Here is a 70,258-nt window from a genome sequence, read left to right as displayed (position 1 = left end):
CTTGCATTCTTGTCCAAGTGATCCAAGGGCATCCCTTTTATTGCCCTTATTATTTCATTCATCCAACTATCTTTGTCGAGAATTCTATATAGGTGATCATCTCTCATTTGATCCTCGATAGGTTCTTTTCCATCATCTCCATGGTTCATCCTTGATAGGTGGTCGGCCACAACATTTTCTGCCCCTTTCTTGTCCCTTATCTCCACATCGAATTCTTGTAGCAATAGGATCCATCAAATCAAGCGTGGTTTAGCATCTTTCTTGGACAAGAGATACTTGATTGCCGCATGGTCGGTATAAACTATCACCTTTGAATTTACTATGTATGATCTGAATTTTTCGAAGGCGAATACCACGGCAAGCAATTCTTTCTCCGTTATTGCATAATTAAATTGGGATTCATTGAGAGTCTTGCTTGTGTAGTAGATAGCATTTACCTTCCCTTCTTTCTTTTGTCCAAGAACGGCTCCTACGGCGTAGTCGCTTGCATCACACATGATTTCGAAAGGTAGATTCCAATCCGGAGGTTGCATGATAGGAGCACTTATGAGGGATTGCTTGAGTGTTCGAAAGGCGTGAAGACAATCACTATCGAAGATGTATTCCACATCTTTTTGGAGAAGTTGTGTCAACGGCTTGGTGATTTTTGAAAAATCCTTTATGAACCTCCTATAGAACCCGGCATGACCGAGGAAGCTCCTCAAAAATTTGATATCCGTAGGTGGTGGTAATTTTTCCACGGTTTCTATCTTTGCTCTGTCCACCTCTATCCCTCTCTCGGAGATAACATGACCGAGGACAATTCCTTCTTTCACCATGAAATGACACTTCTCCCAATTAAGCACAAGATCAACCTCTCCACATCTTTTAAGAACTTTCTCCAAATTTGCCAAGCAATTTTCAAAGCTAGTACCATGCACCGAGAAATCATCCATGAATACCTCCATAATCTCTTCTATGAAATATGAAAATATAGCCATCATACACCTTTGAAAAGAAGCGGGTGCATTGCACAATCCAAAAGGCATCCTCCGATATGCAAAAGTTTCATACGGGCAAGTAAATGTGGTCTTATGTTGATCATCCGGATGAATAGGTATTTGGAAGAATCCCGAGTATCCATCAAGGTAACAAAAGTGTGAATGCTTTGCCAACCTTTCTAGCATCTCGTCAATGAATGGTAGTGGAAAATGATCCTTCCTCGTTGCCTTATTCAATTTTCTATAATCGATGCACATCCTCCATTCTGTGATGGTTCTTTGCGGTATCAATTGCACCTTCTCATTTTTCACAACCGTGAGTCCTCCTTTTTTAGAACGCAATGAACGGGGCTTACCCATTCACTATGTGGCACGGGGTATATTATTCCGGCATTCAACAATTTGATAACCTCCTTCTTCACCACATCACGCATAGCATGGCTCAACCTTCTTTGATGCTCTACCACCGGCTTGTATTGCTCCTCGAGTTGTATACGATGTGTGCAAAAAGCGGGGCTAATACCTTTCAAGTTGTTAATCGAGTAGCCGATCACCTTTTTGTGCTTCTTCAATAAATTCAGCAACTTCTCCGTCTCTTCCGGGCTCAATTCGTCGCTAATAATCACCGAAAAAGTCTTGCCATCTCCCAAAAATTCATATTTCAATCCCTTGGGGAGTGGCTTCATCTCAACATCGGGCGCACCATCCTCTTCTTGATCTAACTCTCCAATGTCTTCAAATTTTTCTTCCTCCAAATTCCCGTGTTGCGGCTTCAACTCTTTTATTGTTTCCACTAGTTCTCCATCTTGATCATCTTGAGCGTCCCCATTCTCCAAAGCGCGTTGGAGAGGATCCCTGAAAGATTCAATAGAACGAATGCTCTCTACCTCTTCGTTATCAAGAGGTAGAGGTGAAGCAAAAGACGGTTTCGAATGAAATTCGAATGTGCGCTTCTCTCCATCTAGATCAAAAGTGACAATCCTTTTTCCAACATCTAGAACAACATTTACTAATTTGAGAAAGGGTTCTCCAAGGATTATGCCTTCATGCTCATCATCACTAGCATTAATCACAAAAAAGTCGGTAGGAATTTTTTTACCCGCTATAGCAACATTTAGATTTCTAAGCACTCCTAGCGGTTTGATTAATCTACCATCTCCCATGATCAATTTAATGATTGTAGCATCTAGATTTGGTGTTTCGTTAAAAAGCTCAACATAAACCTTGGAACTCATCACGCTAACATGGGCGCCAACGTCACATAAAATATTGCAACATTTTGTTCCGTCTATCATGCAATCAACACGAGGTGTGGGTGATGGATTACCTTCGCCTTGATCGCTTCCAATCGCATATACTTGGGCTATGTGCACGTAGGGTGATGATTCCGATTTCACTCGCATGATCTTTTTGACCTCCAGCACTTCGTCCAAATCAATCTCTTCCTCTTTTTCTTCGAAAAGTTTCCGAATAATATCACCGGCCGATTCCTTGCCAAATGTATATCCCGTGTGATTATCCGGTGGAAAATCTTCTGCTATCACCTTCGCCATTCCTCGTTGATTTGGATGCGGTCTTACTTTGTCGAACAATCTTCCGAAGTCAATTGGTATCCAATCCATTTGCTCGAATTCCCTTAGCGATTTGGCGGTGTCCATGGTTCTTCCTTTCTTTTCCGGGTCGTCTTTCGTTGCACTCCGGATCGATGCTTCTTCATCGTGGTTTGTCTCTATGACTTTCCCATGCTTCGGTTGTTCTTCCCTCACTTCTGATGCCTCTTTTCTGAAAATTCCAGCAAGCACCCGCACTTGAGATTCTTCCTCGGAGCTTGCCGAACATCGTTTTTCCCAATCTCTTCGCATGGCCGCACCCTTGCTAATTTTTTGTAGGAGTTGGGCGGCTTCCGTGAGTGTTTTCTCCATGAGATCTCCTCCTGCACACATTTGAACAAATTGCATGCACTCGGGGGGTTAGGGAAAAATAGAAGGTATGCAAGAGTACTTCACCGGAAAATCCGAGCTTCGGTCCTTGTTCAATCAATCCATTTATTCTATCCCATGCTTGATCTATCCCTTCTTTTTCTCCTTGCGCGAAGTTGATCACTTGCTTCCGAATATGTTGAACCTTGCTTAACGGAAACAACCGCTCGCAAAATTTGTTCATCAAGTCATCCCAATTTCCTTTTACCTCGAAGGATGCAAGTGCAAACCATCTTCTCGCTTCTTCCGCAAGGGAGTATGGGAAAAGATTCCATCTAAACCAAGCTAGCGGAACTCCATCTTGTTGTACCGTGTTGCATAGCATTTTGAACCACTTGATATGTCTATATGGGTTGTCCGTCTCATCTCCTCTAAAGGGGTTTGCCGCCGCGATCTTGATGATTTGAGGCTTGATCTCGTACTTGGTGGCTCGCAACACCGAATCTTATTTTTGCATGTCGAAGTCCTCCGATCGCGGGCTTGCATAATCCCTTAGTGATTTTTCTCCTTCCTCCACGTATTGAATGAGATGGGCCATCTAGACAATCGAAACAAAAACAAAAACAAAAATTTTCTAGGGAAAAGGTTAGGTGTTAGTAACCAACAAAATTAATACAAAGTTAAACGTAGTAAAATCGCTTGTTCCCCGGCAACGGCGCCAGAAAAGCTTGTTGACGCTCCTTAGAGCGCCAATTTACATACCGCAAGCGCACGGATCGTGTAGCTTTTCTCTTAGAGTATTCCCCTAAGGTTTATCAATCCACAGAACAAGTGTATTACTATGTTTAACTAAGCACTAATGACGTTGGTAAAAGATCTATATTGAGTGTTTGAGTGTGAAATAGATCTAATCTAACCAATCTAATCTAATCTAGACTAGTGAGCAATGATAGATGTGTGCACAAGATGTGAAGAGCATTTGTCCATAGGGTCTAGGATCACTAGAGATATAATCGCCAAGCAATGAAGAACGGATCTAATCTACCAAGGGTGTGTTCCAAGATCAAAACCTTTCCCTCCCGCATACTGTCACTACACGAGGATAATTGGTAACGAATCAACAAGAACACGATAGTTGATGTAATCTAAGTAAACCATACAAGAGCAAAGCAAACCCAAAGCCAAGTCGCGAACTATTATGCATCAAAGCATCATCAACAAGAATCGTGATAGATCAATCTCATAAAGGATTCGGCAATTACAACTCAAGATCTCCTTACAACCCCATGAACAAACGAGGACTTTACCCCATGAAGCTAAGCGAAGCGTAGTCGATCATGGTGATGAAATCTCCGGCAAAGGATGGATCCCTTGCTGTCCTCCAACTTGCAGCGGCACCGAGGGACGATGAGGCCTCCAGTGTCGCCTTTCTCTCTTGTGTCTAACTCGAATGGATCTCTGAAACTCGTCTCTGGATGCTCTCTGGATGACTCCCTCTAGATGCCCCCTCTTTGACAGCGGCTTCGGGGTATTTATAGGCAGATATGGTCAGTGGTTTTGGTAAAACATAGGTTAGGGTTGGCGCATATTTCGTGCTGAAGAAAACTGAGACCGATTGAGCTCCGAAATGGGCTAGGCCGGCCGGCCGGCCTGGGCTCTTTCTGGCCCCTTTCGGTCCCATCTTTCGCATGTGGCCTCTTCCTCTTATTCGTCATCTTAGTCCAGTTGTAACCATGCGTCAAAACATCTCCGAAAATGTCCAATTTCCTATCTAAATGCAACATGCTCCAAAATCCAGGACAAAATCGAAAACAGTCAAGTTCGGGTGCCAAGTGGCGGGTTAGTACATGAATTATCCCGAAGAAATTACCGAAACCTCTCCTAATTGTATAATAAAATGGGTACTTAAGGAGCGCCAACAAAAACGTTCTTTGATCTCGGCACATCACGTCCAGCCGCGCCACGCCAAGCACAGGCACACGCACCGCCTGTCCGGCCGCGCCGCGCCCACGTGGTTCACCGACCTCCTCTTACCGGCTTCACAAGTGGTGTACACGAGGTCCACCCTTTAAGTCAGTTTAGATCCTCCTCAAATCCCGGTACAGAATTAAGCAATTGATTCCCTAGCATTTAATGGTGGGCTTTAAATTCTTTTATTGCATTGATTAGAATAAATGGTCAAGCCCATAATTCCAACAATCCCCACCAAGAAATTCAAGCCACGCTAGAAATACTCTCATTCCCTCATTGATATACCAGTATTTTACAGAGACTGTTAAGTTGAACTTCCATCTAGGACAAAGACTACACTTATTCACAACTGTACAATGGACTATGCCTTGAATTTACAGTCATGTGCAAACAAGTTTGACCAGAGCCCTACACTGGTACTAGGCTGCATAAGCATCCCCGTGGTTTGGAGCTTATAAGTCATACTCTAGGCCCTTCATGAGTTTATAGAAAATACCCAGTTCTCATAGACCATGACTATTAGTCAGACTCATATAGGTGTGTTCCTTTCAGATGTTCTGTAGGACAATATCTTTGTTTCAAGAAAACAACTCATTTATTTTAAAAAAACCACCTGAAACACATTAAGGTATAGACCAACCTATTATACAGATTAGAAGAGAAATGCACCTTATACACGGAATCAGCCTTTTTTCACAAAGGTTCTCTTCTCTCAGTCAGACTTTAGTTTGTTTCACCATCCTACTTCACGGGATCTCCGATCACATAGGACAGGTTTCCACTATAGAATGACTCACGTGGGTCTCAAGCCCAATTCCATAGATGCATTGTCTATCACATTCCGTGAAAGACCCTTTGTAAACTGATCTGCCAGATTTTTTAGCCGTCTGAACATAGTCTAAGGCTATAACTCCGGAGTTTCTCAATTTTCTGACAAATTTCAACCGCTTTTTCACATGTCTAGATGACTTCATGTTATCCTTTGAACTGTTCACCTTAACAATCACCGTTTGATTGTCACAGTTCAATTAGAATTGCCGGTATCGGTTTTTCAACTATCGGCAAATCCATAAGGAGCTCACGAAGCCACTCAGCCTCAACGGTGGCGGTATCTAATGTTGTGAGTTTTGCTTCCATAGTTGACCTCTTTAAGATGGTCTACTTGCAAGACTTCCAGGAAACAGCTCCACAACCAAGTGTAAATACATATCCACTTGTGGTCTTTATCTCATCAGCATCAGAAATTCAGTTTGAATCACTATATCCTTCTAGTACCCTAGGGTACCCGGTGTAGTGAATTCCATAGTTCATTGTGCCCTTTAGATAGCGCATTACTCTTTCAAGAGCCTTCCAATGATCATCTCCCAGGTTTGAAACAAACCGGCTCAGTTTGCTTACAGCAAACGAGATGTCAGGTCTTGTTGCACTAGCTAAATACATCAATGACCCAATGATCTGAGAATATCTTAGCTGATATCGCATTATTCTTTTGTTTTTCCTTAGAATTAAACTGGCATCATATGGTGTTGAGACAGATTTATAGTCGCTATAACCAAAGCGACTTAACACCTTCTCCACATAGTGAGACTGTAAGAATCACCCCGCCATTGCTTTCTTTTACCAGCTTTATATTAAGGATAACATCAGCTTCTCCCAGATCCTTCATCTCAAAAGTTTGAGATAAAAAGTCTTTGACTTCCTTAATCACATTAAGGCTAGTGCCAAAGATCAGTATGTCATCCACATATAAGCACAAAATTACTCATTCAGCCCCACCATAGCGATAGTACGCACATTTGTCAGTTTCGTTCACAACAAAGCCAGCAAACGTCAAAGTTCTGTCGAACTTTTCATGCTACTGCTTAGGCGCTTGCTTGAGACCATATAAAGATTTCAGCAACTTACAAACCATTCCTTCTTGACCCTTTGATACAAACCCATCTGGCTGATCCATATAGATCTCTTCCAACTCTCCATTGAGAAAAGCCGTCTTAACGTCCATCTGATGAACGAGAAGACCGTAAGAGGTTGCCAGGGAAAGTAACACTCGAATTGTGGTCAATCGGGCAACTGGTGAATAAGTGTCAAAGAAATCTTCTCCTTCTTTTTGGGTATAACCCTTGGCCACAAGCCTAGCTTTGTACTTTTCAATAGTACCATCTGGCCTAAGCTTTTTCTTGAACACCCACTTGCACCCAACTGGTTTACATCCATAAGGACGTTCAACGACCTCCCAAGTTCCATTAGACATAATAGAATCCATCTCACTCCTCACTACTTCCTTCCAATAGTCAGCATCAGGAGATGAATATGCCTCTTCAATGGTTCTTGGTGTATCATCCATGAGGTATACAATGAAATCATCACCAAAAGACTTTACAGTCCTTTGTATCTTGCTTTTTCTAGGAGCATCATTGTTATCCTCTTCAGAATTTTCCACAAGTGTAGGTTCATTTTGTCTAGATGAACTCTTGCCTAGATGAACTTGTTCCATCTCTCATGGGAAAAATGTTTTTTTAAAAAATATAGCATCTCTGGACTCCATTATAGTACCAATATGCATGTTAGGTACTCCAGATTTCACTATTAAAAATCTATACCCAACGCTGTGAATAGCATATCCTAAAAAGATACAATCCACAGTTTTAGGTCCAAACTTACATTTCTTGGTTATTGGCACACTCATTTTTGCCAAACAACCCCACGTACATAAGTATGAAAGTGTTGGTCTTTTCTTCTCCCATTCCTCGAATGGTGTTATCTCTTTATTCTTTGTAGGAATACAGTTTAGGACATGACATGCAGTCAATATAGCCTCACCTCACCATTCCTTTGAAAGTCCCGTTGTATCTAATATGGCGTTAACCAAATCTGTTAGAGTGCGGTTCTTTCTTTCGGCAACCCCATTTGACTGAGGTGAATAGGGAGGCGTCCTCTCATGAATAAAGTGAATAAATTTGAGAAGTACTCGGCACCACGATCTGACCTAACTCTTTTGATCTTTCTCTCAAGTTGGTTTTCTACTTCATCTTTATAGATTTTAATGTAGTGTAAAGCTTCATCTTTTGACTTCAACAAATAGATGTAACAAAATCTAGTACTGTCATCAATCAAAGTCATGAAATATCTTTTACAACCTTTTGTCAACACTCCATTCATTCCGCACAAATCGGAATGAATTAATTCTAAGGGTGCCAAGCTCCTCGCCTCCGCGGCCTTATGAGGCTTGCGAGTTTGTTTCGATTCAACACATACATGGCACTTAGAATTTTTGATAAAAGTAAACTTTGGAATTAAACTCAAATTAGCTAAGCGCATCATACAACCAAAATTAACGTGACAAAGCCTCGAATGCCAAATATTTGTTTCATCAACATTAATAATATTGTATGCAACTTTATTACAAACATCTGACAAAGAAAGACGAAACAAGCCTCCGCTTTCATAACCTTTTCCAACAAAAATGCCAAACTTAGACAAGATACATTTATTGGACTCAAAGACTAATTTAAAACCATCTCTACATAGTAGAGAGCCGCTGACTAGATTCTTCTTGATGGTGGTGACATGTTGCACGTTCTTCAGCTGCACGGTCTTCCCCGAAGTAAACTTCAGATTTACCGTACCAACACCAAGAACACACGCATGCGATCCGTTCCCCATCAGCAAGGAGGAAGTCCCGCCGTCCTGGTAAGAAGAAAACAAAGAAGCATCAGCACAAACATGAATATTAGCACCAATGTCAACCCACCACTCGGGTGAACAAAAAACTGAAAGAACTGTAGGTAATAAATTACCATACCCTGATGTTCCTCCAGGCTCGCTAATGACCATGTTGGCGGAGTCGTTGCCTTTGCGGTTCGGACACTTTGCAGCAAAGTGTTCTGTACTAGCGCACACATAGCAATCTCCCTTCTTCTTCTTCTTCTTGAAGGTGGTTGTCTGCTTAGTCTTTGGTTGGCTCTGTGGTGGCTTTTTCTTGTTCTTGTGGGAGTTGTTCTTCTGAACAAGATTGGCGCTAGAAGCACCAACAACTCCTTTCCCACGTATGTCCTTTGCTCTCGCCTTCTCCTCAACATCAAGAGTCCCAATGAGTCCATTTATGGTGAACTCCTGTCTCTTATGTTTTAGAGAAGTAGCAAAGTCCCTCCAAGAAGGTGGCAGCTTAGAGATAATACCTCCGGCCAAAAACTTATCGGGTAACACATATGGGGACTCTTTGCTATAATTTTTGTGATATTTTGCCAAAGTATGTATTTCATGAGCCTGTTCCACTACAGAACGGTCTTCGACCATCCTATAGTCAAGGAACTGCTCCATCGCAAACAACTCACTGCCAGTATCAGACACTCCATATTGAGCCTCAAGAGCATCCCACAATTCTTTGCCAGTTGGCAGTAGGACATAAGAGTCCACCAGGTTTTCAGCGAGAACACTAATGGCGCAGCCTCGAAAGAGGGTATCAGCCTCATCGAACGCACTCCCTTCCTCTGGAGTGAACTGTTCAGGCTTACCCTCTTTTATATGCATCACTCTTAGCACTGTCAACCATAGTATAAGCCGCTCTTGCCAACGTTTGTAATTGGAACCATCAAAAGGTGTGGTTTGATTGTTGCAGCAAAGCTAGATACCGAAAGCCTATTAACAAGTTCAGGTTTTTGGATTGTTAGAAAACTAGGCAATTTTTTGTATATTTTAATTCTAAATATTACTAGCAATTTCATGGCATAAAAGAGTGATAATGTGTGAACAAAATATGTGCTTGTGTTCATGTTATTCTCACTAATAAGCATGAACAAAATGTTAAACCAGAATAGGTTTAGAATGTACCCCAAGGCGGGACCAGTGCCAGAGGCACCGGTTGCGCCGTTACCAGCTGGAATAGACATTCTATTCGACTGGCCTTGCCTGATGTAGCCGAACGACATCGATGCAGGAAGAGGTTCGCAGTGCAGTCCCACGAACGGTCACCAGGAAGTAGGAGAAGTAGTCGTTCATGCCGGGATGTAGACGAAGTAGTCTTTCAGGGAGCGAGCAGTCGCGTCAAGACGCTCCCCAAAAACCTGATTGCCCGCTGTGACATCCTAGGTGTCTGCACTGTAGTTGTGTATCTATTGTATGCATCATATGCTTGAATTGCTTGAAAAAGGATCTTTTTGTAAATATAAAGGTAATATGTGTAATTATGATTTTATGCAAGGTCCTTTTATAGTTATATTTGAATAGGTTGTGAAATTATAGCTTTTGTGGAGGGTGTTTTTGCAAAATTCAGTGCATTTATTACCTGGCAGGAAACTTTTCAATTCAGCCTAAGTTTAAAGTGAAATTTCATTGAAAAAGACAAAATTCCTGTAATTCAAAATCCCTATTATGTTTCCAAAAATGGCTCTTGAATCTTTGATCAAATAAATTTTTGCACAACATCAAAGTTGTAGATCTTAAAATTTTGAACAACTTTCATGTTGGGCACTTTTTTATTTGAGCCCTATTTTAAAAGTTATCTCTGCTTTACATTTTGATCCCTGGAAATTTCAGTAATTTCGTTTAAGCCCTTTCCCCCTTCCTCCAGCTCCTCTGCTCTGTTTCCCGCCGCCGCTGTGCAGAGCACCGCCGCTGGCGCCGTGGAGAGCCTTCCCGGCCACCTATTGCTTCGCGCTGGCGCCCACGCGTCGCTCCGGAGCTTCTCCACCGCTCGTTGCCTCGCGCTGGAGCCTCCCCTGCCGTGCCACGCGCCCCGCCGAGCCCAGAACCGTCCGCACGGCCGCTACCTCGCTGCCGCGGTGGCGAGCTCACCGTAGAGGCCACCGCCCTCTCCTAGCGCACGCACGAGCCTTACAAAAAGCCCCAGCAAGCCATTCTATTCGCTCTTTAGCTTGCTCCGCATTTCCACGCCCCAGAACACGCCGCCGCTCCACCGTGAATGCCGGCGAGCTCAAGCCACCGTCGAACCCACTCCTCTGCACTTCCCCGCCCTCAATTAACCACGCCAATCGCTTCGCCTCATCCCCGCACAGCTCACGGGCAACTCCTTCTCACCCAGAACTCACCGGAGCCCCCTCGCCGTCGTAGTCCGAACTCCGCCGCCGCCTGTCCGCAGTGGAACTCGTAGCTCTGCCCCTCCTCCACCCGCGCTGACCCCGCCACTAGATCCGCCTCGCCCTCGCGCAGCTGGTCGACCACTTCTCGTCGCCCCACCCTCACCGGAGTCATCCCGCCGCCGTTAAACCTTCACAACCGCCGCCCTGCTCCGTCGAGCCGCAGCCTCCGAGCCCCTCTCAGCACCCCAAGACCACCCAGAGGTGCGCCTTGGACTGTTCTAGCTCCCACTCCTGTTTCCCCTCGCCGCCGGTGATCCCCTCGCCGGGAAACGGCTAGTCAACCACCGCCCCTCCCCCTCTGACCCGGCCCAGGGACCACGGGTTGGAAGAAACAAAACCCCAGGGGGTTATTTGAATAGCCGTAGACACATATGAATAGTATATTTAGGGACTTCTTTGTAATTTTTGCAGTGAAGTTTGAAATTCAATAGAAATTCGTAGAAAATTCGTAAAATAGCAAATCCAGTTGTTATGGAATCCTTGAGAGTATCTTTTTGCAGTAGAATCAAAATATGGTGTATGTTTGTTGCAAGTTTTTGCTGTACAAATTGTTTTGTGTCACTAGGTACATAAAGACTAGATGTTTTATATTTTTCTTAACTAACTTTTGAAGCCATGTTTTGTAGTGAAAGTTTTATGTTAGTTTGTTCTTGTAACTCTAGTGTTGGTATAAAAATTTCATGATCAGTTCTCATGTGTAGCTAATTCTTTGATTTAATCCTTGTTTAGTAGACTTTAATTATGATAAATAGTTTATGCTGAATATAAATCATGAAAATATTTCTGAGTGATCCTTTTGAATACTTTAGCTTGTAAATAAAGTTTGAGATCCAGTTCCTGACTAGAACAGGAGCTAAAAATGAATCTTTCTAATCTGATGTCTGTTTTGCTTATTTTCTCAAAATTAATTCTGTACAGATAAAATCGTGAAAAATTCACAGTAGCTAATTCATTCCTGTGTAGGTCTGCTGTTAAATGTTGAACTTCTGTTTTGCTTTAGTTTAACCTGTGTAATTCAATCTTATTCTAGGTGTTATCTGAATGATTGAATTGTTATGAATAAATGGCTATATGTTTTGGCATGATTTTTACAGGATAGCCTACTATGTTCATGTTCTGTTTAGGGTAATTTTTGCTAAAATTTATTATTGCTTTTTCTCTAAGTTGTTTATTTATTAGCAAACCTTGAATTAATTGCTATAGTAATCAACCCCCACTCACTTTATGAAGTTAGTATAGCTTTCTTGTGCTGTTGATCATGATGCCTTGTGTAGTTAGAAATGTTAATTAACTACTCTATAAACGATTGCCCATATGTGTATTAATTTTGTTTGCTTAGCTTCACCACATCGTGAGTATGTTTTTAATTTCATCTCTTGCATCACATATAGATACGGCTGCTTTGTCGGACGGGACGTACGAGCTGATCCCAGATTCCGAAGGAGGTGATCTCGAAGCTCAAGCGAACACCGCCGTACTAACTGAAGCCCCGGACCAAAGTTCGGAAGAGCCTAGAGCTGAAATAGTTAGCGACTACCGAGAAGGCAAGCCTCGGGCATAACCTATATTTCAAATTATTATCATTTACTGTTATTACTTGCTTATGCATCTACAGTCTTAGGATTTGAATTGAAACTCTAGATGCATGATCCTAGGAACCTATGCACTGAACACTAGACTTGAGTTCGACTACTTGCTAAGCTTATAGGACTGGTAAAAGTCGAGTGATTGCCTATCACTCGCGAGTTATATAGGAATTGCTTGTTTACCTTTCTGTTATCAATATAAGGACGACAGACGGGGTTATGTTCGATATCATGACCTTATGTGAGACCCCGTCTGTGTTGTTGAACTTGCTAAGGTCGCGGTGTGTGGTAGCGGTGGTTAAGTTTTTGAAAGTACTAGCCACATGCCGTAAATATGGTACGCGGTAAGCCTAGTAGCCGATTGGACTGGGGAGTGGATATACCTTTCACTCTCTCTTAGGGATAGGTTTTATTTTTATGTTGCGCAACACTACGTCTTCAAGGGACAAGGTTCGGCCTTGGAGCCCTGTAGTCGGGGAGAGTGACCCTATCCACAAGCTGGAAAGAGAGGTAAACGGTTGTTTGGGAACGACCCGACGGTATTCCAGACGTGTGTGTTAGGTTTGCCTGGTCAGGTTAAGAAATTCGATTCGAATTGTCTGCTTCTCACAGTTTGGGACTGCTTGATCCCTTTGCCACACAGAGTAATAAGAGCAATAATATTATTTATCAATCTTGATGTCTGCTTAGTTTTCTACCATGATTGGATAGTAGTTGCTTACATAGCATGGTTAATCAACTAGAATTTTGAAAGCTAAAACTTGAAAGTAAGGACCTACTCTTTATTGCTTTTCAGCAAAAGGAAACCAGAGCCTCACAAAACCTTGCATAGTCTAGCTAAAGTGGGCTACTTATACCCGTTGACGGTTAAGTCTTGCTGAGTATTAGAATACTCAGCATTGCTGTTGAAAACCCTTTTTCAGGTATGAGTTTTGAGGATCAAATCGCTAGCTTGACCTATCCTTGCTCGTTGCCTCCTGGCTGGTCCGTAGAGTGGGATACGTCTTCGGCCGGCAATGACCATGATGAGTGATACCATACTTGGGCTAGCCTGGTATACTTTTGCGACATTGTAGCCGTCGTGTTTTATCTTTCGCTGTTTAAACTCTAAAGTTTTACTCTTAAGGCTTGTATAACTGTTTTACTAAAGTTGGTTTTGTAATAATGGTTTGAACTGGTTTGTAATCATTACTATACCTGTGTTGTAAAATTGTGGTTGTAATATCTCTGGACTCGCTTTCGTGCGGGGTATGCTTGTTCGATCTGAGAACCGGTGGTTGTATCGGGACGTGTCTCTATTTTAATGCTTTTAACAGCAAAACGTTCTCTCATCTCGGCACGTCGCACCGCACCTGCATGTCACGTCCGGCCGCGCCACGCACATGCCCTCGGCCTCGGCCCGGCTCGGCGAGGCGAGCGAGCGCACGCGCGTGTGGTTCACCGACCTCCTCTTACCGGCTTCACAAGTGGTGTACACGAGGTCCACCCTTTAAGTCGGTTGAGATACTCCTAAAATTCCGGTACGGAATTAAACAATTGATTCCCTAGCATTTAATGGCGGGCTTTAAATTCTTTTGTTGCGTTGATTAGAATAAATGGGCCAAGCCCATAATTCCAACATGATCATGGCGGCGGCGGCGGCCGTAGGCCACGAGAGTCTGGCCCTCGTCGGCGGACCAGCCTGTCCTGCAGAGGCGCGCTTCCAGTTCGGGAGCATCGACAACTACGAGATGGTCGAGGAGATCGGGGAGGCGGCGGCGTGGCCAAGGCGCGGGACCACCGCACGGGCGAGACAGTGTTCTCCGTCAAGTGGATCCATGGCGGCGAGGGCGATGCGGCGCACCTCCGTGCGGCCGGCTGCCTCGACGCGTGCCGCGGCCACCCCTCCATCGTGGAGCTCAGGGGGCGTCGCTGCCGACGAGGCGACGGGGGACCTGTTCCTAGTCTAGTCATGGAGTTCTTCGGGCCCAGCCTCCAGCGCCGGCTAAACCGGCCCTTCTGCGAGGCCGAGGCGCGCGCGTGCATTAGGCAGTTCGTCGCTCCTCGGCGCCGTGGAGCAGATGCACGGCACCGGGACCATCCACCGGGGCATCATGCCCGACAACATCCTCGTCGACGCCGGCGGCACCCTCTGTGACTTCGGGTGCGCGTCGCCCGCGAGGCCCCTCAGCTACCTGGAGCAGCTGATGGGCATCCGTCATGTGGGCGCTCGGATGCGTCATGGCCGAGATCTTCATTGGCACGCAGCGTGCGCGGGTAGGTTACCGAGGAAGACATCGGATCTCACTCACGCCCGAACGAATTTGAGCCCACTAGTGATCTATCTGTAAGCGATACGATACGTGTGGGAATGTATCTCACCGTTGGCACCTTGTTAGTTGAGGGTAATGTTTAACAATATATAACCCAAATGCTAAGTCCATTTTAACCCATGAATTAATCTTTTTATACGAATGAAAGCATATGCAAAATTGGTACACGTACGTATTTTACTCAACATGAGAGTGGAACCGAATTATATTTGGAATTGGCCGTTACAGCGGAGCCCCTGCCGCCGCAAAAGCAGAGTACCCTGCCTCGTCTCCGTTGTCCTCGGCAGCGCAGGAGTAGAGCAGCTCACAGCGGTGGCTGATTCACAAGGAGCTTCTGGTTCCGGTCGAATTTGATTCGTGTAGTTGTATTCTCATTCTTTGGGAGTCTTTTCATTGCCGACAAGCAATGCATTTTACTTGGCGAGGGAATAAGATGCGATATATGTAATCTGACTACGACTAGAAGAACTCTTTTTAGTGGTATCTTGACTACAAGTGGTCTGGAGACATTCGGGTCGATTTTACTCTTCACGGCGCCGAGAAGTAACTTTTATACTACAAGCAATGCAGTATCTGAATCGTTAGACTGTCTCCAACAAAGTAGGCAAATGGTGACCAAAACCCATAAATACGTGATGCACAATATTTTGGGTAGAAAAAACGTCCTCCAACAGAGTATGCAAACAGGTGACCTATTTTGCGTCGCACACCACTCAGAACCCAAATAAGCGTCCTCCAACCCGTCTCTCTCCTCGACAAAAATATCTGGCGCAGCCGTTTCGCGGGAAGGAAAGGTTCGGCACAGCTGTTTCGTGGGAAGGAAAGCTTCGCCGCCGGCGAGATTGCATGGAGCTCGGCTTCACAGGTATGGATCTCGCAGCCCCGCCCTCCTTCGTCCCTAGTTCCATCTCTCCTCTCTCCCCATGGATCTAGCACCGGCCGCTAGCACCCTTGGGATTTTTGGCAAGGCCGCATGGTGCCGCATGCTGCGCCTATATTTGGCCATGCTGCTCGCACGCCGCCATGGCCGCATGGCGTTGCATGGTGCACCTTGCTCCGGATCTCCTCCCCTCCCCTCCCCCACTCCCATCTCCTGCCCTTTCCTTGCAGCCCTTGGCTCAGCCGCTGTACCCGGCATCTGCTTGCGGACAATTGCGTCGTGCGTGCAGAATGCAGTCGCCCCTCATGGTCAGGCCTCCGTCTCAGCCCTTGTGAGGTGCCGGTGATTCCTTGTTGTGTTGATTATGGCTGTTGTGACTTTTGGTTGTGGTTGGGGAGGACATGATTGGATTGCTGCAAGAGGATTGATCTGATTGCATATGGATTGGTTCTCTGACAGGAGTGCCGATTCAGAAAGGTTCAGTATATCGTTTCTTTTAATTGATGAGTAGGAACCATGAGTTCATGACTAGGATTGTGCCTTAATTCTTTGTTGTATAATCATGACTTTCATCTGATTTTTAGTATTACAAACCATGACATTTCAGTTTACATGTATATTTCCTTATTTGATCGAATGGTGTGCTTGCTGGTACTACATAGTGACTATTTACTTTGTGCTATGTTTAATTGAATCTCTATTGTGTTAGGACGATGGATAACATTTTTAGTGGCTCATGTGGTCGCCCTGGCGAATCTGAAGAAATCTTTGGGACTGAGCAACAGTGGGCTTTTGGTTATTCTGCCGCTTTGCAATCTTTGGATGTTCCTCCGAACTCCCAGGTTTATTGCAGCCATGCATCTAATGGTTTTTCTATTTAGATATCAACTATATTGATGATTAACAGTTCTATTCATCACTAGTTCAACATGCATAGCTCCTCCCATATGCCCTGCCCACCTATAAATGGGCAATCAAATCAGGGGTTCTCCATTGACAACAAACGTGCCTCCCAGGACCCTTCATCATCGAAATCACAGAGGGCCGCAAAGAAGAAAAATGTGTCTAGGAGAGGATTGGCATTCACCAAAGAGGAGGACCTGGTGTTGTGTTCTGCAATTCTAAATGTTAGCAAAGACCCTATTACTGGTAATCATTTTGCAATGTCTTTGATGAAATATTTGACCCTTTGATGCCCAAATAACATGGTGGCATAACATGCAGGTGTAAATCAGACATCAGGTGGTTATTACAAGAGGTTGCATGATTATTTCAATGAGCATAAGCCTGAAGGCTCCAACCGCAGCCAGATTGCAGTTCAACATAGGTGGGCATTGATTCAGAAAGCGATGAGCAAGTTCAGTGCGCACAAAGCAGCTGTTTGTGGCAGAACCGCCTAAATTATCCCGGCTCAAGTGCGCAGGCCATCACCATAAAGGCAACATTAGCTTAAACGCACTTCAAACGGAATAATTTTTGGTCTGTCGGGTAACGTCCCGATACAACCACCGATTCTCGGATCGAACAAGCATACCCCGCACGAATGCGAGTTCAGAGATATTACAACCACAATTTTACAACACAGGTATAGTAACACAGGTATAGTAAAGATTACAAACCAGTTAAAAACTATTATTACAAAGCCAACTTAAGTAAAACAGTTATACAAATCATAAGGGTAAGTTCAGAGTTTAAACAGCGGAAGGTAAAACACGACGACTACAACACGTCGCAAAATGGTACCAAGCTAGCCCAAGCAAGGTATCACTCATCATAGTCATTGCCGCCCGAAGACGTATCCCACTCTACAGACTAGCCAGGAGGCAACGAGCAAGGATAGGTCAAGCTAGCGATCTGATCCTCAAAACTCATACCTGAAAAAGGGTTTCAACAGCAAGGCTGAGTATTCTAATACTCATCAAGACTTAACCGTCAACGGGTATAAATAGCCCACCTTAGCTAGACTATGCAAGGCTTTGTGAGGCTTTGGTTTTTCCTTTGCTGAAAAGCAATAAAGAGTATGTCCTTACTTTCAAGTTTTAGCTTTCAAGATTCTAGTTGATTAACCATTCTATGTAAGCAACTACTCTTCAATCATGGTAGAACTTTAAGCAAACATCAAGATTGATCATAATATTGTTGCTCTTCTTACTCTGTGTGGCAAAGAGATCAAGCAGTCTCATTTCATCGTGAGAGGCGGACGATTCTGAATCGAAATTCAACCTTGCAAGGGTAAACCTAGCACACACGTCTGGAACACCGTCGGGTCATTCCCAAACAACCGTTGACATTTCTTTCCGGCTTGTGGATAGTGCCACTCTCCCCGACTACAGGGCTCCAAGGCCGAACCCTGTCCCTAGAAGTCGTAGTGTTGCGCAACATAAAATAAAACCTATCCCTAAGAGAGAGTGGGAGGTATATTCACTCCCCGGTCCAATCGGCTACTAGGCTTGCCGCGTACCATATTTACGGCATGTGACTAGTACTTTCAAAAACTTAACCAGCACTACCACACACCGCGACCTTAGCAAGTTCATCAGCACAGACGGGGTCTCACATGAAGTTATGATATCGATCACAACCCCGTCCGTCGTCCTTATATTGATAACAGAAAGTAAACAGGCAATCACTCGACTTTTACCGGTCCTATAAGCTTAGCAGGTAGTCGAACTCAGGTCTAGTGTTCAGTACATAGGTTCCTAGGATTATGCATCTAGGTTTTCAATTCAAATCCTAAGAAGTGTATATGCACAAGTAAATAATAACAGTAAATGATAATAATTTGAAATATAGGTTATGTCCGGGGCTTGCCTTCTCGGTAGTTGCTAACTATTTCAGCTCTAGGCTCTTCCGAACTTTGGTTCGGGGCTTCAGTTAGTTCAGCAGTGTTTACTTGAGCTTCGAGATCACCTCCGTCAGATTCCGGGATCAGCTCGTACGTCCCGTCCGATAAGGCAGTCGCGTCTATATGTAATGCAAGAACAACATTAAAAACATACATGGGCAATCGTTTATAGAGTAGTTAAATAACAAATTTAACTACACAAGGCATCATGATCAACAGCACAAAAGAAGTTGACTAACTTCATGAACAAGTGGGGGTGGATTCCTATAGCAATTACTTCCATGTTTGCAAATAAACATATAACTCAAAGTAAAAACAGTAATTAATTTACCAAAAATTACCCTAAACAAATTAAGCTACCCTGTAAAAATCATGCCAAGACATGTAGCCATTTAATCACAACAATTCATTCATTCAGACAACACCTAGAACAAGTTTGAATTATACTAGTCAAACTAAAACAAAACATGAGCTCAAAATTTAACAGTAGGTCTACACAGGGATGATATAGCCACTGTGAATTTTTCATGATTTTATCTACACAGAATTAATTCTGAGAAAATAAACAAAACAGACAGCAGTTTAGAAAGATTCAATTTTAGCTCCTGTTCTAGTCATGAACTCAGGCTCAAACTTCCTGTACAAATTAAGCTACTCAGAAAGAGCATGCAGAAATAAAATCATGATTTATTATGAACAGAAACTATTTACCATAATTAAAGTCTACTAAACAAAGATTAAATCAAATAAATAGCTACACCAAAGAACTGCTCATGAAATTTTTATAGCAAAATAAGTGTTACAATAGTGAACTACCATAAAAGTTTCACTGCAAGACATGACTTTGTACAGTAGTTAAGAAAAGGGTCAGTTGGATCCATGCCACTCCAATTTCTTGAAATTGGATCTCATGTTGAAAATCATGCCATTGAGTGGCATGATTTTCAACATGACACCCAATTTCACGGAGTTGTGGTGGCATGAATCGAATTTTCCCTTAAGAAAAAGATGAAAACAACTAATATTTAAGCACTAGTAACACAAATTAAATTCTACAGCAAAAAATTGCAACTAAAGCCTAACATATTATGGTTCTACTGCATAGAGCTCTTCAAGAGGATTCCAAAATATCAAGATTTGCTATTTTACGAATTTTATACGAATTGATATTGAATTTCAAAGTTCACTGAAAAACATTACAAAGCAGTCCCTAAGGCACTATTCATATGAATCTTGAGCTATTCAAATAACCCCCTGGGGTTTCTCAAATTCTAGCACGGGGTCCTCGGCCGTGGGGAAAAGCACAGAGGGAGGATGGCCGGCCAAATCCGGCGATGGTGAGCGCCGGCGGCGAGAGTGGAGGGGCATGGGAGGTTAAGGAGACCAAGGCGCACCTCTGGGTGGCTTTGGAGCTCGAGAGGAGGGCCGGATATGGCGGGTCGACGGCGAGCGGCGGCTTGCGGGCTCAGAGCACGGCGGCGGGGTGGCTCCGGTGGGATTCGGGCGAGGGGAAGTGGACTGGGAGTTGCGCGAGGGCGAGGCGGTGCTTGCTAGGGGGTCAGAGCGGGCGGAGGAGCGGCGGTGAGGCGGCTCCGCGGCGGGGTGAGCTCGCCGGGGTTCGGGGTGGTGCGGCGACGGCGTTCCGAGGCGTGGGCGCGAGGGAAAAGCAAGAGAGCGAGGGGAATGGGTTTCTGGGATTCCTTTATTGCTCGGGCGCGCGTGAGGAGAGGGCGGCGGGCTCTGCCCGGGGCTGTCCACGGCGGCGTCGTGGTGGCGGCCGTCGGGGCGGCTCTGGAAGCTGCGGGGCGCGTGGCACGGCCGGGGAACTCCAGCGCGAGGCAACAGGAGGGGGGAGGAGGAGCGGTGCGACGCGTGGGTGCCAGCGCGAGGCGGAGTAATGGCCGGGAAAGCTTTCCCCGGCGCCGGCGGTGGCGCTGTCGGTGGGCGGCGGCGAGAACAGAGCAGGGAGGTGGGAGATGGAAATAAGGGCGATTTTGCAATTACCAAAAATTCCAGGGACTAAACTGTAAACCAGCGATAACTTTTAAACCAAAGCTCAAATGGAAAAGTGCCCAACATGAAAGTTGTTCAACTTTTCAAGATCTACAACTTTGATGTTGTGCAAAAATTTATTTGACCAAAGATTCAAGAGCTAAAATTAAAATCATTGAAGGGATTTTGAATTCTAGGAAATTTGTCTTTTTCAAAGCAAATTCACTTCAAACATAGACTTAAAAGTAAATTTTGTTGCCATGCATTAAATGCACTGAAATTTTGCAAAAACACCCTCCACAAAAGCTATATTCAAAAATAACTAAAGAAAGGACCTTGCATAAAATCATAATTACACATATAGCCTTTTATAAATACAAAAAGATCCTTTTTAAGCATTTCAAGCACATGATGCATAGCAAACATACACAATTACTGTGCAGACACCTATTTAATTACTGTGTAGACACCCAGGGTGTTACAGCCTTCCCCCCTAAAAGGAATCTCGTCCTGAGATTACAGGAAGAAAAGGATGCAAAGACTTGGTACCTGGATTGGTTCTAAGAAAATCGGGAAAGTTTCGTTGGAGAAAATTTTCAGTCTCCCAAGTAGCTTCTTCTACAGTATGCTGATTCCACTGGATTTTGTACATTTTAACTTTCTCCCTTCTAGTACTTCTTTCTTTGGTGTCAAGAATCTTGATTGGATACTCCGTATAAGATAGATCGGATTCAATCTCGATATCCTGTGGTTCAAGGATCTCAGTAGGTACCCTGGTACACTTCCGGAGTTGTGATACATGAAAGACATCATGAATGGCAGCCAACTGAGATGGAAGACGAAGTCGGTAGGCAACGGGTCCACAAGTTTCGATAATTTCAAATGGTCCGATGTATCGGGGTGCTAATTTCCCTTTTACGCCAAAGCGTTGAACACCTTTAGTAGGAGATACTCGCAAATATACGAAGTCCCCTACCTCGAATTGTAAAGGATCTCTTCTTTTGTCTGCATAACTTTTCTGTCTTGATTGAGCTGCTTTAAGATTAACCTGGATAACTTTGACTTTCTCCTCTGCCTCAGAGACTAAATCTGGCCCAAAAATTTTGCGTTCTCCAGCTTGCGACCAATTCAAAGGAGTTCGACACCTTCGACCGTATAATGCTTCAAATGGTGACATTTGAAAGCTGGATTGATAACTGTTATTATATGAAAACTCTGCCAGTGCTAGGCACTTAACCCAGTTCTTGCCATATTGAATAGTACATGCCCTCAACATGTCTTCAAGGATTTGATTGATTCATTCAGTTTGCCCGTCTGTTTGTGGATGATAAGCTGAACTACGAATCAATTTTGTTCCAAGGGATTCCTGCATTTGCTCCCAGAAACGCGCAATAAACTGAGGCCCACGATCAAAAATAATTGTCTTAGGAATTCCATGCAAACGAATAATCTGATCGAGATAAATTTCTGCATATCTCTTGGCAGAATAAGTTGTGTGTACTGGAATAAAATGAGCGGTCTTGGTGAGTCTATCAACGATTACCCAAACAGAATCATGCTTATGAGGAGTAGTGGGTAGACCAACGATAAAATCCATACTGATGTCCTCCCATTTCCAGGATGGAATGGGTAAAGGTTGGAGAGTACCAGCTACTTTCAAGTGACTAGCCTTAACTCTTTGACAAACATCACATTCAGAAACATATCTGGCTGACTCATGCGCCAACGGCCAGACTTGTGCCGCCGGTTGCTGGCGGCTACCTCGCCAGCAGCTCGACTCCCTTCTCACACGCAGCCGGGCGCGAGAATATAATCCCGCCATTTTGCCAAAAAGCCTGCAATATGCACGAAACATGCCCTTTCGTCTCCCGCGAAAATTTCATCACCCGCCCGCGAAACAAACAGTCCGTGTGTTGGGCTTTCCTTTTGCGCTCTCTGTTGGAGAAGTTCTCTTTTAGGTACGTGACAAATAGGTCTCCAAATTTGAGTCCTCTGTTGGAGACAGTCTTAGCTAACCGGAGTAGATAAATTCAGATGGAGACATGCAGCAAGCAAAAGTTGGCAATATTCGGTCGGAAGGAAGAGTCTCTTGGTTTGCTACCATATCAAAATCAAAGCATATCAATAAGATTTGACTACCAATTGGTTCTTGCTTTTAAATTAAAGGAGATTTACTTCTTTTTAAGATGACTTAGATTTTGTATTTGCAAAAGTCACCAACGTGAACCGTCGGATCTCGTCCAGGATCGATTTATGTGTCTTGTTTTATTTTTGTTTTGTTTTGTTTTATTTTATTTTGTTTTGTTTCTATGTTCTGTTTTTTGAGTCTAGTGTTACAAGTGACTTAAAAAATACAATATCTAAGTCACCTGATGAGGAGACATATTTAAATAAAAAATTGATCACTTCGACTAAAATTATGGCAAGTAACCATAAACATTAAATACCTGTTTGGATCGTGGCCACACTCTACCACACCAGAGAGTTGCAGCGGGGTTTGTGAGCGTCACACCCGCCATGGCACTGTAGCGTGACGAGTTATGGCATCAAACCAAACAACCCCTAAACCTTACAAGAGAAAAATGAAGTGGTTGCCATATGTTAGCACTAAATCAAATAAGTATCTAAATTTCTTACCAACAATTTAGTATATATCTAACGAAAATTATCATCCAAGCAAGCAAGCTCGAAATGCCGGCGCGGTCTTGCGAGTCAATATCAGGGGTCGCGCAAACTAACCGGCCAACCAAAACCACCGCTCCACTGCGCGCGCACGTTTCGTTCAAAGGAAGAACCAAAGAAAGTGCACGGGCGAACCGTTGGTGCTCGATGGAAGAGTCCAAGATGCCACTCCCCCTATCCGTCGCTCTCGGTCGCGGTCTCGCCGTCGCCATTGACCGGCAGGCCCGGCCGGTCCCGCACGCCTCGCCTGGCCAGGTGCGCCGCGCTGCCACTCCGAGCAAGAGCGCCTTGGCCGCCAAGCCAGCCCGCGCGGCCGCAGCCAGGTGCAAGCGCGCCACAACTTCGCCGCGCCTTCTCCTTTTTTTTTTTAGGATTGCCGCGCCTTCTCCTCCCCCGTCACATACTCACATCCCTACGGCACGCGCACGCCGCGTCGACCACTCTGTCCCCGTCGTCACGGCATCACACTCGAACGCCTCCGGCTCGCTCCCCCTGACTGGGATATATATAGGTGCGTGCGAGCTCGATCGAGAGTGCCCGCTTGATCCATCGACGAGCACCAACCCGGGGGTTCAGTTCGGTCCAGCAACATGGCGCATGATTCCGACCAAGGCGCCGCGCGCCCGTCGCGGCGGAGCGGCGGCGACGTCGCCGCCGACGCTCCCGCGCCGCCCAAGTCGGCCGCGGCGGGCGCCATGACGCTCGGCAGCATCTTCACCGTGGCGGGCATCGTCCTGGTCTTCGTCGTCTTTGCAATCGTCCTCCTCTCGCTCCAGTACTGCTTCAACGCCTGGGACAGAGGGGAGCTCTCGGAAGACGCGCCGAGCGCGCGGCGGCGGCGGCGCCATGGCGGTAGTGGTCGTGGGATCCGGGCGAGGACCAGGGGCGGCGTCGACCCGGAGCTGCTGCGCTCGCTGCCGGTCACGGTGTACCGCGCGGCGGCCGCGGGTTCCAAGGGGGCGGAGGAGGAGGGCACGGTGGAGTGCGCCGTGTGCCTCGCGGAGCTCGAGGACGGCGAGGCGGCGCGGTTCCTGCCCCGCTGCGGACACGGCTTCCACGCCGAGTGCGTCGACACGTGGCTCGCGTCCCACACCACCTGCCCGCTCTGCCGCCTCACCGTCGCCAAGCCCGACGCGCCGCCGTGCTCGGCGCTTCTCCCTCCGGTGCCGCCGGAGCCCGCGAGCTACGCCGCTTCGACCCTGCCCGCCAGCGTGCTCCTCGGGGTGCCCGACCAGGGCGCGGGCACCATGGCCACCGACGGGGACGCGGGCGCCTCCACCGGCGCCACGGGAGCCCTGGCGATCCAGATCCCGGAGCCGGCCGTGCCGGCGCCTGCTCCGCCCAACGCCGCCAAGTCGCCGGGCTCAGCTAGGCTGAGATCGTCGTTCAGGAGGCTGTGGAGCTTCGGAAGGCAAGGGGCGGGGGCGAGCTCCTCCTGCTCATGCGCCGGTGCCGGCGAAGGAGCCGACCTGGAGCAGGGCGTCAGCGTTACCACCGACCGGCAGGAGAGCCGCACCAATCTTCAGAGCTCTCTGTAATAGCGCACATGTATATTCAGTATAGCATTTCTTTTAGTTTTAGAATATGTAAATTATTTTTTATTTATTCTTAGTTTTCACGCTTCCTTCCGATGAATTGTTCATCGTTCTCCGTTCATCCGTCAAGGAGCAACGAAAAGGTTGTCCTTTATTTTTTCAGAAAATAAAATTTTTTGTCTGAATAACCTCTTAAACTATAACTTAGTTCAATTTATCTCCTAAATTATGTATTTAGTTCATTGGACCTTATAATATGATTTACCTTTTTTATTTCTGCATGTATAAATTTAATTTTAAATTTTACATGATAGTAGTGTACATCACAATGCGTACTTAAAAAAATATTATAATTTTTCATGTAATTCTAAACTCCAACATTTAATTTCTTATTAAATATTCTAACCTACCAAAATAATGATAAAAATTAATTAATCTTCTTATTTCTCATGCATAGGTGGAGTTTTAATTAATCTTTTTATTTCTCATGCATAGGTGGAGATTAATTAATTTTATTAGGTGTAATTTGAACCAAAAGGTATATGTAGGGAGTGTAAACCTAACTACGGTTTACGAAGAACATAGATACAGCTATGCACATGACTCCACCGCCTAAGGCTATATACACCCATCATCCTCTATATTCATCCTCTAAATAGAATATTATGTTCTGATTATCGAGATTCTCTCTATATCCAGCTCTCTCGCATCCATCCGTACTCTATATTTCCCTCTATACCAACTACCTCAGCTGAGACCCACACATAAGTTTTTTCTCTTTTTTTACCTCTCAGCCCCTCCCTCTGCCCGTCCTCTCTCCCTCCCTCCCTCCCTCCCTCTCCCTCCCTCCGTCGTCGCTGCTCGCTTGCCGCCTCTCCTCCGGCCTCCGTCTCCTCGCGGTCGTCGCCACCTCGCCGCACCTCCTCGTCAAGGCCGAGCTGTAGCGGGTGGAGCGCCAGCGGCACGGCTCAGAGCTCCGAGCACGAGCGGGGTGCGCGGAGGGTCCCGGTCGTTCTCCTCTCACCTCCTCCCTCCACATCACTCTCCCTCCATCCTGGTGAAACCCTCCTCCCTCTCTCCGGCGGCCTCGAGCTCAGCTGGCGGATCCGTACGCGCGGAGAGCAGAGGTACGATCCAGGCAGAGCGCGGGGCCGTGGGCGCGCGTAGCGTCGCACGCGGCTGCGAGAGGAAGGAGCATGGGTGGATCCTCGGCCGCGAGAGAGTGGAGCAGCAGAGGCATCGCGCGGTGCTGAGGAGGGTGTCGTGGGGCGCAGAGGACGGCGTCGCGCGACGCGGAGAAGCTCTCGACGCTCCTCGCGCACCTCCATGAGGCCGGCGAGTTCCGCTTGCGGCCGGTGCAACTCGGGAACGGCGGAGCCGAGACCTTCCCGGCATATATTCATGACGATGGCAAGGTGGAGGAGGGAAGGGGGGAAGAGGGGCGGCTGGTACATCTTGGTGCGCGCGTGGGGGGTGGGGGGGGAGTGAGGTGGGTCCGGCTCGAGCGTAGTGGACGGCCGCTACTCCATTCGATTTGGAGGATGCGCGAGCGTAGTATATGGGATAGAGGACCTCGATGCAGCTGAATTGGTACTAGAGGGAGCGGTAGCGGCTCCCTCCTAGTACGCGGTGCAGACAGGCTAACACCTTTGTGACTAAAATCTTCGACCCGGTTGCTCACTCAAAGCCTTAGCCATGAACTGAGTACGTGTCTAGGATGCAAAGAAAGGTTGTAAGGAGAAATTGAGTTCTCCTAATGAGAAAAAAAAATTCAAGATGTAGCGCACGATTATTGAACTTTGGCGTCAAACAATAAGGCCTTGTTTATTTCATTTTGCATTTTTGTATTTTTGGAAGAGAATCTTCAACATTTGAAATATTAAATATAAACTAATTATAAAACTAATTGCATATCTCGTCTCTAAACTACGAGACGAATCTAACGAGCCTAATTAATCGATCTTTAGAGTATATTTACTGTAGCACTACTGTAGTAATTTAGTGACTAATCACGTCCTAATTAGGCTCATTAGATTCGTCTCGCGATTTACAATCCATTTGTGTAATGCGATGTATTTTTCGACTACATTTAGTACACCATATAAGCGATTTACAAAAATTTTGTATTTTGCGTTTTGGGATCTAAACAGGACCTAATTTGGGTTTGTGAGACGTGTTTAGCTTGTCTATTTGATGCGCCGGAGATTCTGTAACAGGTAACTCATTGTCGGCGGCGACCTCAACCGCATCAAATCTATCTTGCCACGTACGTCTTTGTTTGGTACGCATGCTTGTCGTCCTCGGTCCGTCCTTGTCAACAAGCAGCCAGCGGATTGGAAGTCAAGCCGTGAAACCGATGAATGAGCATTGACCATTTGACGCATCTCATGATCCTCGTGCGCGTTAAGCTTTTTTTTTTTGCCCCATGTCGCTGTCAATTTTAAGTTTAATAAATCAGCAAAACCACATTTCGATTTGCCATGTTAGCTTTCAAGTCGTCAAGTGGAAATGACAGTTTACTCATGGCAGAAAAGGAGGGAAAAAAACATTTAGGATGCCATCTTTTGCGAGGGAATAAGGTGCCATATGTTTATTAATAGTGAAGCTAGAGTAAATTGAAGGGGATGCATTCTCCTTATGGGTGTATAAAGTTGAGTTATAAGGGATGCATACATAGTGAAAATTTAGGTCTAATCACTGTTTTTATATTTTTCTATTGATACATGGGCACCTCCTAATTTTCACCCCTGGCCATGTTGACTGCTGGTGCTAAAGCATTCAGATTTTTGCGATGGAAGGAAGTCGTTATCAACAATCTTGCTCTTTCTCTTTCCTTTTTTTTTTCTGAGGGTCAATTACTCAACTTCGTTCTTTCATTTGAGTAGAAAAAAGAGACTAATTTGAAACAATAGCAGCTAATTTGCTCCAAACATGTTATTCATTAAAATAAACTAATAAATACTTGGATAGTATCTTTCCTCCAAATTGATTCTCTAGGGTGCCACTTTCTTTGAATTATTGTGATGAAACTACAAATAACTATACTTTTTTTGCGAGGAATATAACAACTTTTAGGATCGTTTTCCACAAAATAAAACCACATGCCCCACCAAATCAATAAAAAACCGGTGCATTGCAGGCTTGCAGCTGCAAGACGCCTGCAACTGACGCTGAGAGGCGCGCGCCGCGACAGCGCCAGTAAACCGCTCGCGTCCGTGGAATCTCACGGTCTCATCGCCACCGCTGACCGGCCGGGCCCTAAGCACCAGCAAAAAAACTCGCCTTCCAAGTTCCAAGCCGCAGCCGCAGCCGCAGACGGCGCGCCTCCTCGGCGCCTTCTTCCTCCTCCGCGCACGCGCCCCGTCACATCAACGCCAATGTCCCCCACCATCGCGGCAATGCTCGGACACTTCGTGCGCCCCCCCTGCTTCTTGTATTCCTATTCGTATATGTGCGCGAGCTCCCCAGTGCTCGGCATACACTTGCGCTTCGCCGCGCACCACGCACCGAACATGACGCGCCAAGGCACCGGCGACGTCAGCATGGACTCGCCATGGCCGAGTATCGGCGCCGCCGCCGGCCCTGCCACGGCGCCCGTGGCGGCGGCCGCCAGGTCCGTCTTGACGGCCGGCAGCATCGCCACCGTAGCCGCCACTATCCTGATCTTCGTTGTCATCGCCGCCGGTGTCGTCACCTTCCAGTACTTCTTCGACGTGTGGGACAGGCCGGGCAGCGACAGGCATGGCGCCCGGGCGTCGCGGCGCCGTGGCGGACGGGCGGCGGGCGGCGGCGGCGGGATCCGGGCCGCCCGGGGCGTCGACCCCGACGTGCTGGGCTCCCTGCCGGTCACGGTGTACCGCAAGGCGGCGCCGGGTTCGTCGTCGTCGGAGGAGGAGGACGCGGCGGAGTGCGCGGTGTGCCTCGCGGAGCTCGAAGACGGCGAGGAGGCCCGGTACCTGCCCCGCTGCGGCCATGGCTTCCACGCCGCGTGCGTCGACACGTGGCTGGCGTCCCACACCACATGCCCGCTCTGCCGGCTCACCATCGCCAAGCCCGACGCGTCTCCCGCACCTGCCTTGGCTCTCCGGCCGGTGCCGCCAGAGCCGGCGAACTACGCCGCCAACCTGCCGGCCAGCGTGCTTCTCGGGGTGTCCGACCAGCGCGCAGTGACCGTGGCCTCCGACGCGGACACGACCGCTTCGACGGGCAGCACAGTCGTGCTGGTGATTGAGATCCCGGAGTCGCCCGTGCCGGCGCCGACCCCGCGTCACGCGGCCAGGTCGCAGGCCGGCTCGGCGAGACCGAGGTCGTTTCGGAGGCTGTGGAGCTTCGGAAGGCAAGGGGCGGGGCCGAGTTCCTCTTGCTCCTGCGGCGGCGCCGGCGAAGGAGACGACGTGGAGCAGGGCGGGGCAAGGCAACCCAGGGATCTGTTGGAAAAAGCTAAATCTCATCTGAATGCTTTAGATGGCTCCAAGGCTCCAACACAAGCATTTTGATGTTCTAGATGTGGGTCAAGACCTGTGCCAATGCACCGGATTACGTCATATGGGAATTCACCATTGATTGTGAAAACTAAGGTACGTCACGGACTCAGGTTTGAGCCCCGTCGAACCTTACCAAAATACAGTCCCTCAACTACGTGTGTGACATGAATGTTCCAAACACGACCAATTTGGACAAAAAGTTTTCCGTCGTCCCATTTTGCGGACTCACAACCTCGAATAGTACCACAATCTCTTTTACGCACAATAATATGTTGAACTACTTCAACAAGTCTATGTGTAAGATAGCCAGCATCCGCTGTTCGTATAGCAGTATCCACAACCCCTTTTCGGTCTCCGTAGCAAGAAATTATATATTCCCTCAAAGAAAGTTCCTTGCGTAAATTGCTTTGAACAGTTAAATCAATCGTTTGTCACTTGTTTTTTTTATAATGAGAGTATATCCACTATTTCTATGTGTGTTCATTGAGGATGTGCAAATAACTAGAAGGCTCAAAAGTCAATGGAGTTGGCACCTCCTCCTATCCCGATCGGGATAAGCACATTTTCTCTTTGCTTCAACGGAAATGATAAAAAGGGAGCCGATCACTACTACAGATTCAGCCTTTTCTCCCGGTTTCAAACTGGCTTTTGTCCCGGTTTTGGAACCGGAACAAGGCTTTCGGGACAAAAGCCAACAAGGCTTTCGGGACAAAAGCCTCGAGACTTTTGTCTCGGTTGGCTTTTGTCCCGGGTGGCAGAACCGGGACAAAAGGTGCCTGATGTTAAAAAAAATTTTGCACACCACGGGATTCGATCCCAAGACCTCTTGCCTAGCGCATGGTTTCCTTGCCAACTCACCTAAGTAGTACACGTGACTTAGTATAGAATAACTTACTTTTGAACTATCACGTGGAGGGCCCTTTTGTCCGGGTTGGTGTTACCACCCGGGATAAAAGGGTTGGGCCTTTAGTCCGGGTTGATGTTACCACCCGGGATAAAAGGGTTGGGCCTTTTGTCCCGGGTGGAGCCACCAACCGGGACAAAAGGGTCTTTTGTCCCGGTTGGTGGCTCCACCCGGGACAAAAAGCCCCTGTCTCCCGTTGGCCCGGCTAGCCGTTGGACCCGGGACAAAAGCCACCTTTTGTCCCGGGCCTAAAGGTAACTGGGATAAATGGCCTGGAACAAAGATCTATTCTGTAGTAGTGGATCGAGCGGGAGGATGAAGACACACTAGAACCGTCCAATCACGATCTAAGGGTGTTCAGGCACCTAACAGATAACATTGTCCGTAGTTATAACATGAACCAAACACGCACGTAAGAAATCCCTATCGCTACTATTACAAAAACAAGTAATAATTCTTTCATCAATTGGAGTTCTAATCTGAACCTGGATGGCCGTATATTGAATTAAGATATGAAACTATTTATAATTACGCTTGACGAGTAAAATTGAAAAAAATACTAAAATCCTCGACCGACACGTACTATACTATTATAAAATACATATGAGTATAATATACAAATTATTTATATGCTAATTAATATATTTATATTGCTTCCCATAGCAACACACGAGCATATTTGCTAGTTATTAAAAAACACATGTAAGAAAATTATTGTGTCGTGGGAAACCATTTTCTAAAAATAAATGCTCGAGAACATCTTATACCTGATTTGTATTATGCAAAGCAAAACTCAGTTGGGAAGATAAACTTATCAACAAAAGACTGTTACGATAAAAAAAATCAATTGTCCTTTTTGTCTACCACAATCATTACAACCATGACCACTATGTGTTGCTCCCATGGTCGCCAACGCTGCTCGTAGAGAAGATAACCAGAAGCTAAGCAAAACCTATGCAAATCTCAATCGCATAATGACTTCTCCAAACCGCAAGTACACCTAAGAACGAATCAACTTTGACATGCAACAAAAAGGAAAAAAAGATTAGACCGGTCTAAGTGGATAATGTCATCACACATTTATCAAGACTGAGAATTTGTAATTGTGCCGGAGAAATATTATGGTGATGATCCATGAACTCCCTCTCCTTTTTTTTCATAAATAACTCTGTCATGTCAGCAAATTTGTTTATATAGCATGACATTTAATACTCATCACACTTCTATAACACTCCAGATTGGCTTAATGCATACGATGGTGGCCTCCGGTAATCACGTGGCGCGGAGCGAGGTTTTACATGGCGTGGGAGTTGAAGAAGCCGACGTTAGTGGCAGGCCTCAGCTCTAGCTCCATGCTGTTGATATAGATATACATTTGGAAATATTGCAGTGCCATTCCACAAATGTTGCAAGACGCAAGTGTTGATTTTATTTTTCTCACAATCATGTACTCCCTCCGTCCTAAAATATAAGGCATTCCAACATTCTTGGAGTCAAATTTTTTCAAGTTTGACCAAATTTATACAATAAAATAATAACATTTATGATATTAAATATGTACCATTAGATTCTCCATTAAATATATTTTTATAATATATATATTTGATGCCATAAATTTTTATGATTCTCTCTAAAAATTTGATCAAATTTGAAAAACTTTGACTCTCCAAAAATATTGGAGTGCATTATATTGGCCGCATCGGGGCCGTGCGGTGGTCGCCGCCCCGCAGACTCGACTAGTCGCGCGGTCGTCTTTGACTTGTGCTCGCTTTGCTTCTTCCGCACGGCCTGCCTCCACTGGCTAGTTAGCAGACCAGGACTGGACGCGCGGCCGGATGAGGGGAAATTAAAATGAGCCACCCGCGGCCATTCCGCCGGGTATCTGAACGGACAGACACCCATCCTGTTGACCGCTCGTTCTTGGGATACGGAACCGTCATTGATTTTTCTTTCCTTCTCTATTATATATACCTAAATTATTAAAAGAAGAATACATTAGTATACGGGCCCACGTGATGGGCAAAAAAAATCTTGATCTCGATGTTTCTTCTCCGACCGGCCATCTTGCATCTTCCTGGCCTCGAGATAGAGATCCAAGGACAGTGGAGCCGCCGCCACGCCGGCGAGGTGCAGGAACTGGGGAGGTCTCGGAGGCGGCGTGACCGGGGTGCCGGTGCGAGCGCAGTGGTGGCGCCGGCGGCCGGCGGATAAGGAGGCGTCCGCATACGACTTCGACGCGGACCGCAGACCAACGCTAATCTCGTCGGAGCCTCCGACCAGCTCTAGTGTCGCCGGGGGCCGCCGCGATGAAGCCTCTCGACCGCGGCGGGGAAGCGGTTGGTGGAATCTTCCTCGGCGTTGACTTCACGAAGCCGGCCGGCCGCCCGGCACGTTGTCTCCCTCGGCGCACTAAGGTTGGATCCTGAACCTCGGAATTCGAGGGGACTAGAAACGATTTCCCCCATTTTTTGCCCCCTCCAATCCGTTGGTTGGTCGTGTCGATTGGCAGTGATCTGATCTGTTGATTTCACAGGGGCGTGGGGCTCATGGTGTGCTTCCAGTTTAAGCTCTGGTGGATGGCGCAACGGATAGGCGAGGAGCATGCAGGTGTTATCGGTATCGATTTCAACAAAGATCGATTACTGGATCTTAACGAAGATATGATGCAATCAGAGCAGCAAGCCTTGGATGCGCCAGCAACGAAAGAGGATTTGGAAACGGGCTCACTGGGCCAACAAGACGGAATGGGAAGGTACGTTCTAGCATATGAGTAGTCATGTTCTCGATGAATTAGTCGTGTGCATTTGCAAATGTTCCATGATTTAGACAGTGAGCAGCATGATTCATCATGTGGCTTCAGTGAATCAAGCAAACCATATGGGGGGCAGAACAAATTGTTCGTATACGTGCAGAGGAACGGCGATGACGACTAAACGGCAGCCAGATCTCGTGCATTGTGTTGAATCTTGCTTAGCAAAGCTGCTGCGGCTGGATCTGGCATCCAGGCCAAGTGCTCCATGTGTTCACCCTGCACTGAAGCTCGAGCTCCTGCCTCTGGGTGCGCAAGCTGCAGTGCTTCCTTGAGGGAGCATCACTTGTTCCTGTGCATTGCCTCAATAAGCAGTAACCGGTGGAGGGCGATGCTAGGCATCACAGCACAATGCCGGCCAAGAGGTAATCTGTGAACCTCAATTTATGATTCTTGTGTGTTCGTTTATTGCAAGAAAAAGATATAACTTTCTACACCAAATAGGATGCTTCATTGTCTATCGAACATTTAGATTGATTCTTGTTTGAGAAACAGTCTCATCATATTGAGGTGAACAAATTTCGAAATTTTTTATTGGCACAAAATATGTGCAGCCTTTTATTCCACTCTTGGCTAATTCCTTTTTGTGGTTTGTAAAGAATATGCATCTAAATATTTTAGGCAATAGTCTATTTGCACAAGAATACGCGGAGTCTTGTACCTTTTTAATTTGTATTAGTTGTTTATGAAGAATGAGGATCAACACACATTTTATTGTGATATTCCGTGTGCACAAAACTATGTGCAATCTAGTATATTTCTATTGCTCGATTTATTTCATAGCTTGTAAAAAAATGATGTGTGCACACAAATTTGTGCATCTCCTATTTTCAATAGTCTCGACATTTTCTATCTGCACTAAAATAGGTCTGCTAATGGGGTTGAACCCACCCCAAATCCGCCCCTACCCATATTTCAAGAGCCCTAACTACCACCCGCCCCGACCCACCCCGTCGGCCCAATGCCCCAACCCGCCCCAACCCGAAGTTACGATGGAAGATGATATGCGACTTACGTGCCGATCTACTACCATACAGGGTTTAAAATTTCGGCGGCATACCGCCGAAATTTCGGTGTATTTTTCGTTTTCGGTCTTCACCGGTTTTTGGTTTTTTCGGTGTTTTTCGGAATTTTTCGTTCCGAATTTAAAAATTTTTAAAAAATTTATAAATAACCATTAAAAAAATCAGCAAAAATTATGATAAAAAACTAGAGGTTTTTATTAGCTAATAGCATTTGAAATCATTCAAATCTAAATTGATTTGGTAGGTTAAATTGATGATTTGGGTTCATATCCGTTACAGACCCGTTAACCCATTAAGAAAATATCCACTCCCCTTTCACTCCCCGTGACCAACGGCCTCACCCACTCCTTCCTCCCTCTCCCGCGCGCTCACCCACGCTCTCCCTCTGCTCGCGCATGTAACAGTCTACGTTTTAGCGTTATAAACCTAAGTCAGGAAAATCGCATAACTTGCAAACCACAAAATGAACGAAGGTGAAACTTCATGGGCATGTCACACAAATCATAACAAACCAAAATCCCAACAAAGTCAGAGAGAGAAAATAAAATTTTACACATGAAATGACGAGTTGTTCCAACTCCGATTTTCAAATTCAATTAACTGAAAACCGGTTTAAATGGGCTAAAACCAAATTGCAATGTGTTGTATTAATTGGACTATGGACTTAATTGTAATAATTTTAATAGACTTTGTACTTTGGACTAAGTACGTGTGCACTTTGGACATGAATTATGTGTTTCGTTTTCGTATTTCTCATTGTGTGCTGGAGTTTCTTATATATTGTGCATTATAATCTATCAATATAGACAAACTCCCCAAAATTTTCAATTTCTTTTCATAAATACATAATTTCCCCATTATTTTCCAACTGTTTCCATCATTTTTCGGTGAAAAGCACCGAAAAACCGGTGAGATGCACCGAAAAAACCGGCCGGTATACCGAAATTTCGAAATTTTGAATTTGAGATCACTTCCCATCATTTTCCGACGGTTTCCATCATTTTTCGGTGAAAAGCAACGGAATACCGGTAAAATGCAACGAAATTCCGGCCGGAAAACCGAAATTTCGGAATTTTGAATTTGAGAGCTCTTTCCGGTCGAAATTACCGGAAAATCGCGAAATTTCGGCCGGTATACCATTTTCGGTGGCCACCGAAATTTTTTTCAAAAACGAAAACGTAAACCCTGCTACCATAGCGCCCCAACCCGTCCCAACCCGTCTATGTCGTCAACCCAACCCGCCCCAACCCATTTCATAGTGTCACCCGTTCCCACCCATCCAATAGTACCCGTATTAAAACCCACCCAAAAAATCCATCATGCCCCGCCCCATTAGCAGGAGTACACTAAAATATATGCATCTCACATGTTCCATGGTTTGGACATTTTTCTATCTGCATCAAAATGATATGTGCATATTCATGTTTTTATCATTTACAGTTGGATCAAGTCAGGTGCGCAAGGGAAGCACTCGACCTCTCATCCAGCCCAACCTGCAGTCCTCCACATATGTCATAGAGCAAAGAGCACGTGTGTAACAATTACTATTATTTCATGTTTGATAACATATTTGCGTCACCCGCAAATTTTGGTAAATATCTTTTGCATAGATATTGATTAAAAGATAATTAAATATTTTTAGCATCCAAAACTATGTGTGCATCTTGAACAAATAATATCTCAAATCGCGTGATGCACAAATAGTTGTGCATGACCTCATGTAATTAGTTGTACGTGTTAGTGTACCAAAAAACTGATTGGAAGATGCTGTCAATTTCTTGCAAAAATATTTGTATTCGTGTGTTAAATATTTTGATATTCTTTATTTCTTCATGCACAAAGTTATTTTCCTTTATTTTGTGATTCACAAAAAGTTGGCGCACTGTATGAGGAGAAATTTAATTGCTCAACTGTTGAAGTCCCTTTATTTTTCTTTATTTTAATCTGCTAGGGCGTGATGAAATTGGACCGCCAGTCCTATTTACTATGGGTTCTAATGTTGAAGATTCCAACTCTGAGTACTGGGTTATACAAGTGGTGTTCTACAAGTGGTATTGTACTGTGCGAGATTCCCTCTCCAGAAACCTCCGAAGCCACGTGTCCACCTGCTCCCTCGGTCCATGTGCATTAAAATATAACGACACAACTCGAATACGTTGCAAGCTGTTCCTATATACACTTCATGTACACCCATCGTACCTCCGGTCGCTGATCTCAACGTCATCCCCACCGTACAGATAGCCGGCGCATTGGCGCCGCGCGGCACAAAATCCGCTCAGGATCGCCGCTGTAGAGGTCCGCCCGGTGATGGCGTCACTGCTGCCGTCCGTGCCGGCCCCTACCGCCACCTGTGTGCCCGCGTGGAGTCCGAGATGAATCAGCCACCGGCGGCCGAGGGCCGACGGCACCCGACTCCGCCGTTGGCGAGGAGGCGCGTGTGCCCGCGTGGCGGCGACGGGCCCCGGCTCGCCGGCAGGTGTGTGCCAGCGCCTGGCCAGTTTCGGTTTAATCGCTAGGATGACGCACGTGGACTCGGGACGGTTGTTGTAGTTGCAGTCTTCTAGAGCACACCACATTCCTTCTTCTATAAGTACAGAGCGCATGCCCAATTGCCCACACACACACACAAAGGAGAGCAAGCAAAGAAAGGAAGTGACAGAGACATGGCGGAGGCCCATGGCATCGTCATCGTCGGCGGCGGCATCTGCGGCCTGGCCACCGCTCTCGCTCTCCACCGGTGAGCTCGCTTTGCTCGTCTCGTTTTTCCATCCTACTGCCGCCTAGCGTAGCATTACCGAGCAAGCTAAGGGAAAGGTGATGATTAACCTGCTGCTGACCTGCACACTGCATCCAGGAAAGGGATCGCTAGCCTCGTGCTGGAGAAGTCCGAGGTCTTGCGAGCAGAGGGCGCGGGCATCGGCGTCCAGGCCAACGGGTGGCGAGCTCTCGAGCAGCTCGGCGTCGCCGGAGAGCTCCGGAAGACCGCCGGTCTCATCACCTCGTACGTTCCTAGCCTCACCACTAGATCGAACTACGTCACCTACTAGTGTACATAATAACACGCAGGTGAAAAATCATTTCAGGTATCATGACGTGTGGATGCAGGGCGACAAGACCACCCGGGACCGGTATCCAGTCAGGTTAGTATGAATGCAATTCTTCCGTTTTCAAATATATATATGATGGTTTAGACATAGATTTAACGAAATTAACTTAATGTTGCATATGTTTCTATAATTTTTTAATAAATTTGGTCAAATTAAAACTCAATGTTGATTGATTCGGCTAGGACGGAGCTCCGGTGCTTAAACAGAAAGGACCTGATCGAGGCGCTGGCCAAGGACCTCCCTGCGGCGGCGATCCGGTTCGGCTGCCGCATCGCCGCCGTCCACGAGGATCCCGGCGGCCGTGGCGCCGCCGTCCTTACAATGGCCGACGGCACTACCATCAAGGCCAAGGTAACGCGGCAGGAAACCTGTAACCACGCACACACGTCAAGCTGCCATCATCAGGTGATCGATCGCCTCGATCATTTTCACTCTCCGTCTGAATTGAAACTCCTGTCAACAATGCAGGTCCTGATCGGGTGCGACGGCGGCACGAACTCGGTGGTGGCCAGGTACCTCGGGCTGCCGCCCGTGAGGACGATCCCTCGCCCGGTGCTGCGCGGGTTCACGAGCTACCCGCACGGCCACCCCTTCGAGAACGAGTTCCTCCGCCTGAGGGTCGGTGATTTCTTCATCGGCCGGCTGACGATCACTGACACCCTGGTCCATTTCTTCGTCACCATGCCCGCACCTTCCGCTGCAGGTACGAGAACTGAATCAACTGATGAACAGCGAGCAGCCGACCTTTGATTTGATTTTTTTTCCGGCGGCGGCGCCTGACCTGATGGCGTGCGCGCAGATGCAGGGCTCGCCGGCGCGGACTTGAGGGACGTGAGGGATCACGTGCTGAAGGAGCTGGAGGATCACCGGTGCCCGGCCGAGATCACGGAGGTGGTCCGGGGGTCGGACCCGGAGTCCCTCAACCTGGTGACCAAGTTCTGGTACCGGCCGCCGTGGGAGGTCGCGCTCGGCGGCTTCCGGAAGGGCGCCGTCACGGTCGCCGGCGACGCGATGCACGCCATGGGCCCGTTCATCGGCCAGGGCGGCTCGGCGGGGCTGGAGGACGCCGTCGTGCTCGCCCGGCCGCTGGCGCGGGCCGCTGGCGGCGCGGGGGAAGGGGAAGACGACGGGGAGGGGGTCGTCGGCGGGGCGATCGAGGCGTACATCAGGGAGAGGAGGCTGCGGCTGGCGTTGCTGTCTCTCGAGTCGTACATCATGGGGGTCTTGCTGGTGCGCTCGCCGTCGCCGGTCGTGAAGCTCGCCTGCGTGGCCGTGCTGGTTCTCTTGGGTAGCAAGTCGCTCCGGCATGCCAACTTCGACTGCGGTCGCCTCTAGGCTAAGCTAGGCTCTAGCATTTCCTTGTCGATCGTAGGGCCTAGCCAGCTGAGGTGTCATGTGAATAATACTGGGATTTATGTTTGCTTCCGAATCATGCGAGATGTGGATTATTCCAATAAAGATCAGATCTTGAGTTTAATTTCCTCACTCTAGATGGTCTAATTGCAAAAGCCCACTCATAGTTTTTCTTTTTAAAATACAGAACAGACGCCCATAAACACACTAGTACACTTTGTAAATTAACGCATGCAATGCCGATCCTTTGATCAGGTTAGAATTTGCGCGATTCTATTGGATTGGCTTGTTAGCCAACCAGCCAGCAGTGTTTTTTCTTACACCAAATCAGTATCATCCATCAGTCAGCTAGCAGCAGTTTTCTCTCGTAACAATAACATCAGGCACCAACCATAACCAGTCGAAGAGTCGTGCAAATTCTGCAATCCTGCGTCCACTAAAGTTGCATGTATTTTTTATAAAAAATAAACTCCAAGTCTGTCCTTAAATATCTAGTTGATTATGCTCCTGGTAGAGTGCTGGGTGACCGGTAGGGTTCAAACATTGGTTCTCGCATCATAATTTTCAGGTGGTACAAGATTAATCAACTCTCAAACCTGTATATTGTCATAAAATATTTGAAAATATATATATATAAGAGAAAAGTCAGGATTCGTGATGCTTTCTCTCCTTTTTCTCAAAGATCCACATCATTTCGCTCAATACATGTGAATCCAAGCTAAAAAGTATCCACATCTTTTTTTACAACAAAGTAAGAAAAAAGTCCTATTTATCTCCCTAAACTATAGGTCGAGTTTACGTTTCCACCTTAAATTCAAAAGCCGGGTATTTTGCCTCCTCGAACTCGCGAAACCTGACATATGACCTCCTTGGATGATTTTTCTTAGTGGTTTTCCTCCTTTTCTTTTATATTTATTTTGGATAAATTTTTGAAAAATTATAGTATATCACAAAAAATCATAAAATATAAAATCAAATTTTGTTGGACTCCACATGAGTAGGTTTATGGAGTAAACATATGATATGATATACTTTAGTAAAAATTGTATTTTTAATTTTAGATATATATTTTCTATAATTAATTCATATCTAAAATTTCCGTGGTCCAATTATGGTAATGGTGGTCTAATAATTAAATGATCGAGCTGTAGTAAAATTTCATGCTCATTGTATCATGTATGCCTGAGTTATAGATTCAAGAGTTTAATTCCAAGCTATACCAGACACTTCAGTTTGTCAAAAATAAATGATCCAACGAATATAAATTTTTTACTTCAACGCAAAAATATAACTATTATTTTGCCATAAAATTTCACCATAATTGGACCAAGGAAGATATAGATATGAATTAATTACAAAAAAATATATTTTTAAAACTAAAAATAATTTTTTTACTAATTTATATCATAAATATGTTCAATGCATAGATCCACTCTTGTGTAGTCCAACAAAATTTAATTTACAATTTTATGATTTTTTGATATTTACTATAATTTTATAAAGATTCATTCTAAATAAACATAAAAGAAAAAGAGGAAACCACTAAGAAAAACCGTACAGAGAGGTCATATATCCGGTTTTGAAAGTTTGAGGAGGCAAAATACACGATTTTCAAGTTCAAAGTGGAAACGTAAACTCGGCCCATAGTTCAGGGGGGGGGGTTTGAGGAGGCAAAATACTCAGTTTTCAAGTTCATGGTGAAAACGTAAACTCGGCCCATACTTCCGGGAGGTAAATATGATTTTTTCCACAAAGTAACAAACTGCAAAAACCGAGAACCCTACGCGGGCCTATTCTTTCCGTATCCCTGGTCAATCATGGGGTTCAGGCCTGGGTGTATTTTGGGCCAATTTGGTCTTGGGCTTGGGCTTGGACTTGGGCTAGCGTGCTCCGTGTTCACCTTGTGAGCGCGCGCTTTTTGCTGCGGTAGGGGAAAAGTGGCGCGAACGGCGCGTCCATCTTGGCGCGAGCGAACGTCCCCCGTGCCGCCCCCACGTGGCCCTCGCACATGCCTTCGCGCCATCTCCCGTTCCCGCCAAGTCTTGGCGCCATCACCCGGTAACCCGCGCCATATATGCATCCCCCTCCGTACCCCCGTTTCACCGCAGGTAATCCCCACCCCATCCAAACCCTCCCACCCGCTGCCGCCGCCGCAATCCTCCCCTACCCGAGATGGAGATGGACGCCGGCACGCCATCCAAGAAGGCCAAGACATCGGCGGCTGCCGGCGCCACGCCGCAGAAGCCGTGGAAGGCCGACCAGATCCTGACGCCGGAGAAGCTGACGCCGAAGGTCACGGCGGCGGCCGAGCAGATCTGGACGCCGGAGAAGCCCGAGGAGAGGCCGACGGCACGCGGCCGCAGCGTGGCGTTCTCCGTGAAGGAGGTGCGCCGGGCGGCGCTCGGGCTGCGGAGGCCGGAGAAGGGAACGCGGGCGGCGGCCGAGGAGGCGGACGAGCTCGAGTCCCTCGAGCGGGAGCTCGGTGTTGGCGCCGGGGCTAGCCAGAGCCCCGTCAAGCGCAAGGCTGAAGTCAAGCTGCCGGAAAGGTACAGATCTGTTACTATTATGTAATTTCGGATCCAGTTACATCCTTCTATACCCCCGCATCGATGATTCGAAACCTCTAGGATAGCTCTAGAATTTCTAGCGAAATTTTGTTTGTGGCGATATTAATCTCATTTTTGTGTTTTGTTTCCTGCTGTGATCAGTTATGAGATGCTTTGTGAGTTCTTCAACTGCCTGGAGAGCTCCACTCGGCTGCTCCGTATGAAGGGATCCAAGGCCTCCTTCCCCAACATCTGCGCTAGCATCCAGCATCTGTCTGAACGGTAAAAATCTCCTCTCACCAAGAGCCATTGAATTGCTGCTGCAATGGATGTGTGACGATTCAATATCTTATTTTCGTAATGCTGTCTGCAGGAGGTTTACCTACAGCCATCTTGCGCAGCTCAAGTACATAATGCCCGAGGCAATTGTCATCAATAAGATCCTTTTGCGTGATGACACAACATGCTGTATGAAGCCAGATCTTCAGGTGAACCTTGTGGTTGGTGCTGTTGAGAGTGTCAAGAAGCAGAAGGGGGAAACTGCATACTCAGCATTGAGAAGGATCTTCAGGCAGAGGCTAGTGGATTTCTTCAGGGACCATCCTGAGGTATGGAGATTTTCTATATTTCACAGGTGATTACCGCTTATCAGATGCACGATTTTTTTTTCAAATCAAAATAGACTATTTGCTTTACATATAATGTTAGATTGGACCTGAAATGATAATGGTAATCAAGTAGTCGTATACTTATAATACTCTGAGGAAGGCTAGAATCATGGTTCATCCGTTATTAATTTCAGGGAGATGACGTACCAGAGCATGAATTGCCACATCCATTTAACCGAACAAGATTGAGCATGCCCCAGGCTGCCCCAAGAGTTGTTCCTGAACCGGCATCCCCAATCGAGGCTTCTGATGTCAATGGACAACAGGCTACTATGATGTCACACATGTCACAGTCATTCAAGAGAAGGTTTTCGCAGAGGTCTCCAATCAGTTCTGCAATAGCTAACGCAACCAGTCAATTGGCGAAGGTTGAGTCCACTGTTCTATCACCATTGAGCAGGAATTCCCTCTCCAGTAGCTATGTTTCTGCTACTAAAGAAGCTCAGCCAGAGGAGGATGACAAGGTTGCTGTATCCATGTCTGGAGTTTCAGAGGGCACACCTGCTAAATATGCCTCTACGCCAGTGAGGTTAATGGCATCCACACCAGACCTTACGACACCAAAGAGACCAATCTCTGATGCAGGTTATGGCACACCACCTCTAAAAATGTCAAAGAGATCAGCTCGTGCTAAGTTGTTTACCACTCCAACAAAGGTTGCTAGTATGGATGAAAAGGACGAAAATGCTATTTCTGCTGTTGATAGTGACGATGAATTACTCAGTTTTCTTCCACAATCCCTCCTTCAGTCGGTAAGTCCTAGCCAATGACAGCATCAATTAGCTCAGTTGATAATTTGCTCGATTGTGAACAAAGAATGATATATTAATGATATGTGTTCCTTTCAGGTAAAGCAGAAGGAACAGAGGACTATGGAGGAGAAGGAAACTGGTTTTGCTGATAAGGTTAAAAGGCAGAAGTTGATTGCTTCCCTGCCAAGTATGTTTGATGTTGTATTTCTTATCTACCAGTCAAGACAGCGGTCTGTAATGACAAAGCAGGAGCTGATTCATAAGATAGTTGCAAGCAGTCCAAAGATTGTGGACAGAAGTATGCGTGAACTTATAATCTCTCTCCTTGTTGCTTAACTGATGCCTGCAAAGTGGATTTTGACACTGAATGGTTACATCTGCAGGTGAAGTTGAAGAGCAGCTGACATTGTTGAAAGAGCTTGTTCCAGAGTGGATCTCTGAGAGGAGTGCACGGAGTGGAGATGTTCTATGCTGGTAAACACTCATCCTTATTTTGACAACTGTGACACTCATGTTTGATATTTCAATATTAGTAGTATACATTTTCCCCCTGTCTGCAATGCCAGATATTACTATCATTCTTGGCTAACCTTAGTTCCCTGCATTACTGATTTTCAGCGTTGATGCAACTTTGAGCCAAGCGGATATTCGCAAAAGACTGTATGCTGCTGAGTAGGAAGGATATACTAAATGCCACAATCACCTTTTTTTTTAGACTCCACAATCACCTTGTTTGGGAACATGTACATATGTCAACAGTGTAAATCAGAATTCGCTCAGCCATGTTACCTGAGATGTGGTGCATGTGCCTTTGGTTTCTGATCTGATAGATACCTTGACTATATGTAATGGATGACATGTATAACAAAACCATTCTAACAACTTGAGTCAAAATTCCATTGTCTGGAATATCTCTCAAGTCAATGTAATCCACTGTTTCAATGCTGCCTTACAAGGTTTGGGTGCATGTAAACTGCCAAAAGGAAATTGTTGGTACATGTTTGTACTATCAAGATACAAGTTTTCATAGTATTGTCAAGGAGACTGACTTCACTGCCAGATTTCTGAGCAAAAAGTTGAGATTCGGTTCTGTTGCATTTTTTGAATGCAAGGTGAAAACAAGGATTATGTTGATCCAGTATCCTGTCCACGGTGAGGACAGAGAATCACATGCTCGTTGTGGGTTGTTAATTCAGCCTCTGCAAAAATTGATTAGGGATAGGGTAGTTTAAATAGTTTTCAGAGCAAAGAATATTATGGATGAAGTTAGTTTTCAGAGCAAAGAATATTATGGATGAAGTTAAGAGTCAGAAAAAGTAAAAGTTTATAAAAGCACATGGCATACAAAAAAACACTCCGGACCAAATGTAAATGTTGCTATCATCCAGCACAGCTATGTAAGGGCGAAAAATCAAGCTCAAATAATAAGCATGGCGAATAAAAATCATTTTTGTGGGGTTTGCAATCATCCCTTCTCTCTTAACCGAGCAGAGGAGCTAGAATCTTGCTATGCTATGCTTTGAGTAGACATGCATGAATACAACACTCGTTTTGCCCATAACAAGATTGAGGCCCTCATGCTTTGTGATTCTTTTTAACACCTGTAAATAGCCGGTTGTAATATTCCGTGCAGAACAATGCAACTAGATTTTCTCCAACTCGAAAAACAACATTTGGGTAAACGCTGTGTGAGTAAACACTGGTATCGAAACAACTGCTGCCCAAAGTGAACTGCACATAGAGATGACAGCGGATCGGGTTCGGTGCGGGTATCCGCGGATTTCGGTTTTTCGGGTTTCGGGTTTGGTGTTGGTTTTTCGCCCACGGTTTTCAGGTTCGGGTTTGGGTTTGGGTTCGGTTTCGGGTTTTGGTTTCCACCTGTGGATATCCAATGGATATCCGAAATAAATCATTTGGAATTAAAACTCATGTTTTATAATATGTTAATGATAACTTGTTTACTTTGACCATTAAATTTATTGAAACTTGACTCATGAAAATATTTATTATTTGTTGCCTCTTGTTTGTACACGTGAATATGTGTATATTTATCCACGAGTTTCGGGTATCCATTCGGGTTTCGAGTATCCATTCGGATTTCGGGTATCCGCGGGTTTGATTTTGATGATGGATTTCCACCCGAATCGGTTTCGGGTTCGGGTTTCGATTTCGGGTGCACGGAAACTTCACCCGATCCGAACCCGACCCGTTGCCATCCTTAACTGCACAGCTAAGCTCGAGATCCCTGTGCCAAGACAATGCCGGAAGCAAGCAATCGTCAATCCTTCTGGGCTGGATTTGATTCCGAGATCATTCATGATCTCCAAAGCTGCCAGGATGGAAGATGCGTCGAGAAGATTAACATCAACTTGGAGACAGTTAGAATTAAAGAAACTTCAGACCAGAGCTCTCAAGAGGTGGGATGTGTGTGACGACTGACGAGCGCTCCAGCGGAGCATCACCCTTGCAAGCTCCACGACCGTCAACGGCAACCTGACCTAATTCCTCTCATTTTTGTACCACGGTATCAGGGCAAACCAGTTATAATGTGTGAGGACCATTCATCCAGACTTTTGACCTCATAGGCAGGAAATGTTTATTTACCAGTGTTTTACTACTTCTAAAACCTTTCATCCAAACAGGCCCTCAGATTTTCATTCTACAATATACTATGTCTTCTCCTTAACTGTAAAAAAATGAGCAGAGTTACAGATAACGGCAGTCATACAAAACGGGAACAAACATCAGTCACAGGCTAGATGAGAGAAGGCGACTGCCCACTATGCATTTGGGAGCAGCGCTGCAAAATATATGGAGACAAGGAAAATTCGAAACTTCAGACACTAATAGAACTGCTGTTATGTCAGATCCAAGTCGTCCAGTATAAGATTCTTCAGCAAAATGATACCGTACAAATCAGCTGCATGCTTGACTTGACTTATCTGCGGTGGTGGTAGTGCCTGCTGTCATGCCTGTCTCTGTCCCTGTCCCTGTCCCTGTCCCTGTCCCTGTAATGGCGCGACGACATCTCCGAGCTCGAGCTGTAGTGTCCCGAGAACTGCCTACTAGGGTACGAATGTGGGGTCCAAGCACCGTCATCTGCCGGCAGATTATCGTAACGAGGTGGGCTTCTCCACCCCCTCTCTGAGTGTGACCTCCCCAAGCTTGGGCTCAACTGCCCATGGTCGAGGGAATGGTATCTCGATGAATAATGATCAGCACCAGGAGGTCCTCTATCACGGTAATCCCTCGAATCCGATGAGTATTGGTGGGCAGAGGACTGGGGAGGGGTGCTGCCCCACAGCCAGGGGTCACCGTTCTCTGGGATGGGGGCATTTATTCCAGGGAATTCCACTGTCATCCTTTTCCGAGGTGGGGATGGTTCGCCTTGCCCTGGAAGCTCTCCCTCCTCGTACTCTAGTTTCACCTCACCATCTCCAAATATGGTGATACCAGAAGGTTTGTCTTCATCATCAACCACATCTAAAAATCACAATCAGTGAGTAGCGAGATCCTGACAAAAATATCTGTTATAGAACCTAACTAATGCCTAATGTAAACAAATATACACAAAACTTCACATGCCATCCTGATGGTAATGTTCACTGTCTGACTTCTATATAGGAATGCAGCAAAATTGGGTTGCTATTGCAAGATAAAAGATGTACGTGGATCGGAGTCAAACAGGCCTAGTCAAGAATATGGTTTAAAGAACTGAGTAAACTATGCATATCAGAAACAAATGTTTGCATACTTTGCACAGAAATATTCAAATGTATACTGAGCTTACCTAGGTAGCCTGGAGGATAACCTAATTCACGCATCCTATGCAGCCAAGGAGGGGGGTCATTTTCCTGCAAAAGATTATTGTACTCAGAAAGTGATCCTACCATTCTGGAATTCAAAAATAATATTCACAGAGTAAGGTGATTCAATCCCCAAAAAAAATATTTAAAAAGACACACAGGACTAGTACTCCTATTATAGCAAAATTATTGTGTCTGCTTGGAGGGCTATCCGAAATTCCGAACATCAAGTACAATAATAATGTCTAATCCTGCAGTGTTATTACTACTTTGTTGAGGCTTCTAGCTTCATTTGCTAGTAGAAAAGTGACTACAGGAAAAACATGTTGAAATTTCGTGCCAGCAGGCCTAATGCATTTAGTTGAGTAAACATGATGTGAATCATTTTTAAGTATGGTCATCTAAATCAATAGTCAATGGTTGATAATAAATGAGAGAAAAGCATTGCACTCAAGACAAAATTACTTAACCTTGAACACAATGTTAGGCTAGGCGCTAGGCGGTTTCTAGGCGGTGACCCACCGCCTTGAGCCTAGGCGTTTCAAGTCGGTTTGCTAGGCGGTGCCATATACATACGTATACCTTTGTCATATACATTATATACCTCTAAAAGAAAAGAAAAACATAGAACCACTAAACCCTGAGTTGAAAAATAGGCCCATCAAAGCAGCCCAACAGCCACCTTATCTCCTCCCCTCCTCTCCTCTCGTTCCCCTTCCCGACGCCCTCCCTGCCTCTCCTCTCGTGTTATGGGAAGTGGGCTGGCTAGAGGCCCTGGCCACGAGCAATGCAGCCCATGAACAGTACAAAGTACTGTAGCACACGGCGCTGTAGCGCCGCCGATAGGTTAGGATGAGTCACCTCTATTTAATAGAGGCCCCATGTATCCAATTAGGTCAAGGAAGAAGTAGAGTATTAATCTCAGAGCCTCCAGCGTGAGGGCGAGATCCCATCTACCCCCTTCATATCTCAGCAAAGTAGTCCATATCATCTTGGTATTCAGAGCCAATTTTCTTCCCCTGCGCCACAAATCCCACCCACATCCCACCCCTAATCCAATTCAGTCACGATCAGATTCACATCCCACCCCTAATCCAATTCAGTCACGATCAGATTGCATCTGTTCGTCCCTCCCCTCTCCTGATCATGAGAGAATCTCTCACTCATGACGCCTGGTTCCGGAGGCTCCTTGCCAAGATCGACGCCATCGGCACGTCTCCTTCGGTTCTATCACCACCAGCAGCTTCGACATCTACATCGCCACCGTCCTCTGCGGCAGCAGCAGCGCCGCGGGCTGCATCTCCGTCGCCGCCAGTCCACAGGCTACGCTTTCCCAAGTACGACGGCGCCGACAATCCCCTGGGCTGGCTCCACAAGTGTGAGCAGTTTTTCCGCTCCCAGGGCACTCCGGCGTCACTGCAAGTCTGGATGACCGCCTTCTACCTTGAGGGCGCCGCGGCCCAGTGGTACTTCCACCTCGAGAAGAACGACGGCAAGCCGTCCTGGTCGGACTTCGTAGACGGCATCAACAAGCGTTTCGGGCCACAGACATCACCCTCAGCATCAGCTCCTCCAGCATCTGCTTCACCAAATCCGGCGGCATCTGCGATTTCGACGGCCGCACCCGCACCCCGTGCGACCATGGTGCGCGTCCCCACGGCGCCCGCCCCCGCGCCGGCACCCTTGTCTGCGCCAACTACCGCGGCCACCAGCGTCTGCGGCGCCCGTCCCGGCAGCGCTCATCCTCACAGCGCCTTCCGCGACACTCGTCCCCGCGACGTACGCGCCGCCCGTCCCCACAGCGCTTTCCGCGGCGCTCGTCCCGGCGGCGCCCGTTTCTGCAACGTCTTCCTCACCTGCGCCTGGCAGAGCCCAGCTGCCCACTGCCCCGACGGATCCTCCGATTTCGCCGCCCACCCCCACGAGCGGATCGACTCCCGCATCCCACGCGATCGCGGCGCCCCCTGCAGCGCCTTGCGTGGAGTTGATCCAATCTGCAACACCTCTGGCGGCACCGACTGCAGTCGTTTCGGGGGTTGCGTCGGCATCCCCTGCCGCAAATCCGGCCCATCGGGCGGCTATTTCCGCACCCCATGCGGTCATGGTGCCAGTGACCACACCACACACGGCCCCGGCGTCCCCGGCCGTGTCTCGCGCGTCCACGTCCCCCGCGGCACCTTCCGCGGCGCTCGTGCCGGCGACGCACATTCCCGCGGCGCTTTCTTCCACGGCCCCGGCGTCCCCGGCCTCGTCGAAACCAGCGGTCACCAGCCTATCTCCAACTACAGGGGCTGCCACTGGATTTTCTATGCTGCCGCAACCACCTGTGGCCCTGTTTTCCTCAACGGCGACAGCATCATCACGGGCGGTCTGCACAATGCCATCGATTTTGTTAGCAGCACCAACACCGCCAAGACCGGAGGCTGCATCTCCACCACCGGCCACATCTGCAACTCCATCGCCGCTTGCAGTTGCAGATCCTCCGACCTCGCCACCAGCGTCTTCAACGCGGCCTCGTGTTCAGGATTCAACGCATCACGCGCGGCTTCCCCGTTGCCGGCGCCTCCAGCATCTGCTGCATCTTTCGTGCCGTTGTTCGCGCCTACGCAAGCGCCGGCCAACATCCGCACCTGCGCCCTTCGCGTGGCCTCGCCCCTGGCGTTCGCCACACCGTGCGTCGCGGCGCCTCCGGCATCGGGTGTACCTCGCGCGGCCCCATCCGTGCTCGTGGCCGCGCCATCGCGCCCCACACGGCCTCATATCCGGCGGCCGCCACGCCAGGCGCGGCCCATCTTCGGACTCCACGACCGCGCCTTTCCACCGGGCCATCCGGCACTTTCCTCGGACTGGCGTCTGCTGTCCGACGGGAGGACTCGCGTGTTTTCCCGCCGGCGCCATCCCAAGGGAGTTCGCGGGCTAGCCGGCCAGCACCGGCCCTGCCAGCGCCGGTCCTGGCGCAACCACTGGCCAGCATACCAGCGCCGCCTCTGGTGCGTCCGCGGGCCGACCCGCCAGATACACCCTGGAGCCGTCAACGGCTCCGCACCTACCGACGACCTCGCCACCTGCAGCTCCAGGCTCCTCGGACGGAAGACGTCATCAACAGCAGCGACGCCATCTGTCTCATCGGTCCCCTGCCTTCCTGCGCGTCTGCGCTTGCACAGCCACGTGCGGCAACAGCGCCACCCACGATGTCCTGGGCGCCACCCCCAGCGTGGCCACACGCGGTCGCCTCGTCAATACCTCTGAGCACACCACCTGGGTCTCCCTGCAGCAAGTTGGGCGTGCAGCTCCTTCAGCAGCCAGATGATTCGTTGCCCTCTTCGTCATCCGCATCAACTGGAGTTTCAAGATTTCAGCATTGGTGGCCTTCCAGCTCGAGGACAAGCTGTCTTCGAGGGGTGGTGAAGTGTTATGGGAAGTGGGCTGGCTAGAGGCCCTGGCCCACGAGCAATGCAGCCCATGAACAGTACCGCGGTACTGTAGCACACGGCACTGCAGCGCCACCGATATGTTAGGGTGAGTCACCTCTATTTAATAGAGGCCCCATGTATCCAATTAGGTCAAGGAAGAAGTAGAGGATTAATCTCAGAGCCTCCAGCGTGAGGGCGAGATCCCATCTACCCCCTTCATATCTCAGCAAAGTAGTCCATATCATCTCGTTCCCAACGCCGCCCCGGCCTTCCCCTCGCCTCTGCTTCCACCCTTCCTCCACGCCTGCCTCCTCCTCCGCCGCCGCCGCCTGTCCCCTGCTTTCTCCTTCGCCGCCCGTCCCCTACTTTCTCCTCCGCCGGCGCCCGTCCCTGCCTCCTCCTCTGCCACCGCCGCCGGCGCTCTCTGCTCTGCCTCCTCCCTCGCCAGCACCGCGCGGAGGGGAGCGGCCGGCGGGAGCAACAGCCCCGCGCGGAGGGAGATCGGCGGCCCAAAGAATCTAGGGAGGGAGGAGGTAGTGAGCAGAGAGAGGAGCAGGGGAGGGCAGATCGACGTGCTTACCTGCGACTGCGAGGAGCGGAGGGGAGCGGCCCCGTCGTGAGCAGCAGCCCCGCACGGGGGAGACCGGTAGCCCAGTGCACAGGGAGACCGCTAGGCGAGGCGGTACCCCGCCGCCTAGCGCATAAGCGAGCCTAGGCGAGCGCGGAATAGCGCCTTGTGGAACATTGCTTGAACAACAGGAATCTCATGCACACAATAAACACGACACCTGAATAGGCAAAAGTTGCTATTTCGATAGACAGCTTCTTGATAAAGATAAATACAAACATTATTGGAGTAATAAACTAAATCTTTTCATTTCATGGATGCATGTGTAGTATTTCAGTAAGTTAACAGGAGGTGCAGATAAATGTCATTTTATTTCACAGCAAACATATCAGAAGAAGACTGATCAATTTATTATTTTTTTTAGGGCAAGACTGATCAGGTTGGTAAAAAGGTAAACATAAACATTTTATCAATAAAATCAGGATGGTGACTGTAATTGATATAGTCATTACCCCAATTCCCAGGCACTCTCTAGTTTCAGGTCCCAGTACTCCAGCTTTAAGATCATCAAATTTGCCGGGTGTTTTCTGGTAATATCGGTTCTGTACGCGGTTAACATTAGATTGGTTTCTTTTCAAATTATGCTGCTTCCGAGCATTGCTAATTGCAACATTGTCCCGAGGCTTTGGGCAATCCTTCAGAGCATGGCTATAAGAACCACAATTGAAGCAGCGCGAATCATCCTTATCTGCCCTGCTGTCAGAGAAACAAGGTACCTCAATTGTTGGTCCAGTGAAAAATATAATTACAATATTAACAATGGAACAATCATAAAAAACTAAATGTTAGTCTGCCTTTGAAAAAACAATAACAGAATGCCACAACAAATATAACCAAACAGTCGAAGGCCTTAAAACTTGATCAAAGATAAGCACGAGTTTTTAGAATTATAATAAGACAATGGGAGAGTTCAGGAGTAAGATCCCTTCAGAAAGGAAGCAAAAACAATGACCAACTACATAAACTACGAGGCTCATCAAACAGCGGTTTTGAGCTTTCTTCACAATTTGGCCCAAACTGTTCGGCAGATTCCCACACATTACGCACCCGTTCGCCACTTTGTTCTCAACTATTCCGATTCCAGCAAACGGAGGCCGTTAGGTCAAAGCCATAGCGCGCGCCCTGCAGTTTTGAAGCAGGGCGAGACAACTTTAGCTAGGAGCCTCTTTTCCTTCTTCCCAGCTCCCCGAAAACAACATTCGACTTGCATGTGTTAGTACGGAGAACGACCCAGGCGACAAAACGGCTGCACAGTTCTACTGTGCCGAGATAAGAAATGAAAGTGCAATGGCTTTCGAGTAATAAAGAACCTACTTTGCCAGCCTTGAGAAGGGAATGAGAATGACCCTAGAGCCCATACGCAAGGCCGAAAACCAGCCAATCAAACCGCTTCGCTTGCACAGGCCTAGAAATTCTAACTCCCTAGCTGACATAGTTTCATAATTTATATAGTAATGAGATATGTCAAGTATTAAATGTCACAAACAAAGAATATGTATCCACTAGCACTCAGATCTACCACAAGATAAACACACAAGAATAGAATTTATCCATTAGCCAACTGACTGTTTAGTGCATACTCCCTCCGTCCTAAAATAAGTGTTGTTTTAGAAAATTTCAGACATTACGCATCCTAAGAAATGACTTTGTCACCCCTAATTACTTCTAGCAACTGTGATTGAAAATCGTGTTATTTATTTGTTTTTCTGAATACTCAATGAATGCATAGGCATTGGAACTAGAAAAGTAATATCTACTAAATATTTCATTGGCTCTATGCGTTTTTCTATACAATACATTATTGGTACCTGGCATTGCTTTAATTAGATGGATCTCATTACAAGCTAAAACTACCCTCTTTGTGGAACAAAATTTAAATGCTAAAACTACACTTATTTCCAGACGGAGGGAGTATACATTAATTTAATACCAAAAGATTTTTCTCTAAATAACTGTAGGGATAAATTTTGACACCACATTAGCATAAGTAGATTAAGGTGCAATACTATTAATACATACAAATGGTTCAAGAATAATGACACTACAAATCTAAACAAAACAATCACTGAAGCCCCCACAGGAATGTGGTAAATTCCCAGATTCCTGTGGAAGTTGAACTGTTTCATGAACTTGCAGAACCCTGACAAAATCAAGTGTCCAAACAGGTCCTAAATGATCAAGAAAAGTGGTTATTTATTCATAGTTAGTGACTAAAAGAACATAAGGAAGCTGACGGGCTCCAAAGATTGTTTACACATCAGGCAATGCTAGCAACATGACTAAGGACTCCAAAGATATAGACGAAGCAGCTAATACTAATAATAAGGGGGTGTTTGGCTTATTTTGAGCCCCAACACATCGGATGTTTGGATGCTAATTAGGAGTATTAAACATAGATTAAGGACAAAACAAATTCCATAACTCCTAGGCTTATTCGCGAGATGAAACTGTTAGAATGAGCAAACTCAGATTGTATTGCCATGCCCAAAGGGCTGATAAGGTCATGTACAATGTGCAAAGAGCACCCTATACAATGTCCCAAGATAAACAAGGCTACCAACAAGATGACAATAGTGAGTCGGATCAGCAAGAGGTTCACCATCCGTGGCGCGCAAGTGAACACCTAGCTCCATGGGTGTATCAACAGTACGGTGATCTGTGAGACCGGCACGGGAGAGAAGATCCTGAACATACTTCTCCTGGGAGAGGTAGATGCCATCAGGTGTGGAAGAGACCTCAAGACCAAGAAAGTGATGAAGAGGACCAAGATCAGACATCAAGAACTTATCACTGAGGCGCATCTTCACAAGGTCAATGAACTGAGAGTCATCACCGGTGATGATCATGTCATCAACATAGAGAAGAAGCGTGCGACCACGAGAAGAAGTGTGAACAAAGAGGGCAGGGTCGTGGTCACTTGGCTTAAAGCCAGCACCAATGATAATAGAGGAGAAGTGCTCAAACCATGCCCGAGGAGCCTGCTTGAGGCCGTAAAGAGATCAACGCAGCCGGCAAACCATTCCAGCAGGGACAGAATACCCCGGAGGTGGCTGCATGTAGACCTCCTCACGCAACTCTCCATTAAGAAAAGCATTCTTAACATCGAGCTGGGAGATGGACCACTGCCGCACAGAAGCAACAGCAAGGAGAGTCCGGACAGTGGTCATGTGAGCAACAGGAGCAAAAGTCTCATCATAGTCACGACCATATGCTCCTGTTGAAAGCCACGCGCGAAAGGCGAGCCTTGTAGCACTCAAGAGAGCCATCAGATCGAGTCTTGATCTTATAGACCCACTTGCAAGTAATAGGAGTGGCGTGAGAAGGCAAGGGTACAAGATCCCAAGTACCGGTGCGCTCCAAGGCAGCAATCTCCTCAAACATGGCGTGCTGCCAGTCAGGGTCGGCAGCAGCCTCACGGTAAGTGGTCGGTGGTCGGCTCAACAAGTGCAACAGCAGTAAAGGCATAGCACTCTGGAGGTCGTAGAGCACCACGATCACGAAGATTATTCCGAGATGGCGACTCAGGAGTAGGACCAAGGAGCGAGGAAGGAGACTTGGGTGAAGGTGAGGGTGAAGGTGGAGTTCTCGGACGGCGAGAGTATATGTGAGTGATCTCACAAGGAGGGACCACCACAGGAGTAGGTCCGAGGAGTGAGGAAGACGACTCAGGTGAAGGTGGAGGTCTCGGGCGACGAGAGTAGACGTGAGTGATCTCACGAGGGACCACCACAGGAGTATGTCCGAGGAGTGAGGAAGACGACTCAGATGAAGGTGGAGGTGGAGGTGGTCTCGAGCGACGAGAATAGACGTGGGTGATCTCACGTGGAGGGACCATCACAGGAGTAGGACTAAGGGGCAGCAGAGAAGGCACAAGAGGGGAAGGAGGAACCTCGACGGGAGGCCCAAAGAGCGATTGAGAAGGCTCAGGTGGAGGTGGAGGAACTATAGAAGGAGCAGAAGGTGGTGATAGTGGAGTGGATGGCAGCGGAAGAGACACGTCAGGAAGAGCCAAGAAGGAGATAGACTCCGCGGTAGTGGAAGAGGAGGTGGTGGAGGAACGAGGGTAAAAAGGGCGGGATTCATCAAAGGTGACATCCCAAGATATCCTCATCCGACGGGCAACAGGGTCGTAGCAACGATAACCCTTGTGCTCCGTACTGTACCCAAGAAAGACACTCAACGGATTGAGCAGTTAGTTTGGTGCGCTCACGGGGAGGGAGAAGAACAAAGCAGGCACACCCAAAGCAACGAAAGATGACTGCAGTTGGGTGGATGGCCAAACAAACGCTCATATGGGATACAGCCCTGAAGAACTGAGGAAGGTTGTCTATTAATGAGAAAAACAGTCGTAGAGACAGCCTTAGCCCAGAAGTGAGGTGGAAGCTCAGAGGAGAGTAGTAAAGCGCGAGCAGTCTCAAGAATGTGACGATGCTTGTATTCAGCAGCACCATTCTGAGGAAGGGTACCCTGTTCAGCAAGGAAACGGCGATGGGCAGCAGAGATGTACTCACCAGCAGAATCAGCACGAAAAGAACAAATGGAAGAATCATACTGAGTGCGAATCATAGTGGCAAATTGCTGATAGATAGAAACTGACCACGGGAGGACATAAGATAGATCCAGGTAAACTGTGAATAATCATCAATGAAAATGACATAATAGGAGTGACCCCCTTTGGAGACAAAAGGAGCAGGCCCCATACATCAGAGTGAATGAGATCAAAAGGCCGCTGCGATACAGAATCACTGGATGTATAAGGGAGTTGCAACTGTTTACCAAGTTTGCAACCCATACAATGAAGTGCGGCATCACCAGACAGGACCTAAAACACCACTGCCCACAAGAGTGGAAAGCCTCGAACCGGAGAGATGACCAAGGCGACGATGCCACTGAGCAAAGGTAGGTGCAGTAGCAGAAGCAGCAACCACGGGTGCAGGTGAGGTGGATGAGGGATTCGCCATAGTGGACGAGGGAAGGCGAAGCCACTCAAGCTCCCAAAGACGCTGAGGGTCATGGCGCCGAGGCCCAGTTCCCACAAGAAGTCCCGTGCGAAGATCCTGAACACAACAAGAGTCTGACTCAAGAATGATGCGACATCCATGATCAGTAATCTGACCAGCACACATCAGCTGCATGGTGAGGTTAGGAACATGTGAAACTGTAGGCACATGAAAGGAAGACGTCGAGAGAATACCGCGTCTAGTGACTGGAAGAGAGGTGTCATCAGCTGTCTGAACAACAATTGAGTGATCAAGAAAGGACAAGGAGGACAGCTGGGTAGAATCTGGAGTCATGAAATGAAGCACCAGAATCAAGGAACCATTGAGATGATGTGTCACTGTAAGGATGCAGTGGTGGTGAATCAGAAGCACGAGCAGTAGTCCCAGAAAGGGAGGAAGTAGCAGCATTGAGGCGGCAGAACAACGTGAGCAGCTCCCGCTCTAAGGCAGAGCCGCAGACAGTGGTAGAAGAGGCCATCAGTGTAGAAAGTGTACTGCTCCTTTCCTAGGCACTCTGCTGTCCCCTTTTTTGTGTGTTACCCCTCGGTTAGGAGGGAGCAGAGCAAGGCAGAGCAGTGCAGAACAGAGTAGCGAGGCAAGGCAAGGCAGAGCAGCACAAGGCACAGCGGAGGGATGGAGCAAAGCAGAGAGCATAGCAAGGCAGAGAAATAGAGGAGAGGGAAGCCGCGCAGGCACGTGCGGCAGCGGAAGGGAGGGCAAGCAGCACGGGTGGCAGGGCATCGCAGGAGGCGCGACTGGGGCGCGGACCGGCGACAGGGAGGCGCGCGACAAGGGCAGCGCGACGGTGGCGTGCGTCCACGCGGGACGGCGCGGACCCGCGAGGCAGAGGCGGAGGCAAGGCGGCGAGGCGCGCGGGCGCAGACACGCGGATGCCGGCGGCAGAGGCTCGCCGGCAACTCACCGGCGGCTCGCCAGGAGGCACGGGGACGGCGGCGAAGGAGCCGGGGCTACAGGAGGCGAGTGGCCAGCGGCGGAGGAGGCTCGGGCCGGCACGGTCTGGAGCCAGCGGCACGAGGCTCGGGAGGTGTAGGGGCCGCGGAAGGCACGAGCTGAGCAGCCGCGGCAGGAGCGGGCTGCGGGAGTAGAAGGGAGTGGAGGGAGGGAGAAGAAGAGGTGGAGCTGCCTTCGCCGACCGGCGGTGGTGGCTCACCGGCGTCTTGTCGGAGGCTCGCCGGCGATGGCGGGATGTGACCTAAACCTAGGCTGTGATACCATGTTAGAATGAGCAAACTCAGATTGTATTGCCATGCCCAAAGGGCTGATAAGGTCATGTACAATGTGCAAAGAGCACCCTATACTAGTGACTAAATATACAAAATGCATATACATCTAACAGAAACTATTAAGCCTAATTGGTCCATGATTAGCCCATGTGATTTACAGTAAACATGTGCTAATCATGGATTAATTAGCCTTAATAGATTCATCTCGTGAATAAGCCATAGGCTTTTGCAGTTAGTTCTATAATTAGCTTATGTTTAGTCTTTCTAATTGGCATCGAAACATTTGATACGACAGGCCTTAAAATAAGCGTCAGGAAACCAAACACCGCCGAACTTCTACCTTTCAGTGTTTGATGAATCACCCAGTGGAGTTGAGCCCAAGGTAAATTCCCGATCATACAGTGGAACAGATTCATCATCCATGGTAGCACTCTCCCTTGCTTGGTTATCCACCCAAAATGACTTGTAAGGATAAGAAAAAAGAAAGAAAGAAAACAACAGGGTGAATTATTATATTTCAGAAAAAGTATTCTTTGAAAAGTAAGAACAAATCATAATATTACATCAAAAGTTAGACGTATATTATCAGTAATATAGTAATGAAGGACATGAAACTACGCCCACATTAACCTGTAGGACTAAAATGAGATGTTTCGAAGGGAAATTGATTTTATTTCCAGCATGTCCTTAAAAGTGTCTAAAAGAAGAGGTCAATGTCGCCAAATAAATGGAAAGACAGAGCAAGGACAAAAAACATATGGGAGTCCCTACTGTGATTGTGTCATGGGTAGGAAGTACTGTTCACGCCGTGAACAGTAACAGAGCTCAGATATTAGGAAAGATTAGATTAGATTGGTTTGTTATTTTCTTAAATTTAGGGATTGGTTTCTTAAGGGTTAAGTCAGGGTTTCTTAAGGGTCAAGTCAGCCCATCTATATAAGGATGGGATTGTATCTCATTTAAGGCAAGAAAGGAATAATGAAGAAACAATTCTAGTCTCCCTCAATCTCTCAAGCTCTTGGCAAAGCATAAGGCCTAGTTACCCCAAAATATCCATCTACATAACAGATTGAGGGGTTCGTCACACATTAACACAACTAGAATTGCACTATTGGATGCCTATAAGAAACATGCTCACAGTAGCAGGCCGCTAAGGCAAGTGTGATAGCAAGAAGCAGAATACCTCAGGAATGGAAGCAAGAAATTTAAATAGGAAAAAACAAGAAATTTAAATAGTTAAATTTAAAGCATACTATTTTGACGCATGTTGCAAGAACTACAAGAACAATTTTCCATTGTTAGAAACCGATGACTATTTTGACATTTGATGCAGAAAACTACAACTCTTTCACCAGACCCATTGAAAACATGGGACCACCTGTTGTAGGTTTCTGCAATGGGCACCGGAAGTTGTAATTTTCTGCAGCACATGCCAAAATAGCTGTAGATTTTAAACAATTCAATCTTTATTTTTTTAGAAAAAAAAAGACAATAATTTATAGAATTTGAGATTGCTCATCACTACAGAAAAACAAAATATATTCTAAACTGCGTGCAGTCTTCAAAAGTTTAACAAAACAGATTCTAAACTACGTACATTTAATTTCTTAGATTACAAGTAATTAAGATTTGCAGATGTTCAGTATAAAACAGTTGCACTGTACATTTTTTTTACTTTAACAAGACACCACAGTAAAATTAAAAAAAAAAATTAAAGATGTATGTTGAAGGTAGTGCCAATGCCTAAAGAACATCTATTCGATACCAAAGCATAACAAAAAAGAAAGACAGCACAAAATACAGCACCAATAAAATATTTAGACTATTCAAATACTATTCTCCTGGAAATTGCCTTCACTTTTATGTCGTGGATTGATTTTTCTACTTAATAATGTGAAGAAAGCTTGAATCGTTCATAAAAATTCCGTTATGGAATTCATATGAGAGACAAGTTTGAAAAAATTCAAACTAAGCAGTGGTATAAATGTAATAAAAATGAGTTGAAAAAACAGTCCTAGAAAAAAATCCGCAATATAAGGACATACATACCACAGCACAAGATTTCTCGGAACCAACATGTAATGCCGGATAATAAGTCTCTTCACCACTTTCTAAGATCTCTTCCACAGCTTCCTGCTATTTCCATAAGGAAAATAAACATCACAATAAGAAACTTCAATTCTATCATTTCTGCAGAGAATTCTTTTGGGATACATTATCTTCTTGTGCTGATAGGTTATATGGATAAAACCGAATCGCTATGAAGCAATAACAAATTTCAGTATTGACTATTTAAAGATGAAAGTTTCAAAATCATAAGAACTGGAATGAGTTTTGCAGTGTTACTTTTTTCCATATCCCCAGAGTAGAAACATGTCATGGGTAGGAAGTACTGTTCATACCGTGAACAGTAATAGGGTCCAGATATTAGGAAAGGTTAGATTAGATTGGTTTGTTATTTCCTTAAATTTAGGGATTGGTTTCTTAAGGGTTAAGTCAGGGTTTCTTAAGGGTCAAGTCAGCCCATCTATATAAGGATGGGATTGTATCTCTTTTAATCAAGCGAGGAAGAAGAATCAATTCTAAATCCCCCAATTCTCTTAAGCCGCCGGAGCAGCAGGGCCTACCCTGTCTTCTGTCGTGTCCAAGCCGCCGGAGCAGTAGGGCTAGACCCTGCCCTCTAGCGTGTCTCTACCCTAATGATCCAATATCCATAACATCTGGTATCAGAGCCAGGGGTCCTTTCCCATGGCTTTTGCTGCCGATGATCTCACCGCTCTTATTAAGAGCCACAATCTCGTCTGTGAGGCGCTCGATCGCGTTTCCTCTTAAGCCGCTGGAGCAGCAGGGCCTACCCTGTCCTCTGTCGTGTCCAAGCCGCCGGAGCAATAGGGCTAGACCCTGCCCTCTAGCGTGTCTCTACCCTAATGATCCAATATCCATAACAAAACAGCTAACACTCACTTATTGCGCTGTCAAAGACTAATGACGTACAAATAAAATGAATGAGGGGCACACATTAGAAACATGCATAATTGTTCTACCAAAATGCTATCCTAACGAAAGACAATTTGCTGGAAAGAAATTGGCAGGGCAAAAGAAATGCTCCTTCTGTTCTGGGTCTGAAACAATAAATCATCTTTTCTTTGATTGCTCTATGGCAAGCTATGTCTGGAGCCTTGTGGCAATTGTGCTAGGGTCCCCACTGAGGCCTACCTCAATGGATCAATTTTGGGTGTGGATAAATAATTGTCTCCTGAATGAAAAACAGTTCCACATGATGGGGTTAGCTGCTATTCTTTGGGCTTTCTGGAGAGCAAGGAATAATGCTTGTTTTGAAAAGAAACTTACAAGATCTCTTACTGAGACCATTTGCTCAGTTTGTTCCTCTATTGTGTACTGGGCAGGTCTACAGAAAGGTGATGATCAGAAGCAACTGGGAAGATGGTGCGTAGGTGCTCAAAGAGGTGATGCTACACTTTCATCCAAGGAGCGCAATGGAAAAAGATGCCTGCACAATCCTTCTTCACTAACCCAGGATAGTGGAATCTAGAAGTTCTCCTTGTGCTGCGGGCTTTTTGTTTTAGCTTGTCTGCACCAATGTTTTTACAGTTCTTTTCCCACCTGAGAAAGAGAGTTGTGGGGGTTTTGTGCTTCATGGGCATCACCCAAGAAAATGGCTTCGCGCTGTCGTCCTCGGTACGGCCAAGCTGCTATAGGCATGGCTGGCTTTGGTTAGGGGTTATCCTTTAGGCTCGTCAGATGTGAACTGTGCGTGAAAAACTCAGGTGTAATTTCCTTGCTATCAAGTAATGAATTTTGGTCCACCCAGTAGTGAAAAAGAAACATGCATAATTGTGTGGAACAGTACCTTCACTTTGTGCTGCCTTCTGGCCTGCCACTGAGACCAATGTTGCATCAGTTCCATAAGCTTTCTTTTGCTTTCCCTGATATATCAAAATACGAAATACCATTAGAAATAACAAAATGGTTTTAAAATCTTTTCTGGAGTATGGAAGTGGCTACAAGAAAATGCCATGTTCTACAATGCCTATAAGTGAGACGGAAGTGGCTACAACACAAAATGACATGTTCTTCAATTCCTATACTCCCTCCGTCCCAAAAAACAAGTCATCCTAGGAACTCTAGGGCAAATTAACAAGAAGGTAAAATGACCATGTTTGCCCCTATTTATTACCCATATTTGGCACTAATTGCTTCTTGCATGCATATGCACTTTCTAAATAGGGTAAGATGACTTTTTTTTCGGGACAAATTTTGAATCCTAGAGTGACTTATTTTTTGGAAGTGAAAATGGAAAGCATGGTGTAATTAACCTTGTCAAGTCACTGTAGATGACACGAACTGAAGGCTCCTTTGATTCCACACGAGCTCTTTTAACTCCTCTTGCTGCTAAAAATGCCATATCAAGGATCAACAACTAGAAACTGCCCAATTCGCAATACATTTTTGGGGGGTCCCAGGAGGACAACTAATAGCCTGCGCTTCTTATGCGAGTACAGCTCCCAGGATTCAATGGAAACAAAAGGATCTTTAGAAAACATAGGCACCTTGCAGTGGCAGAAGTATATTAGCAGAAATATATAAATATTCCATTTGAGAGGATACGACTTTCTTCGACAGAGATGCTGTTTGACACATAATTTGGTGCATTTTCAGCCCCAATACCCTTGTCCAGCTTGACCTCAAAACCAATTACAGTCTGTACAGCTGCAACACTGACTTCAGGCTGAACGGAAGCATCTAATAGCTCATCCTTTACAACCACAACATCATCGTCCGCGATGTCCATATCTTCCAATTCCCCCTCTTCAAGATCTATGTTCCCATCAGACAGCTTGGGATTACTACCCACAGTACCAGCTTCCCCTTCTGGTTGGAGTTCAGATGCCTGAGGTTCCGCCCCATTCACATCAGGAGCTTCAACCTGAAGGTCTCCCCCTTGTTCACCTTCCGCATCAGCCTCGCAAGTTGCATCAAGGCTGATGAACTCGTCTGATGCCATCGTTTCGCGGGCAATTACACCACGTATTCACATTCCGGGTCGAATCTGCAGCAAACACAGCCAAGTTAGTGGATCAGGATTCAGATCCGAATACAAATAGCTTATGCTAGGGTTTGGGGTTCTCGGTTTCGCACATCAGGAAGGCAGGAAGGGATGATAAGAGCTGGAAGTACCAGGTGAGTGCTTGTCGCCGGCAAAGGGCCTGACGAAGACCGGGCGTATGGCGGCGGCGGCGCTCGCCAGTCCTCACCGCCGGGTCGCCGGGAAAGAAATGCACGAGAGAGAACTGGAGGAACGGAAGAAGAAAGAGATGGTGAAGCGGGCAGCTGCGGCCTGCGGGGCGCGGAGCAGCGCACTAACCGGGAGCGCAGAGGCCGCGGTGCAGGCAGGCGGCGCGGTGGCGCAGACGCTCCTGGCAGGCGGCTCCGGGCGCGGAGGCCGCGGATTGGCCGGGAGCGCGGAGCAGGTTGGCGCAGGCGCCTCCTGGTAGGCGGGCGGCGGTGCAGTTGGGTGGCGGCCTTGGCGGGGCGACGGGTCTTGGGGTCGGGGAGACGGGAACTGGGAAGGCCGTCGGGTCGTCGGGACTCGGGAGGGAGCTGCCAAGGGGTGGGGGGGACTGGGGAGAGGGTGGGAGGGATTCGGGGGGATTCGGGGGGATGATGCTAGGGTTAGTCGTGGGCGACTGGACTGCCAACGTGGGATGGGTCTGAATACTGGGCCACCGGTGGATTTCGAGGGATGGGTCTGAACACTGTAAAGTATCGTTCAAAAAGAGCCTCTTTGGTAGGGCACCCAAACCGGCTCCAAATTCAGCTCCAGCCGGAGCCCTGCCAAAGGGTCTAAAATGGAGCCGCTCCAGACTTGAAGCCGCACTTGGAGCCCGTAGCAGCTTCCACACAAGGGTGGAGCCACCAAAACATAGCTCCTCGCGGCTCCACCCCTCTGTTTCCACCGGTGCCCTCGATGGGCCCTCTAGCAGGAGCGGCAATGATTTCCGAGAGCGGCGCCGGGCGCTGGAGCGGCAGTGTCGGCCATCGGACATGGGCGGGAGCAGCGCTGGGAGGAAGGGAGGGGCGCTGGGCGGGCGGCAGTAGCACCGGGCGGAGAGGAGGCGCGGCGCCGGGCGCTGGGCCTGGGCTGGAGCGGCGGCGCCGGGCGTCGGGCTTGGGCGGGAGCGGCGCTGGGCGCGCAGCAGCAACGCCGGGTGGAGGGGAGGCGGACGGCGAAGGTGGAAGGAGAGGGCGCCGGAGGTGGAAGACGGAGGTGGAAGGCGGGGGAGGGAGCCGCCGCCGGTGGGAGCTCGAGGCTGGGGAGGGGGCCGCCGGCGGGAGCTCGAGGCCGGGTAGGGGGCCGGCGGCGGCGGGATCATGAGGCTGGGGAGGGAGCCGGCGGCGGCGAGAGTGAGGCGGGAGGGTTGGGCGGCGGCGAGAGCGAGGTGGGCGCCGGGGAGGTGCGTCGAATGGATAAGGAGGAGGAGGGGAAAAAGAAAAGGGAAAGGAAAAGAAAAGGATGGGAAATAAAGGAAAAGAAAGCAAATGGAAAAAATGAAAAAAAAAGAAAGGGCAGTTTAGACATTTCACAACCTCAATCCAACTGGTGGAGCTGTTTTGCCAAACGTTTTTCAAAACGACTTCGGCTCCACCCGAGAAGCCGCTCCACCAGAGGAGCCGGAGCTCTACCAAACGGGCCCTATGAAAAAAAGAAAACAGGACGAACCGGGGTCATGGCATCGGGTCAGGTTTTGTCATGACCCGGTGCCGCCAGGTGTCTATCATAAAAGCACTGGTTGATAATATAAACCGGTGTCCATGCCTAGTGTTTGGCACCGGTTGGTCAATCGGTGCCTTTGTGCCCTCAGTATAAATACCCCGCCCCCTTCTCCCCTCCAAGATGCCGTGAACTCACTGTTCATGGCAGCTGAGTGAGGGGGAGGGGGCGAATTTTTTAATTTTTTTAAAAAGATTAGTAATATTGTTTTCAATATTTTAGCAAATTAATTTTGTAGATGTAGTTAGCATTTTATTTAGTTTATACACTTGATAAATATGTGTAGATGTATTTTGGATCTGATTTAGTTTTATGGTATTATATTATTGTTATATAAATTATTAGCTATAAGATAACTATTTATTTATATATAGTTAGGATTTGGATTATTTTATTTTTATACTAGGCATACATAATATATCTATTTATAGTATATAATTTTGATGACACTCCAATTTAATTTGTTTCGTAATCAATCATTGATTCATTCAATTTATTATTATTACTTCCAATGTTTATTTAAAAATAGTTTATGTTGACACTCGTTTGATGTTAAAAAATAAAATGTGAATCCAGATGAGTCAGCAATGGATGTACATGACGGACCGGTGTTCAACGGAGTTCATCGATGGTGTGCATGAATTCATAAAAGTTGCTGAGAACCACAAGTACAGTGGTTTCATTCACTGTCCATGCAAAAACTGCAAAAATAAGAAGAATTACTCATCATCAAGAACCATCCACAGTCACTTATTCAGTAGTGGTTTCATACCGAACTATTATGTTTGGACCAAGCATGGAGAAAGAGGAATAATGCTAGATAATAATAAAGAAAAAGAGGACAGGATTCCTGACTTTGCAGGCAATTACGGTGTCTTTTTTGATGACACTGCAATGGGTGAGCCTGGAAAAGATGCCGAAGGACATGATGTAAAGATGATCTGGGTCAGATGCTGCGCGAAGTTGAGGAAGTTTGCGAAACAGAAAAAGAATCGAGAGATCTGAAGCGTATGTTGGAGGACTACAGAATATTATTGTACCCAGATTACAAACAAAACCAAAAGAAGTTGGTACCACAGTAGAATTGTTGCAATGGAAGGCATCAAATGGTTTGTCTGACAAGGGATTCGAGGAGTTGCTGAAACTTATAAAAAACTTACTCCCTGAGGGTAATACCTTGCCGGAGACAACATACGAGGCAAAAAAAAGTTGTTTGTCCTTTAGGATTAGAGGCACAGAAGATACATGCTTGTCCTAATGACTGCATCCTATATCGAGGTGAGTATGAAAATTTGGATTCACGCCCTGTATGCAACGCATGCCGGTATAAGATCCCTCGAGATGATTCAGACAACGTTGAGGGGATGCGTGTCAAGAAGAGGGTGCTTGCCAAGGTGATGTGGTATTTCCCTCTAATACCACGTCTGAAACGTTTGTTCATGAACAAAACGAATGCTAAATTGATGCGATGGCATAAAGAAGAACGTAAGCAAGACAATATGTTGAGACACCCCGCTAATGGGTCGTAGTGGAGAAAGGTGGATAGAATATTCCCAATATTTGCAAGTGATGTGAGGAATATAAGGTTTGGCTTAAGTACGGATGGCATGAATCCTTTCGGTGAGCAGAGCAGTGGCCATAGTACCTGGCATGTGACACTCTGTATATACAACCTTCCTCCCTGGTTGTGTATGAAGCGGAAATTCATTATGATGCCGGTGCTTATCCCCGGCCCGAAGCAACCTGGTAACGATATAGATGTGTATCTAAAACCACTGATTGAGGATCTTCTATTGTTGTGGAAAGAGGAGAGTGTTCGTATGTGGGTATTTTAACCTTCGTGCATTGCTTTTCATAACCACCAACAATTGGCCAGCACTAAGCAACCCCTCCGAATATTCCATTAAGTGTTACAGGGCATGCACCCATTGTTTAGAAAAAATTGACAGCACGTACCTCAAGCACTGTAGAAAGATCGTGTATATGGGTCATCGTCGATTTCTTCCGATCAAGCACCCATTAAGGAGGCATGCTCACTATGGTGGAAAGGCAGATCATCGTACCAAACCTAGGCATCATTGTGGGAAAAATGGTGTTTGAAATGGTCAAAGATATAAAAGTAGTATTCGGAAAAGGACCTGGCAGCAGATCAGTGCAGAGTGATGACGGACGTACATCTATGTGGAAGAAGAAGAGTATTTTTTGGGAGTTACCTTTTGGAAAGTCTTAGATATCCGCCACGCATTGATGTGATGCACCTAACAAAGAATCTTTGTATGAACCTTCTAGGCTTCCTTATTGTCTACGATAAGCCAAATGATACATTGGAAGCGCGGCAAGATCTTCAACGTATGAAACAACGAGCCACCCTACATTCAGAAAAAAGGGACAAAGGACGTCATTACCTAGGTCCTGCATGCTACACTCTTAGTAAGGAAGAGAAGCAAAGTATATTTGACTGTTTGAACAGTATCAAGGTCCCATTAGGCTACTCTTCAAACATAAAGAGGCTACTGAACCTGAAAGAGAAGAAATTCGCACACGTAAAGTCCCATGACTGTCACGTATTGATGACGCAATTGATTCCAGTTGCACTTAGAGGTATTCTACCAGCTAATGTTCGAGCAACAATCATAAATCTATGCGCCTTTCTCAACACAATTTCTCAGAAGGCAATCGATCCATCGAGTTTAAGCAGGCTATATGAGGATGTTGTCCAAAGTTTAGTCAGTCTTGAGATGATATTTCCTCCATCATTCTTCAATATTATGACGCATCTTCTAGTTCACCTGGTCAAAGAGATTGGTATTCTCGGTCATGTTTTCTTTCATAATATGTTTCCTTTTGAATGATAAATTGCAGTACTAAAGAAATATAGGCCACCACTGGTGGATTTCGGGTCCGAAAGGTTTATACCTTTTGCTAAAAAATGAAAGGTATAAACATGAGGAAAACAGACGGAAATTTTTTTATCATATCCTGCCCATAATAATTACTCCCTCCGTCTCAAAATAAATGCAATTCTAAGACCAGGCACGCAAACCAATGTATTGTGTGAAATTACAAAATACCCCTTGTCCTCTTTTGTAAGAAGATTATAGAAACTCTTGTTTTTTGTAGTAGTTGGGTCAAATTAGTACTTTTTGTGGGACAAATTTCAAACTCTAGATGTGTAATTATTTTGGGACGGAGGGAGTATATATTTATCCAACCTGTTTTCGTATTTATGGAGAAACACAAATATAAGATGGGAAGCGGAAAAGAGTGTATCACATCCGTATTTGTGGAATACCGTTTTCTAATCAAGATGATCCCACATTAGTCTTGTATTTATACAATTTGGAAAAAATTATTAGGCACACCATATATTCGCTCTTGTTTCTCAACATCAATCGGTGTACTTCACGGGTTTAAACATAGAAAATATAAAATCTTAATCAAAATTTTAAAAAATAACTTGCATAAAAGAGTGTATAGTGTTATATTCATGTGAGGCGAATGGTGATTAAACAATAATGCATTACAGTAAAGTTTCCAATTCCGGCCCATTTTCGTAACATGTATATCCCGTTTCTGCTTCCGCTTCCTGTTATTTCGCTCCTGCTCCCGTTTTTCGTAATAAAATACAAAAACAGAAATGATTGAGGGCTTTTCCACCCGTCCTTGTCCATTTTCATCCATATTTATACTTGAATTTTCCATATTAAATTCCAATTTTAAAAGTTAGACCCGAAATAGAGATCGGATATTTCATGTTCGAAAAATTATGCACAGACCTAACTGTAAGTAAGGAAATACAATTTTATGTGACCCTTTCACCGAAATGATTTCACAAAACTATAAAAACTCTAAATTTTTTCACAATACCGTGAATTAATCAAGTATGCACAATGGCCATTCATTGGGGATGATTGCACTATTTGGGTGATAGGGGCCACTAATCTGTCTATCTGCTTTGTTGGTAGGTCTAGTTCTTTGGCCAGTTATTGTAGTCCTATGAATCTTTGTTATAAAAATGTTGCAGATGGTTGTAGTTATGCTAAATTAAATCCTTTATTAGTTGCAAGCCCTTCTCCAATAATGCATATATTAACGCTAGTCATCAAGATGTGATTCTTCGTGCATAACAGGGTTGGAGATTGATACAAATTCCTGACTCGCTGTGCGCAAGAATCCTTCATGCAAAGTACTACCCCCATGGTGATATCAAGTTCGTGGAGAAGCATCATGAAAGGAGTCCATGTACTAAAGGATGGCATTATTTGGCGGGTAGGCAATAGTGAAAAATAAGACTGATCCGTGGATTCCGAGAGGAATGACTAGAAGAGTAGTTACACCAAAGGGGCAAAATCTCTTGAGAGATGTCAGCGAGATGATAAAAATGACCCTGTCACGTGGGGTTGGGATCACGAGTTGCTAGAGCAAACCTTTTGGAGGGATAGATGCAGATATAATCAAGTCAATACCGGTCCACCAGGATATGGATGATGCTATAGCCTGGCACTTCGATACTAGGGGGATCTCCTCGGTTCGATCGGCGTACACGATGTGTAGAGAGAACACACGCATCACGACTGGTACAGTTTGAATATGTAATTTAGTAGGTTAGAGATAGAGTTTGAGTCGTACTTTGTATTCCAAATGGTCATAAATATAAGAACACTACCGTATAACCGTGTGACGACTTGGTGCCTGGTGTGAGCGGCGGCGTTGCCACGGTGGTGCCCGGATGCCGGTGTAGCTGTTATTTATGGAGAAGAGCGCCCGTAGTCATGCTCCGAGGATGTAGGCACATTGCCGAACCTTATTAAAAAATATCGTGCCTCGGTGTCGTTCTCGTTTGTGTGATCTTGTGATTTGATTTTGTGTTCTTGGGGTTATCGCTTCCGCGTAATTATTCTAACAAGTGGTACCAGAGTCAGATCCAGGGAGAAGATCCACGAGGAGGCGTAATGGGCATGTTCCACACCGCGCAAGGTCGCATAGGCTGTCCGGAAGGGACATGGCGCAAGGTGGAGCATGGCGGCGATTGACGACTCGATCGGTGGAGTTGGACATTTCGGGCGGGTGACTCGAACCGTCCAATGAGCTGCAATCAACAGTGATGTGTCAGATGTGGAGATCGAGACGTGGAGATCGGGTTGATAGCGGTTGCTGGCTGCTAGCTGCTGTTCGATAGGGTCGGTCAGACGTGACGGCCAAGTTCGGTGCAGTCGGAAGACATCGTAGACGAAGACGGCGGCTTTGACTCGCGATCAGACTAACGGACGGTTGGTTTTAATCGGGGTGGTCGTTGCAGACTCTAGGTGGAGCAGCAACCATAGTGGCGAAAGTTATGATGGACTCAGATATGTTAATGGAGATGGTTTGTTTTAGGTAACGTGATTGCGATTGCAGGCTGATATGGCAACGGAGCATGGATGTGCGGCACTCCACGGTGGGCCACGTGCTTGGGCCTAGAGCGCGGTCAGGATGGCATGCGCGGGAGTAGGCAAGATGGAGCACGGTGGTACAGCATGAAGGCACATGACGTGTCGTATGTGGATCGGAGTACTAGGAGGCTGTGCTGCAGGCCAACAGCAAGCGAACATGCACGAGGGGGCTAAAGGTGATTAGGCTAAGGCAAGTCACGTATGTATGGAATTTCGTGGTGGTGCATAGAGTTTTTTTTACTCGGTGCCTACCAATCAGCTTCCTGGGAGATTGTGTCGTGAGGCTATTGCCTACCTGTGGGCCTATTAGTATATGATTCCGACCCGGGCATGTGGACTGCAAAAAGAAAACCGTAAGGTTTCTATTTAGATGATTAAACTCATATTTTAGTCATTTTGCTCAAATTTTCATCTCCAGCAGAGTCTTTATTTAGGTGACTAAAATAAAGAGATGACTAAATTTCCTTTCCCACCTCCTCAATTTGGTCACCATCTACTTAGGCTACCAAAAGTAAGACTCACCATTTTTAGTCTATTTAGTCAGTGTTGTTGAAGTAGAGACTATATTTTGAGTGAGTAAATTTGAAAAGTGGATGATTAAAATGAGTTTTAGTCACTCAAATTTAGTCATTCCATTGGAGTTGCTCTAGCTGACATTGAAAGGAAGGAGCAGCCAGCAAAGTCCGAATCGATTTGAAGTATGGACGTGCGGCGTTCTGATCTATCTCCATATAATACATACGAGTCTACGGGAGATTGCCAATCAAAGCAATTAGGCTGTTCGTGAACCGATTCAGTGCTTGCGATGGTTGACGGCGGACAGCGAATGACACTCGAGCGGATCGGCTTAGTTCGTGTGCAACGGACGTGGGTGCAAGGAAGGAGCGCGCGGGCGGCGTGCTCATAGATGGGTGTGCGGCGTACGGTGCATATAGTCGCAGATTCTTTCGGCGATCTGTGCCAACAAGCATATGGCGTCGATGGCTTCTAAATTTGAAATGGCGAGGTTTGATGGCACCGGAAACTTCAGGCTGTGGCAGACGAGAGTGAATGACCTGTTGGCTCAGCAGGGTATCTCGAGGGCTCTCAGCGAGAAGAAGTCGGCAAAGGTGGATGATGATAAGTGGGAGGAGATGCAGGCGCAAGCATGTGCTACTATAAGGCTGTGTCTCTCAAATCAGATCATGTACCATGTCATGGATAAGATATCGCCGAAGAAAATTTGGGACAAATTGGAAGAGCAGTTTATGTCCAAAAGTTGACCCGGAAGCTGTACCTGAAGCAGAAATTATATGGGCTGAAGATGCAGGAGGGGTCAAATCTTGCAGAGCATATTAATATCTTCAATCAATTAATTGCTAATCTTGGGAAGGTCGATGTGAAGATTGATGATGAAGACAGGTCTATTATTCTTCTTTGTTCGTTGTCGGGGTCTCATGAGCACTTGGTTACTACACTGACATATGGCAAGGAGGATGTTAAGGTTGATGAAAT

General features: G+C 46.6%; 5 protein-coding genes and 1 long non-coding RNA gene across 11 annotated transcripts; 5 read left to right on the top strand and 1 right to left on the bottom strand.

Moving 5' to 3' along the window:
* The first annotated feature begins 23,633 nt into the window (after positions 1 to 23,633).
* LOC120656102 (E3 ubiquitin-protein ligase EL5-like) lies at positions 23,634 to 24,997 on the top strand. Its single transcript, XM_039934118.1, has one exon. The coding sequence runs from the start codon at positions 23,856 to 23,858 to the stop codon at positions 24,801 to 24,803; it is 948 nt and encodes a 315-aa protein (XP_039790052.1). The 5' UTR covers positions 23,634 to 23,855; the 3' UTR covers positions 24,804 to 24,997.
* A 3,309-nt stretch (positions 24,998 to 28,306) lies between these two features.
* Positions 28,307 to 29,678, top strand: LOC120654114 (E3 ubiquitin-protein ligase EL5-like). Its single transcript, XM_039931683.1, has one exon. The coding sequence runs from the start codon at positions 28,313 to 28,315 to the stop codon at positions 29,294 to 29,296; it is 984 nt and encodes a 327-aa protein (XP_039787617.1). The 5' UTR covers positions 28,307 to 28,312; the 3' UTR covers positions 29,297 to 29,678.
* Positions 29,679 to 32,431: 2,753 nt separating this feature from the next.
* On the top strand, positions 32,432 to 35,673 carry LOC120656101. Its single transcript, XR_005667816.1, has 4 exons — positions 32,432 to 32,602; positions 32,722 to 32,940; positions 33,049 to 33,362; positions 35,463 to 35,673. It is a non-coding gene; the product is annotated as an uncharacterized LOC120656101 (long non-coding RNA).
* Positions 35,674 to 36,533: 860 nt separating this feature from the next.
* Positions 36,534 to 38,606, top strand: LOC120654113 (monooxygenase 1-like). Its single transcript, XM_039931682.1, has 6 exons — positions 36,534 to 36,759; positions 36,877 to 37,023; positions 37,106 to 37,162; positions 37,312 to 37,480; positions 37,598 to 37,832; positions 37,929 to 38,606. Exons 1-6 carry the CDS (start codon positions 36,686 to 36,688, stop codon positions 38,462 to 38,464), a joined length of 1,218 nt encoding a protein of 405 aa, XP_039787616.1. The 5' UTR covers positions 36,534 to 36,685; the 3' UTR covers positions 38,465 to 38,606.
* A 1,939-nt stretch (positions 38,607 to 40,545) lies between these two features.
* LOC120656098 (CDT1-like protein a, chloroplastic) lies at positions 40,546 to 43,487 on the top strand. The gene is made up of 7 exons (XM_039934110.1): positions 40,546 to 41,028; positions 41,191 to 41,310; positions 41,402 to 41,636; positions 41,831 to 42,448; positions 42,545 to 42,746; positions 42,832 to 42,922; positions 43,067 to 43,487. The coding sequence occupies exons 1-7, from the start codon at positions 40,655 to 40,657 to the stop codon at positions 43,122 to 43,124; spliced, it is 1,698 nt and encodes a 565-aa protein (XP_039790044.1). The 5' UTR covers positions 40,546 to 40,654; the 3' UTR covers positions 43,125 to 43,487.
* Positions 43,488 to 45,032: 1,545 nt separating this feature from the next.
* Positions 45,033 to 62,192, bottom strand: LOC120656099 (zinc finger CCHC domain-containing protein 8-like). Of its 6 annotated transcripts, XM_039934111.1 has the most exons (10): positions 61,926 to 62,146; positions 61,739 to 61,851; positions 61,169 to 61,610; positions 60,877 to 60,952; positions 60,411 to 60,486; positions 58,589 to 58,675; positions 56,880 to 57,001; positions 50,748 to 50,991; positions 46,239 to 46,302; positions 45,033 to 45,931 (listed from the first exon to the last, which is right to left on the bottom strand). In XM_039934111.1, the coding sequence occupies exons 3-10, from the start codon at positions 61,563 to 61,565 to the stop codon at positions 45,387 to 45,389; spliced, it is 1,611 nt and encodes a 536-aa protein (XP_039790045.1). In that variant the 5' UTR covers positions 61,566 to 61,610; positions 61,739 to 61,851; positions 61,926 to 62,146; the 3' UTR covers positions 45,033 to 45,386. The 6 variants fall into 6 exon arrangements, with proteins under 6 accessions (XP_039790045.1, XP_039790048.1, XP_039790047.1 ...); XM_039934114.1 differs by having other exon boundaries at positions 50,748 to 50,988; positions 61,739 to 62,192; XM_039934113.1 differs by having other exon boundaries at positions 58,589 to 58,672; positions 61,739 to 62,192.
* Between the last annotated feature and the right edge of the window lie 8,066 nt (positions 62,193 to 70,258).

The sequence above is a fragment of the Panicum virgatum genome, chromosome 1N (assembly GCF_016808335.1).
Source record: "Panicum virgatum strain AP13 chromosome 1N, P.virgatum_v5, whole genome shotgun sequence".
Taxonomy (NCBI): Eukaryota; Viridiplantae; Streptophyta; class Magnoliopsida; order Poales; family Poaceae; genus Panicum; species Panicum virgatum.
The sequence above is the reverse complement of the archived record's forward strand: the minus strand, read 5'-3'. Positions and strand labels throughout refer to the sequence as shown.

Excerpts from the sequence above, each read along its gene's own strand:
- LOC120656099 (XM_039934111.1), bottom strand. The coding sequence starts at position 61,565 with ATGGCATCAGACGAGTTCATCAGCCTTGATGCAACTTGCGAGGCTGAT. Across the intron at positions 58,676-60,410 it reads GAAGGCAGCACAAAGTGAAG|CAGGAAGCTGTGGAAGAGAT; the intron begins GTACTGTTCCAC and ends TTATGGAAATAG. Across the intron at positions 46,303-50,747 it reads GAGAGTGCCTGGGAATTGGG|GAAAATGACCCCCCTCCTTG; the intron begins GTAATGACTATA and ends AATCTTTTGCAG.
- LOC120654113 (XM_039931682.1), top strand. The coding sequence starts at position 36,686 with ATGGCGGAGGCCCATGGCATCGTCATCGTCGGCGGCGGCATCTGCGGC. Across the intron at positions 37,163-37,311 it reads CGGGACCGGTATCCAGTCAG|GACGGAGCTCCGGTGCTTAA; the intron begins GTTAGTATGAAT and ends TGATTCGGCTAG. Across the intron at positions 37,481-37,597 it reads GCACTACCATCAAGGCCAAG|GTCCTGATCGGGTGCGACGG; the intron begins GTAACGCGGCAG and ends TCAACAATGCAG.
- LOC120656102 (XM_039934118.1), top strand. The coding sequence starts at position 23,856 with ATGGCGCATGATTCCGACCAAGGCGCCGCGCGCCCGTCGCGGCGGAGC.
- LOC120656098 (XM_039934110.1), top strand. The coding sequence starts at position 40,655 with ATGGAGATGGACGCCGGCACGCCATCCAAGAAGGCCAAGACATCGGCG. Across the intron at positions 41,029-41,190 it reads GAAGTCAAGCTGCCGGAAAG|TTATGAGATGCTTTGTGAGT; the intron begins GTACAGATCTGT and ends TGCTGTGATCAG. Across the intron at positions 42,747-42,831 it reads TCCAAAGATTGTGGACAGAA|GTGAAGTTGAAGAGCAGCTG; the intron begins GTATGCGTGAAC and ends TTACATCTGCAG.
- LOC120654114 (XM_039931683.1), top strand. The coding sequence starts at position 28,313 with ATGACGCGCCAAGGCACCGGCGACGTCAGCATGGACTCGCCATGGCCG.